Raw genomic sequence first — 70,926 nt, 5'->3', positions numbered from 1 at the left:
GCTGCGCTGTCGCCGCTGCCCAGAGGTGCGGCAGCAGGTGCGGAGACAAGCGCAGCCTGCGGGAGCTCTGCGGCGGCCGCAGCCGCGGCCCCTGTGGCTCTGCAGCCGCTGCAGCCCAGCTCCGTGCCGGGCCGGGCGCCGAGAGCGCCTGCGAGCTGCCGGCTGCTGCTGGCCCGGGGCAGCTGCGGCTCGGAGTCCGCCTGCCGAGGGGCGAGAAGCAGCAGCCCCGGGCTGCTCACCGTTGTGCCCCGCATGATTCCCTGCCCCGGCGCCTCGGAGCCCGGGCACAGCGAGCGCCGCCACGGCCGCTGCGGCTCCCTGCCTGTGGGAAAAATGACCAGGTAATTTTGGCTTTTGCATTTTTGTATGAGCCTATGCACGTTGTTAGTGAGTATAATGATTTAGATATAGTATCGATTCTAACTCTTTTTAGCTTCATGTTAGTATAATATAATCTATCATCTTAAGTAGACACCATATTGCCCATAGAAATGATAATGTTATGAATATAGTGTCTATGTATCACCTATGGAAATGATAGTGTGATGAATGTACTGTGTTATAGACCTGAGGAAAACAATGGGAAAAAGACTTTTTTGTGACTAAAAACAGTGTAAGGCCATCCACTGACCAACCTGTCCAAGAGATAAAATAACGGTGACAGAAACCAGAGCACCAGAGAACAATTAGAGACTACTATGTTAAAATTAAAGAGAACATACTAAAATCTTATCCAGAGGATGTGAAACAGCTGGATGGAGACACAAGAAGAAATAAAATATATGGATGGGACACTCAGGATGTCATGCAGATAAGAGTGTGAAGAAGGCAGAGAAAGAAGATATGAAAATATCAGAAAGTTCAAAAAAAGTTCTCAATAATACATTAAATACCATTAAATATTTGTACTTCAGCGAGGTAACAGAATAAATAGAACATTGTCTGTTTACCCCGGTGTGTTCTTTCACTGTTGACCAGGAGCACCCAGTGCTCTAAGTATTATTCCCTTTTATATCCCATTACTATTATGACCATTACTATTAATGACCTTTCAAAAACACTAAGCAGTGAATTCCATTTTCCTCACCTGTCGAGGGGAGGACCCGGCACAAGGAATTCACCAGTACCCCCGACCGCCCCCCGCCGCAGCCCCCTCCGCCCGCGGCGAGGCACAACCGAGCGCGGGTCTCACCTGGGCTGGAGCCGCCTCCGAGCCCCGGGCGGGTCCCAGCTCGGCTCTCCCCGCTCGGCTTTGCCCTCGCTGCCGCCGCCGCTTTCCCCGCTCCCGGGGCTCGGCTTTGCCCGGCGGCTCCGCTTGGCCCCGGGCCAACTCACTGCCCCCCGTGGCTCCCCAGCCCTGCGGCGGGGCGAACCCCCGGCATTTGCCCAAGGGCTCTGACTGCCCCTGGGCACTGAAGCCTCACGGAACGTGTCCTAGAATGCCGTAATCATGTGCTGAAATGCTGCTTTAAAGTTAATCTTGTGTTTTTCGTGAACTCTGATTTCTCTGAGAATTGTTACTGGAGAGATTCAAAGTGGTAAATCCAGTGCCTCATTATTTTTATCATGTGCAGCACAACAGAATCGAATTTCTTTAACAGAATGGTGATATGCTATTACACTAAATACTATCTGGAGAAGCTCCCGGTTTTTTGCACACTTTGCCAAATTCTACATTGCTGTTTCTTTCAGTGCAATTGCACTTTATAAGGTCTTAGTAAATTTATGATTCCATAAAATTTGTGGCTACCATGAGTTTTTCTCAATGTTAAATTACATAGGGTCAAAGTATTTGTCACACTTTTCTAATCCCTCCAGTAAATCCATCAGGCCGTTATTGCAACCATTCTTATTTCATTTTCAGTGCGTTTTGGTAGTAATAGCATCAGAATAAGTCACATTTTGTAGTACTCAGAACTTCTAAGAATATTGATTGTTAGTTCGGTTCTGTTTTATTTGAATACGATTTTAGTGTTGGTAAGATTAGGCACAGTTAGATCTGAGTAATGTTAACTGTTCCCAGGATCTCTCCCAGTGCTGCCAGCGGCAAAGCCCTGGGGGCACAGCGTGCTCTGCTCTTGCAGAGGCGAGACTGGAGCTGTCAGGAGAGCAAACCCGGCTGGGAAAGCGTTCCCTGCACAGGAAGGTGTCTCCCCGCTCTGACCGCAGAGGGAGCTCAGCCTCCGCTCTTGACTCCAAACCCTTCAAGCTCCGAGCCCGACTGCCCGAAATTGGCTCGGCCCCACTGCCCAGCGCCCTGCTCAGAGCTCACACGGCTGAGGGGGCAGTGCAGATTGAATAATGAACGCTGCTGGGCACGGCTTTAGCTCTGAACTACACACTGTCACACGGGAACAAAACCCTGAACGAGGATGGGTTCCTCTTGCTGGCACAAGGAGAGAAGCAGAAATCTGACAGGAATATTCTTCATCATTCTGCCCAGGCTTTGTCAAACCTTCCAGCTCTTGCACCTCGGGAAATAACAAGTGGCTTCTAAGCAGTGCCTTTGATGTCACTGAGCAAGTTATTATGGATTAATCTCACACTGGAAAGCAGCCTTCACACCCTACTGCTCTTGGCATCACCCAAAGAGTTTGGAGGCTGCTGCCCAGGGAGCTCCTGAGTTGTATCTTCCTTCTCAATCTTATCTGCGCCTATTTTAATTGTAAAAACATAAATAAAATGCAGGGAGCATTGGCCCAGGGTCTCAGGACTTGCATATCTCTGCCAAAGAAAGGGAAAAAAGAGTGTTTGTCCCAAACAACAGTGTTTCAAAGTTAATGTTATGTACATATATTTCAATAAGGAAAAGAGGAAAAGTGAAATATCAATTACTGTGCCAGTGGTGCTCCAGCCTATTTCTGTTCTCTTCTTTCAATTCTAGCATCTCTATGAATACTTAATAAAACCCCATAACTAAAAGAATATTTAATTCTAGCCAAAGGAGAAGCAATGTGGCTGCAGGCTTGTGGCACTGCCCTGCCTGGGTTCCAGTAAGGGAGCTCATCCCCTCTGCAGTTCCAAGCCAGATCCCCAAGTCCTGAGCATCAGCTTTCAGCTTTTTGAACACTGAACTGGAAGCAAAGCTGCTGGGGAGGGCCGTGCTCCAGGCACATCTGTGCCATTTCATCTCTCCAGCTCTCTCAGCTCAGCTTGGCTCTTTTCCTCTCCTTGCTGGCTTTGGCTCATGCATTTCTTGAGGGGCTGCCCTGCACTGACCAGAGCATGAACTGACCATCAGACAAACAGCTCCTGGCACTGTGGCTCTATCCTAAATGGACCATTGCCCAAAGGAATTCCAGGGCCTTAATTTCACTGACTCAAGATGGCTTTTAAAGGAACCTGGTTTGATGCCCTCCATTTCTAAACAAGGAATGCACAACACTCCTGCACTCCCTGCCAGGGTCATTCTTTGAGCCTTGCAGAAAGGCTTTAAAGCAGCACAGAGCTTGTTAAGCACCAGCAACTTCATCCAAAAGTCAAATTAATGACATGGACAGAGCCTGACTTAAAATCTATTTTAAAAATGAATTAAAGAGCAGTTGCATTGCCAATTGACAAGATGAGAAAGGTTTCCTTAGCAGTTGTTGAGATGACAAAATAAGGGAGACGACAGAGCATGGAGTGGGGGGAAGAAGGGGAAAACCTTCATTTGCACAGTGGGGTTTTAACCATCATGGTTTAACACCCACTGTGCAAACCCACACCTCAAGGACTTGCAGAAACCATTCTAATCTCAAGAAAGGGAAAACTTCCTGGGTATTTATCATCTCAGCAAGTGCCTAGGGAAGCGTTCAACAGCAGGAGATTGGAGTAATTTCCAGGAATCAGACATTTTATTGTGTATGACAAACACTGGAGAAGTCTAAGGGCCATTTCTGGGTTCGATATGATTCTTTGGTAATTGTTCATTTATTAATTTTTGAGGGTATTTAGTTTTTTTCCCTGCTGGCGGCTCCTGACTCCCTTAGACAGGGTTGTTAGTTTTTGATGATAACTTTGGAGTGGTCGGTGCTGCTGTGGCTCTCATTAAAAACTCCCTTCTGTTTCTGTTCTGTCCTGGGCCAGCGAGTCTCCCTTCTCTGCTGGGATGGGTTTGTGCCCCACGAGGGGCCGGGTGATCCTTGGCTCACCCTCAGCACTGGTGGCCGTCCCCATGAGCTCCCTGTGCACACTCAGTGTGACTGTTTTGGCTCTTGGGAGAGCCCCCATGGGCGCTGCCAGGTTGCAATGGCCGGGCTGAAGCACAGCAGGAATTGCAGTGCCCTCTGTGCCAGTGCCCAGCACAGCTGTGACATTCACTGTTCCCCTGCCCTGGCTCAGGCTGCCAGGGGGCTGTGGCTGCTCACTGGGGACACCTCCCACCCAAAGGCCATCAGCTGTGGGCTACAGCTCTCGGGGCTGTTCCTTGGTGCACAGTTGGCTTAGTTAAAAGCACAGGCTCTCCATGGGTGTCTTGCTCAGTTACAGTCCCTGGCAATGCAGCCGTGATAGCTCTGAGTGGTTTGGGTTGAATTACTGCTGGAGTGCTGTAAGCAAGAGCTAAAGCTATCAGCTCTCGGTTACAGTGTACTGAAATAATAGTTGGGAACACTGAAAATCTAAGCATTATGTTTTTGTCTCTGCTTAGAATTATAATATCTTCTCTCTGTTGTGAAGTACTAGTAACTCCTGTGGGCATAAATTGATGACAAAAGTTTGTTTAGAGGTATGTTAATGCAGAAGTTGTTAGTTTGCATCGTGCCCCTGTGGGTAATAAGTCGGGGTTGCTGGGGAGATTTCTGATGATTTTACAAATTGCGTCTGCTCCAAGTTTGTTTGCGATGGAGCCGCCGTTCTTTGTTTTGTGACACGGTGGCGCTGTGAGCTCTTGTTGAAGCTCCCGACAGAGGCTTTGCTGTTATGTTAAATTTGGAGCGACAGGGATCGGTATAATGTCTCTCTTTTTTTCTTTTTTTTTTTTTTTTTTTTTAAATTGAGGGTAAGTATCAGGTGATTTTGTATTTTTCTCTGCTTCAGAACTGTCTTTTTTAAAAATGACTGAGTATTTTTTTACAGTTAAAACATGGCTATTTAATGGGATCTACCTGGAAAGCAGTGAGGGTCTCTTCAAAATAGTTTTGCTCTGAGCCTCAATAACTCTTTGGAATTTATTTCCCAGCGATTCTTTGGACTTTGTAAGTTGTTCCCCCAGTGTGGGAGCTTGTATGGTCACGATGTGCTGTGGAGGGCTGAGCTCACCACAAGCTGAGAGCATTCGTGGCACTGTTGGTGGCTGGTGTGGTAAAAGAACCCTTTTACATTTATTGTTTGTATCAGTAAAGGCAAGGCTTTAATTCCATGAGGATGTGCTGTTTCCTTAGGACACTGCTGTTGAACTGCTCATGCCAAGAGATCTAAAAAGGCAAGAGAAGGTTTAGTTGTGGCTTGTTGAATCAGAGAATCGGCATTTTTTGGGGTTCTTGCAGTTGTACAATAAAAAGATTCTTTCTGGCTACATTTCTAATGTCTCTTATTCCTGCTCTAGAAAGGGATTCGGTTTGGTCTTCAGCTTTATGGTTTGGAGGATCTCTGGCTAATTGACTGATTGTTAGTTGGGCTTTAGGACTTCTAGCAGAGCTCTCCATTGATCTGTGAAGATGCTTTCACTGTTCCAAGTCCCACAGAATATATTGTGAGTTTGTTAAAATTAGAGATTAAATATTACAGCAGTCTGAAGGTGTGAGGTGATAAGAATCATATCTACTTCTCACTACATTATTAAAATACTGGGAGTCTAAGCTGTTGTTATTAAAAGGTTTTCTTAACTTCTCGATATCCTAATGGGCTATAGGCTTCCACCGAGGATTAGCATTATTTTCCTTATATCAAACTGGCACAGCAAGGAGTTTTCTGTATGGTGAATTAAAATCTTTATCTTGCACGAGTTTAGGTCTAATCTCAGCCCAATCAGTCAGTTCCCGTTGTGTGTTCACGGGGCTGGGATGGAACGGGTTAACCTCTTCCTCTGACCCAGAGTCCGTGCCCTGCTCCATTTCCCCATGGAGGAGTTTGCCAATCGCGGGTTTTTCTCTCGTTGCTCTCTTTCCCGCAGCCAGAGCTCGGGTTTGTGCAGCGCTGGCGGAGCAGCCTCGCTCCTTGAGCCGGGCAGAGCTGCCCTCGCTGCCGGCCGGGCAGGGCTGGGAGATCCCGGGCGGGCCGGGGATGGCAGCGGGGGCTGAGCCGGGAGAGCGGCGGGGGCTGCGGGGCAGCGCCGGGGGCAGCGCGGCTCCGCTCGGGCTTGCGGGGCCTCCGGGCAGGGCTGGAGGGAGGGAGGGCTCGGAGACACGGCTGGGGACGCGCAGGGGCTGCGCACAAGAGCGGGGAAGGGGAAAACTTTGAAGGTTCTTCAGAGAAGTTCATTAAAGTGTAATACGGAGGTAATAATTTTGTGGTTGTATGGTTTTGGTTTATGGTAAAAGTATTGTACAGTTTGAGTTCAACTGGGTCTCAGAGGGAAGGTGAACACAGAAGTGTTATTTATAGTTGGAAACTGCCTTTCAACTTAAGACAGCAATTTTTTAGGTTTTGTTTTGAAATATTGTAAGAATTAGATCTTTAAGGATCTTTCAGGCTTTTATGAATGTCTTTGTGTTGCTTGCATATTTTGTGTTTGATTATGTTTTTTAAAGCTTGCTTGATGTTGTGTAATAGGAGATAACATTGGTTTCTCTTTGACTTGAGCTCATGATGTAGGTAAAAGTCTTGACAGCTTTTTGGGTTTTTGTAGAAGAACTAATTCTTTAGGGTCTTGTTTCTTTGTAGTAGCACTGAACAAAAAGTACTTTGAGATTTTTTAACTGCTGAAAAGATCGTTGAGTTTTTGTTTTTATTCTAGTGGAAGTATTGTTTTGTTGCTTCTTTTAGTTTCTATAAAGACGGGGTAATTGAGAAGTGTTTTAAAATATTTTATTATTAGTCTTAATAACGAATGAAACATAAGAAATATAAACCTCAACGTTGTTTTCTTAAAAGCTAACTTCTTTCTTAATTACAATACCTTAAATATGCTGTTCAAGCTATAAGCTTTTACAACACAATACTACTATATTACTTCTAACACCAATCACCTCTATTTTTACCTCACATATTCCTATTACAAAGCATCCTTCATGGTTCTAATTCTCTAAACTATCTACTCTTTTTCTCAACCCTTGTTTACATATATACTCTTTTATATAAACTTATTGTATTTTACAACCTTTTTGAATTCAACCAGACGATAATACCATCTCTGTTCCATAGCTTTCCTAAGTCAACACACCTGATCTCAATATTTACATACAGATATATAAGACCGTATGAACGTTCTATCAATGTTTAAAGATTCTGCACAAATCCGTTCCTCGCGGCTCCGGAGCAGCCAAAGCTCGGAGCAGCGCCCGAGGGGCAGCGGGGGCGCGGCAGCGGCAGCCGGGTGTGAGCAGGGCAGGGAGAGGCGAGCTCAGGGTCCCGGGCACCCGAGCAGGGGGGACAGGGCCCTGCGGCACTGAGGGGTGACACTGAGGGGCCCGTGCAGGGGCTGCTCTCACCAGCACAGGCTCAGCCCACAGCCCCACAGCAGGAGAAGCAGCTCTGGGCTGGGTTGTGGCGGTGGCAGCGAATTCCCTTCCCCAAGCAGCAGCTCCGACCGTCCTCCTCCGAAGGCGACACAGATAAAGAGCCAGCAGCTGGCAGACAGACAGACAGACAGACAGACCGACCCTTCTTCACACTCAGGTGCCTGATGCCTCAAGAGGGATTCCTCCTCAGCACGTGTCAGCGGTTCTTCCTCCTCTTCCAAGGGCAGTCCAATAGTGCCACGTTCCGGCCACTTTGTGATGATTTCCCGGAGCCGAGGGAGATCTGGATTTCTCATTGGAGCTCCTTGTGTCAATGCACTCACTGCAGGCAGCATCCGCGGCAGGATGGATTGCAGAGACTTTTCCTTTGCAGCCCCAGCCCAGCGCTGGCACTGGGGATGCAGAGGCACTGAGGTGACCCTGAGAGGAAGTGCAAGGCACAGGGCGCAGCTGAGGAAGGACAGCGCTGTGCTGGGCTCAGAGGTGAAGCTGGCACTGCCCAGTGTGGAGAAGGTCCTTTCTCGCCAGAACCCCCCGGCCCTCACCGCGGCCCCTCCGCCCGCAGCGAGCCCCGAGCTGGGGCAGCACCGACCGCGGTCCCACCCGGGCTGGAGCCGCCTCCGAGCTCCGCCGCCGCCTCGCCGGGCTCCGGTGCCGCCGCCGCTCCGCTCCCGGGCAGACACAGCGGGCACGGCTGCTGCTGTCACCGCATTTCTGCACAGCAGGGAAACGGGAGACGCCGCTTTGGCCCATTCAGCGTGCGGGGAAAGCGGCGAGGAGCTCCCTGGCCGCCGCCAGGAGAGGAGATCGCATGGATGTGCCACTAGTGTCAGAAAAGATGTTCTCAGATGTTCATGAGAACGTAGGATACAGGATGGAGTATTGAGATAAGCAATATCTTAAAACAGAATCAATCTCGGGATGAGCAAATTTGGCACGATTCCAAATGTGGAATCTGCAATAGTAGTCTTATCTATAAAATAATACGGCTTTGTTCGAACAGAATGCTTACTTACATAACACAAAGGTTAATGCACATGCCCAACCTGCCAGGTTTTTCAGAGGACAGCAAGGAAGACAGTGAGCCTTCCTCTGAAGACACCCCCGAAAAGCCAAAAGACCCCTCAGCAACAGGCGGAGCATGCGCTGGGCAGTGCAGTGACACAGATTTAAAGAACCAAAAACAGGAGGAGATTTACAGGAAAATATGGATGAATATGTGTTAGCATACAGTATATAAGTTGTGTTTGGATCCTTTTGTCCTTTGTACATCAGGCAGGGTGAGAAAAACCCTCCCCATACCCCAATCAATTTTTCTTATGCTTTGTCCAAACCACTGCCAATTTTTTTTCTTTCCATCTGCTTGATTATTTTTAATTGTATTATTTTATATAGAATTGCTGTTCAATGAAATTGGTGCTAAATTTTATTTTGTGGCTTATTAATATAGACATATAGGGACTTCATTCATAACAATTTGGTGCCAAAACCCAGGAACTCCAGCCCTGGGAAGGACAGTTGGCCTTGGGAAGGAGCTCCACACCAGGTTTTAGGTGGTCCCGAGGTCAGACCAGACTCCCTTGGAGAAGGAGTTCCAATTTTGATAAAGCATAAGCAAAAGAAGCTAGTGGTAGGAAGCCCCAAAGGGGTTGTCTTAAGGGTGCCAGCTAAAGGTGAGAGAACCCATAAAACTTCTGTGTGCACAAAAATCCTTGTGAGAAAAGGCAACTGTGAGTATCCTGAGGTGGGGCGAAGGCAGGTGTGTGCTTGCATTTGTGTTTGTGTGTATGTGTGGGGTGCTTGTGATGTGATCTCACACTCCGAGGGCTGCGGTAATCGCAGTCCTGCAAGGGGCTCAGCCGGCTAAGGAGAGGTGTTTGTGTGTTTGTGTGAGTGTTTGAAATGTGACCTAGTCACAGAGAGAGTGGGGACCTGTGTTTGTGTGTTTGAGTGTTTGAGATGTGACCTAGTCACGGAGCAGGTGGGCACATGCATTTGTATGTTTGTGTGGTTGAGACATGACCTCATCCCAGAGCAAGTGGGGACCTGTATTTGTGTGTTTGTGTGGGTGTTTGAGATGTGACCTCATCACAGAGCGAGTGGGCACCGCCGAGGGTCGCAGTTCTGCCCTCCTGGCCAAGGAAGGAAGCGACAGTTTTGTTGTGTTAAGGGTTTTGACCAGGCTTTGTAATTCCTGTGAGAAGGGGGTGAGCAGATGAGCTGACCCAGCCGTGCCATGCATGTATAAAGGGTGGGTGAGTGTGGTTTAATTTTAGCAAAAGTAATAAAAAAAGGGCTTAGTAAGTGAGAAAGGAGGATTGTGGAGGCTGAAGCCAGAAAGAGTGAGAGGCAGGAGCTTATCAGGGTGAGTGGAATAAGGCAGGAGCAAGTGGGTGACAAGAGATGAGCAAGTATTAGAGGGGATTAAACCACGAGTGAGAAGAGTGAGTGAGGATTTCCCAGGTGCCTGGAACTCCTGGTTATTTACCTGCCAGAAACGAGGGCAAGAGAGGTGGCATCTTGTACCTGGGAGCGAGTGCTCAGGAGGGAGGCTCGCAGGGTTACCCAGAAACAAGGGGATTTCTGAACAGCGTGGGGAGCAATGCTCTGGGACAGTCCCCTGGGCATGGTAGTGAAGTTGTAACTGTTGCAACATTTTTAAGAGGTTTGCATTAGCTTTTAGAAATGAACCCCAGTACTAGATCTTGGGGAGACGTGATGAGCATATTAGATGGCTAGGAAAATTTAGAGGAAGAGCTTCAGAAAGTTGTAGAAAAAGTGCAGGAACTGTTTGTGTGCAAAGATTCAATGTGTATGAGTGCAGGGTGTGGAGGTTCAGGGACATCACACCATAACCAATATGATCCAGTGAAGCCAAATTCATTATCCCTAAAAAGACTCTATTTATAATAAATCTCTACTGTCCACGCATCTCTAGCTAATACACGATTGATTAATCCTAGCTGTTCACACATCTAAAATAGAATGCTGATTGGAGCATCTAATTTTTCACGTGTCTTGCTGTGGTCGTCTGGCCCACCCATGATCCACTTTTTCCTTAACTTCCCAAGCTTGCTGACAAACTTGCTGAGTCCTGATGACTCTTCTTCTTGCATCTTTTTCAAGGATACACCGACCCCATTTCTGAATATGTCCATTATTCATTGTTTGTGAACGTGTCCATTGTCCATTAGTACAAGCAGGCTGGATTGTGCATTGGCTGAATATGGCCACTGTCTAGCAAGAACTCCTCAATCTGCAAAAAAGTCTCAACAGTTTCCCAGTTTTGTTCTTGCACAAGCCAGACTGATTTAAAAGCACGGTCAATTATTTTCTCTACACAGTGTAGTGAGCAAGGCACTATAAGCAGAATTGAAAAAAGAATACAAAGTATCATAATACCAAACTTTACTAAGTCCTTCAGCCAGCCTGTTATTCCCCAGGATTTTAGCCACTCATCAAAAGAATTCTCTACTGTGAGCCTTTTCATATTTTCCTTAAGCAATGACAGCTGCTTGTGAATAGATTCAGAGTGGTCAGAGAGATTCGTGCAACACGAATCCCTTCAAAATCTTCACACCCATCTCCTTGTGCTAGCAACAAAAAGTCTACAGCAGCCCTATCCTGTAACACAGCGTGGCATATGCTACCTACATCAGTGGTAAGCTCATTCAGTATTGCAGATGTACTGTTAATTTGTTTTCCTCTCCAACAAGCCAATTGTTTGAATTGTGTAAGGGCCCGTGAGGAAGCTACTCCTGATGTAAGAAGTGATGCCAGTATAACCAAAGGCCTGTTTCCCAATTCTACATTATCCTTACAGTCTGAGCCTAATAGATGCACAATGTTTTGGATGTTGGAATTTGTGCCTGATGTCAAGCATCTGTTGAATGCTAGGGGCAAACAGTGTCAATTTCCTGAAAATATAAAATAAAAAATAGCATGGTCCTCCTCATCCTTTCAGAGGAATTGCAGGCTAAGCTCTATCTCCACAGATGAGAAAAACTCCAGGAGGTAACATCCTTGCTGATTTTTGTTTTAGGGACACAGACCATGTCCAATTGGCACAGTATGCTGTGGTATTGTAATACCATGAAGAAATAGGAGATATCCAAGTGCTATCATCTCCAGGTTTTTCTGACTTCTCCCTAATCAGCTCTTTACCCTTGTAGTACTCAAAGAACAAACAATAATTTCCTGGCACTGATCCCAAAATATCCAGTTCCTGTGGTTCCTGACTTGTAGAATTTAAACCTTGAGTGATTGCAAATGCCTGAGGTCCTAAAGGATTTCTAGGGATTTTTTGTTTTTCACACCAATTTTCTGTGATCATCCCATTTTGATTAGAACACCAATTTGACCAGGCCTTACTTAAGTTGCCATAAATTTCAGATCTGGTCCAATTTTCAAATCCTTCCATTGAGTCTAAGGGAATTCCAATTAAACAGGTGTGAAATGGATCAGAAGGTGTAGCTGGAGATAAGCAGAAAGATTCTTGCCTTGTTCTGTTAGCTCATGTAACCCACGTGTTGGCTCGCTGCTCTGTGTTGTATACTCCCTGTGTTTCCTTTATCACTGCACTGAGTAACATTGTCAATATTTGCCAGACTGCTGCCATTGTTGATGTTGTCATCAATCACAGCTGCACTTTGCCCAAACTGCTTTTGCCTGTTCCCACTCTTTGAAGTGGCGTCTTTCCTACTCCACATTCAGTAGCTATTATCTTGCTCTCTAGTACAATTTGGTTTACTATAGCAATTAAAGCAAGATTAAACTGCACCCACAGGAACAATCTTCGCAATCTTTGAATCTATCAAAGATACATCCTGCAGAAAACTCTGACATGCTCCTGAGTTATGCCCTAAAAATTTAGCTAGTGCTGCTCTTGGGGTAATGGTGTTAAGTGTGTAAGAGCAGTTACTGCACATTAAGTTAATAGGCCTAAATTTTTGGTTTTTCCCTCAAACCACTGCTAAATTATGTTCTTGACGAACTTGTTGCTAAGTTTTTAGGTTACACTTTATACAATGAACCTGAAGCCATGGCTTACATGCACAACCATGCAGATAACAAATATATTCTATCTCAGTTAGAACTTGTGATGAAAGTGAAGGTAAAAGAAGTCTGTGTATATCTAACCCACGTGTATTAAGCCTATGTGGAGTTACTTGTGCTTCCTTACCATACTCCAGCAAACTTGGTAGATATTCCAACCGTTGTTCAGCTGTCAGGTGTTGAAGAATCGGATTCAGGGCTGTCTGGAATCGGTGCTTTTGCCGATTCTCCGCCTCTGGGCACAGCATGGGTTGATGATGATGGTTTCAGATAGGGCTTCACCCACTTCGCTGGAATCCAACAAATGCCTTTATCTGTAAGTAAGCACATAGAACCTCTTCCTATTAATTTTACTGTAGCTGGTCCTTCCCACACCCCTGTTTCTGGAGTTTTGAACATGACTGGAATTCCATTAGGCAATTTCTCACTTGGATTATGTGTGAGGACATGATGCACAAGAATAGGTGGATCATCTCTATCTCCTGTTGTTCTAATGTAATTAAGCACAAAAATGGCTTTAGCTGTTTTTTCCTCAGGGATAACACTGGAATTCCCCCTTTTATTTTTTGCAGCATGCCCTTGAATGTCTGATGGGCAAGGGCAATAATTGCCTGACTTGTAGGATTGTGAGGAATACCAGTGTTATGTTGAATACTTCATAAATTACAGAAATGTTTGAATCTTAAGGAACAGTAAGCAGGACCGTTGTCAGTCTTAATTGCTAAGTGGATACCTAATATGGCAAAGCAATTGTACAAATGTTTCTCAACATGACGTGCTGTCTCACCTGTGAAGGGAGTAGCCCATACAACACAAGAATAGGTATCAATGCAAACATGTACAAACTTTTTCTGACCAAATTCTGCTACATGAGTTACATGCATTTACCATAATTGCAGGGGTTGAGTACCCCTAGGGTTAACACCAGTGCCTAAACCAATGCCATCTCGTTGACAATCAGGACAGAATCGCACAATACCAGAAGCATCAGTAAGGGGAATACCAACTTGTTTAACCAACATTTTTGCAGATTAATGAAGAAATGCATGGGAAGTTTCAGCTTGCTGAAATTTATCAGAGTTTGGCATTGGCCAGACAGTGGCTACCAACCGATCAGCTCGAGCGATACCTTCAGACAGACCAGGGAGAGCTGGATGATTACAAACATGAGTAATAAAGTGTTCCTGCCCTCATTGATTTAGGTTTCTAAGCAATCGGCTTAAAAGGGAATACAAATGCTCATTACTCACCTCCTTAAGTACTGCTCTTTCAAGGCATTTGACACAGCCAACTCCATAAAGGGAATCAGAAACAATGTTAATGGCCTCATTATCCCAATTTTCAAAAGCCCAAATCACAGCTTTCAATTCTAATATCTGCAATGTATCTTTTACCTCTCCAAAAATGACATGCTTTTTCCACACTTTGTCTTGCTGCCGAATGCAGGCAGCCTTTTTTGATGTTTTACCTGCATCTGTAAATACTGTCTGCCCAGACATTGGACAGTCAGATCTCCAGGGTCTGTCCTCCAGACGCTGTGCTCCAATAAAGATAACACCCGATACCGTGGATAAGTATTGTGAACTTTACCATCATATCCAGCCAAAGCTGTCTGTAAAGGAATAGAATGCCTAATTCCCCATTCAAGATACCAGTTAGCCCATGGTGCTACAATTGCATATGGGTCATGTCCCCAGATTTCCAATATTCCCCCTCTGCCCTTCATAATCAAATGAGCAAAAAGTTCCAGTTTAGTGATAATATATTTAGATTGTTCTACAGGTAAAAATAGCCATTCTAAAATATTTAAAGGATTAGCCCGAGTTTTAACCCATTGATAAATCAAGGCAAAAGGATGCTTGGCATAATTGCCACCCTCCTTGCTCTGATTAATGATCATCAATTGAACTGGAACATCCTCAATCAGATGATGTGCATGTGATGTAGCAACCTTTGTGGCAATGTGATCCTAAAAAGGCTGTGTTACAATGGTAGCTTTCAACTGGCCTAACAGATCCCTACCAAGCAAACCTAGTAAAGTACCGGCATTTGCATGACATAAGGCCTTGTAGATACATTCACTCCATCTGGGAAAGTAAAAGTAATTGCTTCCCTGCTCATCTGAGTTGCCTGAGTCCCTCCAATACCGGCAATGCCTAAAGCAGGATCTACCAATGCCCAATTTTTTGGCCATATTGTGTTTGAAATGATGGCTACATCTGCTCCAGTGTCAATTATGAGTTTCTTTGTAATAGAATCACCATTAGGATGTGTCAAAGTTACCTGTTTGTCTGGTTTACCTCTTGTGATGTCCGTGGCCCAATATACTTCTGGTCTACCTGTGGAACCAAAGCTTCCTGCTCTCCCTTCCTTGTAGCCTGTACAGGGGACACAAGACTTAAAAGGAACAAGCTGAGCAATTCGTGAACCTTTGGGAATAGATACAGGAGGGAAAAATGTTCTAACCATAATTTTAACAACCCCTTGATAGTCTGCATCAATAACCCCAGGAATTACATCCAATCCCTTTTTACAGGCAGATGATCTCCCTCACAGAAAAGCACTAAGCCCATCCCCCAGGGTCCTGTTACATTGGTATCTATCAGGTGCACAGCAGAGCCCGGGATGGTCACATCTACTGCGGTTTCCACGTCCACTCCAGCGCTTCCAGCAGTTGACGATCTGTGTGAATAAAGTCCATCTCCCCCTCCGTGGGAGGCTGAGCTCTCCAGGCAGCTCTCTGTACTCGTTTCGTGACACCTGGAGAGAAGGCGTTCCGAGACCCGTTTCCCTGGAATTGACATTCTTTAATATTGTGGTTTCTTTCTTGCAGATAGAAGAATTATTTTTTATTTCATAGTTGCAGAGTGACACTGACTCCCAACATGTCTGATTTTACCACATCCAAAGCACTTAATGTTCTTTCCTTCAGCTCTTTTACAGTTTAGAAAGCAGTGGTTTTACCACATCCTGGACTGCAGCAGCTACATAGGCTGCTTTTTCTCTCTCTGTAGTTCTAGCCATAAGTTCCAGCATTTCTGTAACATCAGCTCCCTTCTTTAATGTTCCCAAAATCTGCCGAGTTTTATCATTAGCATTGTCAAAAACAAACATATTAAACAATTGTAGCTTTGTGCCTGAATCAAAATCAGGATGATCATAGATAGCTTCATGCAATCTGTCTACAAATTTATCAAAGTCATCATTCATTCCTTGGCAAATCTGTGTAAAAGACTTAGTGAGTAACCCATCTGCAAGTGCAAGGACAGCATTATATGCCAGTTGTTGGCTCATCTGTAACACTTGATCGATGCTCCCAGCCTGGGCAGTGGCAGTAGCCCAGGGCCCTTGGCCAAGTAACTGTTGTGCTGTTTAACCATACAGAGGATCCCCCTGCACTCTAGGTCTTGCTGCTTCCTGAGCACACTTTTCCTCCCAGCTTTTATGAAACATCGCCTGCTGATGGGGTGGCATTATAAGTCGTATTAGGGTATACACATCAGTGGGAATTAATGTGTTAGATGTGAAAATATACTGCAGAAGTGACTGTGCAAGTTGGGATTTTAAACCAAATCGTGAAATTGCAGCTGTTAACCTTTCTAAAATCTTCCAATCGAAAGGTTCCCAAACTCTACCTGCAATGTTAGTCACTACAGGAAATGCCTCCACGTCGTTTGAGAGAAAAGTCCCTTCGACAACAGCTTCTGTAATAACACCCTCCCACTTTCGATTCTGAGCTGCTTCTATTTCAGGGTCACATTCCAACTCTAATTTCACATTTTTTACAGCATGAGAGAGAGGATTTCATTTAACTGACTCGAGTGCTAGCTCAGGGACAAAGTGAGAGGGGGGTAACCACTTTCCTGGTTGTCTGTCTGAACATACTATCATTGGCAAGTCCATTTTCTCAAAAGAAGAGTCTCTTTTGGGGACAACTGAATCCTTTTGTTGAATTACCAATTTTTGCAAATTGTCAGCTGAAGATTTTAAATCCTCTGGAATAGAAATATTATTCATAATAACATCTCCTTCCGTATCCTTTTTACTTACAGCATATTTAGTTTCTAAGTTATGTTATCAACTTTTTGTTCACTCTGAGTACAACTGTCCTTTGGTCCTGCAGGACCAAAGGGCAGTTGTACTCAGAGTGTAATCTCCGAGCTAATCTCCCTGAAGAAGTTTTTTCACTCCCCTTACGACTGTCCTTTGGTCTGCACGCTGACCCCCACAAGGAGGCAGCAGCTTCCTCATTCTCGCTCTGAGCTGGAGGAGCAGTCGGTGTCATGCTCGATTCTGAGCTGAGGGGCTGTGGGCTGCGTGAGGGAATATCTAAGGTGGTAGGAAACAGTTGCTGAACTGAAGTTGCCAGAAATGCCTGAGGCTCTTCTGACTCAGAGGCAAGGGCTGCACAAGCTGCAGGAGCAGCTTTCCTCTCTGCCTTTGAGCCTTGTGACACCTCAATGATTGTTTTCCACACAGTAGCATATTTAGACACTTGTTTTGCCTCATTCCCGCCGGATGCAATACAGTCCCACAACATCCACCCCACAGCTTCCCATGTCAAAATCTCAAAAGCAACCTGTGCCCTGCTATGAGATTATGGTCCCAAGCCCAGTGCAATAGTCCCTTCAAATTGGAAGCATCATACTTTAGTTCTCTCTTCGAGAGGATAAGTTGGAGGAGTTTCTGAACACCTTCCCTTTCCTGTTCAGACCCCATCTCCTCCCCAGCTGCTCACTTTGATCAGGGTGAGATTCAAGTCATCTACGACTGGAGCTCCAGTAACCTTTTCCTCTCCCCGGGGCAGTGAGGATTCTTTCGACGGCTTCTCCGCTCCTCGAGGGTTGGCTCTGATCCTCTGCACAGCAGCCAAACTGCCGACCTCGAGTCCCTTTAGTGCTACAGCATTGGGCCTGCCCGCGTTCTCCACCAGAAATGCAGGGTGCAGAGGTTCAGGGACATCACACCATAACCAATATGATCCAGTGAAGCTGAATTCATTATCCCTAAAAAGACTCTATTTATAATAAATCTCTACTGTTGATGTGTCTCTAGCTAATACATGATTGGTTAATCCTGGTTGTTCATGCACCTAAATTAGAATGCTGATTGGAGCACCTAATTTTTCACACATCTTGCTGTGTCATCTGGCCCACCCATGGCTCACTTTTTTCTTACTTTCCCAAACTTGCTGACAAACTTGCTGAGCCCTGATGACTCTTCTTCTTGTACCTTTTTCAAGAATATACCGACCCCATTTCTGAATATGTCCATTATTCATTGTTTGTGAACGTGTCCATTGTCCATTAGTACAAGCAGGCTGGATTGTGCATTGGCTGAATATGGCCACTGTCTAGCAAGAACTCCTCAATCTGCAAAAAACTCTCAACATATGAGGGTCAAGCATAGGGGAAGGGAAAGGAGTAGAGGGAGAGAAGGTTTTAAAACAATGAGGAAAATGCAGAAGGGTTCACAAAAGCATTGGGACATCAGGGTAATCTAAATTCTACCCCTAATGACTCGAGACCCACCTGTTTCTATTGCCATGGGAAGGGACACCTGTGGAAATTATGCAGGAAAAGGAAGCAGGATAAAAAGAGGTTTCAGGAGGAGTAGGGGTGTCAGGGGCTCTATTTAATGAGGACTGAAACACCACAAAACCCCTGGATAAAATGAAGAATTGGTCCTCACAAGGACAAGCACTTTGTGATCATTTTTTTTTTAATTTTATGAGTATATGGGAATGTTTGAAATCAGAAAACAAATACTCAGGGGCATCTCACATGTTAAAAAGTGAACAAAAAGGTGTGGAGGACTCATCCTTCTGGAGGCTGCTATATAGTATACAGGCCGTTCAAAAGGATACAGATTGATTTTACCAATTACCCAGAGTGGGCAGGTGGAAATATCTATTAGTTATTAATTGATTTAGTGGGTAAAAGCATTCCCTGCAGCTCGGGCTCCAACTCAAACAGTAGCCAAAATTTTGTTGAAACCTATTATTCCAAGATTTGGATTAGAATTGGAAATGATAAAACCAAATAATTTGGGGTAAAAGTTTTTATAGTAATGAATGTATGTTTTATGTATTTTGGCCAAACTAAGTGTGTGAGTGTTTGATATGTGTGATTTGTTTGTTTGTCAAGGTAATTATGTGTTATAGCAAAGAGAAAATGTGCAATGTGTACCAAAAATGTATGGTTTATGTCAACCAGATTTTTTTTTTTATACAAGCTACTGATTGTAAGCTTGCAACTACTTGTTTACACTTGTTACTTGAATGTGACTATTGTAAGGAGAGGTTATATAAACATTGCCACAGGGGTTATCCACCATCAGAACTGTGTCTGGAGTATAAACACACTGATAAATCATACAGTAGTGAGCTCAGCTGGAACATACAAACAACTTGACTACAGATGAAAAACTTGGTAATTTTTTAGATGAAATTTTAACCTTTGTTCAAACACCAGCTTGCCATCAATTCTGGAATCATTGGGTTGAGTAACCCCGCTGTGTTTGGAGACCAAACAACGTCACAAAGAACAAATTCAGCTTCTCCTGAGACACTGGGATCAGGGACTAATGCCAGCAGCAGAGGTCCAGAAAGAAACAGACCCCTGGATGTGTGCTGGGCATGGCCTAGGCTGTGCCCCGTGGGCTTGTATTGTCTGTACAGTTTAACTCGTGCTGGAAGGTAACCAAAATAGAAGAAGGGCAAAATCAACTGCTTTGTTTAACCTGCTTAAATCACTTATGTGACCAGCTTACAATAGCATGCCTTTACAGTGATTTTATAGGAACACCTTTAAGTAATAGAGATAGAACATTTCATGCAGCTGTTCAATGAATAGAAGACAGAGACCAACGAGTTTTAGCTGTAACAGCCTATGAACAGGCAAGAGAGAGAGTGTACCATTCTGTAACAGGGAATTGTGTTATCACCTACAGCTGTTGGGTGAGGAAATTTATGAGTCACACCATAGACTTGTTTCTGCTACAGATTGGCATTGCAAGTGTGTTTACCGGTGGCAAAGATTATTTAGTAATTATCCCCAACATCAGAGTGCAAAGCAAACAGCCAGTTAGATCTTGTAAGAATTTTTTAAATTGCTTAATTAAATTGTTTTAGTATTTGTTTTATAGAAAAGAGTGTTGAAACATTTCCTGTGGTTGGCACATCTCCGAACCCCCTTTTATTTAATAAAAAAAGAACTGTCAATTAACCTAGGGAAAGCGAGAGGACTGCGCCTCCAGACTGTAAGGATCCTGTGCCGTCATCCTTGCACCCAGGTGGGCGACACAGAAATAGTATCCTGTGCTGTAATCATTGTATCTGAGGGGTGCACACAGAAATAGTATCCTGTGCTATAATCACTGTATTGAGGGATGCACACAGCAATAGTATCCTGTGCTATTCAGTGTATCCAAGGGGTAAGAGTGGAGATTGGCTCAGCAGAAATGGTACCAGCAATGAGGTTCCAGGACACAAACTCTGCTCCCGAGAAGACAATCTCAGCCCTTGGCTGCAGCCCAAGGGGCCGTGAGAGAGGTGGAGAGTCCAGACTCCTGAGGTACCTGCTCCTGACATGGATCCTGGTACCCTGTGCATCTGCAACCCCTGCAATAAATGCTGCCAACTCCTGTGGGACAGCCACAATTCAGTGACTGTTTTTGCAGTACATCACTCTGTTGATGCTGAATGTTACAACCAGATACGTTTACAAACTTTCCACAGAATGGCCGAGCCTATTGGGGGGGGAGTTAATCTAGGATTGGGCCGATGGACGCCTTGCCGCCCAGACTGCCCCACAGAGGGAGAATTCCTTTGTTTCCCAAATAGAGAAGAGTGGGAAAATTCAGAACAAAACCAGCAAGGTAAAAATAAAGGTAAAAATCCAAAGGTGTTGTATAACCAATGAAGGCAGCAAAATAGCGACTGGGATTTGCCAACTTCAGGTAGAAATCTTTTTGTAGACTTAATGCAAAAAATCACAACCGAGTTGGATTTATCAAGGTTGGATTTCTGAGGAAACTCAAATGGCTGAAAGATGATCATGGAGGGGTGAAGGTGTAGCTCCAGAACACTTTTAAAAAGGGAAATGCACCCAAATTTCTGAGAAAGTAAAATTGCCTGAAGGGTGGACTTTAAGTCACCAGGTAATTGGAGCAGTTTGTGTAACTTGAGAAGGAAAGAACTATACCAAAGGGGTGGGACATGCCCCCTGTGAATCTACCTTAATTGTAAATTCAGATAATAGAATGATGACCTCGTGGCCAAACAAAACCCATGGGTATTGGAGAACAACAAAGAGAAACGATTGCAAGTGGGACAGTCAAATTAATCTGTGCTGGTATAATAGTTCTGTAGCTGGCCCTTACCATTCCATAGAAAATACAGATCCCAATTGGAATCAACCAGACAATATAAGTAGAACATGGAAGGCCCCTGATGGGCTATATTGGATTTGTGGACAGTGAGTGTACAGTCAGTTACCCCGGAGATGGAAAGGGACCTGTAGGTTAGGAGTTATCCAACCCTTCTCCTGCACCCTGCCCTGGTCCAAGGGAAATCCACTGGAGAAAGCCCCACTTGATAAAGCCAGGGGCAATAGCAAGGCAAACCTAAACCTTTTCATTAGGGGCAGCTTAAAATGGAGTGAAAATGAATGGCACACAGAAAGGATCATAAACTTTTATGATCTGGCTATTTGGGCTCAAAACAGATCTGGGGATATAGAACTCCAAACAATTCCTTATATTGTTTCATAAGACTGCAAAAGGTAATTGAGGTTGGTTGTAACAAAACAGCTACCCAACAGAGCATGCACCTGCCAGTAACAGTCTATCAGAGCAGATTGGCCTTGGACTATCTAATGGCTGAAAAAGGAGGAGTTTGTGAAAAATATAACACATTAAAATGCTGTCTAAAACCAAAAAATAAATATGGAAAAGTGTTGATCAAAGAAGCTAATTGTACCTGTTAAAAGTTAGAAGGCCTTTGGGGAAATCTGGTGGCTTATACTAGCTGGACTCATTATTGGAATTGTTGCCTAGACAATTTTTTATCTCCTGTGTTATGTAAGTGAAAATACCACATATTAAATTTAATCAAAAAGAGAAATGAGGGAATGTGAAAACCTGGATTTTTGGGGATGTAGAAGATGCTGAGATTCAGTCTTTTAATAGAAAGCCTGAATCAATATGATCAAAAGAGAAACTGGGAGAAATTGTGCTAAATGAATATGATTCATGCTAACAATTATAGCTATATTGACATTTTAGAAAATGTTTGTTAAAAAGTAATAGAGGAAGAAGAATGTTATTAGTGTCATGAAACAGATGTTCTCAGATGTTCATGGAAAAATACAATAGAGGATGGAGTATTGAGATAAGCAATATTCTAAAACAGAATCGGCCTTGTGAGGAACAAAACTGGGACAACTCCCAAAGGAAAATTGGTTTTGGGATGGACAAAATTGGGATGATTCCAGATATCTATGAAATTATCAGGCTCATTTTTGGAATATAAGGCTGGCTTCTATAACACAACACTTGGGGCACATGTGCAACCTGTGGGGTTGTTCAAAGGACAGTGAGGATGAGGAGAAGCCTTTGTCAGAAATGACCCGTGAAAAGCCAAAAGACCCCTCAGCAACAGGCAGAACATGCACTGTGCAGTGCAGTGACACAGATTTCAATAATTGAAAACAGGAGAGGATTTACAGGAAATTATTTATGAATATATGTTAGCATACAGTATATAAGTTGTGTTTGGATCCTTTTGCCTTTTGTACGTGAGGCAGGGTGAGAAAAACCCTCCCCGTACGCTGATAGATCGGTTTTGCTTATGCTTTATCCAAACCTCTGCCAAATTATTTTATCTGCTTGATTATATTTGATTGTATTATTTTATATAAAATTGCTGCTCAATTAAAATTGGTGCTAAATTCTAATTTTGTGGTTTATAAAATTCGACATATAGGGACCTCATTCATAACAGTGTAGTCACTTTTGTTTTATTCTCTGTGAGAGGACACAAAGTTGGCAAAGCTTTGGTTAGATTCTGCTCCTCCCTCCTCTCCCTGAAAAAGCCAAGTCTTACAGTGCACTGTGTTGTGGTTTTGGTGCGGGTCAATCACGAGTGCACTCATTTCCTGCTGTGAGATAGGGTTAGGAGAAAGTTAAAGCAGGCTTAAAACTTTACAAGGGTATAAAGAAAATTTTATTAATAGTAACTAAAAGAAAAAAAGTTGCAAGAATTAAAGCAAACCTTTTAAAACATTTCTAAAACTTCTCCTCCTCCCACAACATCTTCTTTTACACTGACAATGTAAAGAAACAAAACCAAAAATTTCCACTTAGTTTACTACCTCTAAAATAGTCTTTCTTCAGTTCATTTAGGGAGAGAAGTCCCTCTTGGTAATGTTATGGAGACATCTCAATGAGAGGAAAGAGTTTTCTCCTGGTTCCTAATTTGGTCAGAAATCGCAGTTGCCGGGGAGAAATTCACCATGAAGTTTCTGTCATTTTCTACATCCTTCCTACAGATCACTGGGCTCTCTCAGGGTCCAGAAGCCACTTTTCCTTTTGGATGGATGGCCTGAAGGCACCCAGGGGCTGCAGGCTGGGACTGCTTCAGAAATCCTTTTGGCTTGGAAGGATCCTTCTACCTGAGAGCTGAATGGGCTGTGCCAACCCCAGAGCGAGAGGGACTCACAGCAACAGAATTAAAGGCTGGTGAGAGAACCCAAAGAATAGACTGTAACATGCAGAGCAGGTGAGAGAGAACCAAAGACTGAAGATGTCTGAAAAGTGGAGTCAAGCTTCCACCAGCTTGAAGATTGTTTAACACTTTGGGCAGGGAGTTTGAACTTTATCATTTATTGATGTAGTTGTCCTGTTTAATAGATGAAAATCACAAGCATCTGTTGAGGGGAAGTACACAGGGAACCATAAGTGGTGTTGGGGCAGTTTCCTTAAGGACCAACAAGCAGAGTGAAACAAGAAATAGAGGGCAAGACCAGGTTGGCCCCTGTGTTCACCGCCGAGAAGATTCCATAGCCCTGCTGTGGGCAGCAATCCCATAGGCATGGCAAGGTGGGGGCAAGAAAGGCACCCCAGACCTCTGTCACTGCTCAGCTGTCTTTTAAAAAAACAGGAACCAGAAGGCAAGACTGAGTTGGCCTCTGTACTCACCAAGATACACCTGCTATGAGTAGCAACCCCATGGGCATGGTAGATGGGGGTAAAAAAGGAACATCAGACCTCAGTGATCCCATTTTGTCCATTCCAAATAGGTGTGGCAAATAAAAGTTGAGATTTTTTTCCTTCTGTTCCCACTCTCCTTGCCCACGTCAACAAATGCTAGTCTAAGTCATTAATTTTTTTCTTGTGAAGAGTTGATTATCTGGATTGAAAATGAGAGTTAATTGTTTGAGCCAAAAGCTCATAGAAATGGAGAAAGGTGGTTTGTCATAGATGAATGATGTAGGTGATGGCTCTCGCAATTGAGAGACAGATATTAGGTGTATGGTAGGAGAAGTTTTGTAGACGAATAGTGCTGTTACTGTAACATGTCCCCCCCTATTCCCCTTTCCCTCCCCCTTGCAGCAGCCTCAGTTCCCAGGGCATTTGGGGAGGGCCGGCTCATTACCAGGAGGGGCCACAGGACAACAGCTGAGCTCCAATCAAGGTGTGAGGAAGTGATCTCCACCTGTGGAGGGCAGAGAAGGAGCTGACTGACAAAACTTTGGGAGGGGTTGAAGGTATAAAAGGCAGAGCATCCATTTTGTAAATGGGCACAGGGCTGCTTGTGTTCCAAAGCACCCCCAGAGCCTTAATTTTTCCATATTTAGTCTGTTGTATTTTTTTTAAGGTTAAAAAAACCTTTAAGATCTTAAAAGTGAGGGTTGTTTCTTACATCTTCCAAGGACAGTCCAGAAGTGTCACCTTCAGGACAGTTTGTGATGATTTCTGGGAGCCCAGGGTGATTTGGATTTCCCATTTGAGCTTGTTGTTGAATGTTAGAAATAACAAATATAGGTATTAGCTTTTGCATTTATGTACTAACTTTTGTTTTGCAAGTCAGTATATGTGAAAAATCACTTGTTTTTAAAACTTTTAAAAGTTTAATCACGATAACATGGTTATAAAAACAGTAATACAATTACAGTAATAACAATTTGGACAATTTGAATTAGAACAATATGACATAACAAACACAAAGACTCAGGCATGACTGGGTACCTTTTTCTGGGCACCACAAGCCTGAAAAAGGAAACCTGTTAACAAAGGATTAACCCTTAAAAACAATCGTGTAACATAGTCATATAACTCATGCATGATGCACAAATTCAATTCAAACACAGGATTCCCTCTGGTCATCTTCAGCTTCTTCCTCCGAATACTGACAGTGCCTTCGAGACGGCAAGAAGTTCATAATGAACAATAAATTCATTTTCTCTGAAAGTTTGAGGTGTCCTGTGGCTGCTATCTCAGTGAAAGTCCTTTCTTTAAAAAAAGAACCTTACATAGCATAGTTTGTATTTAACAATTTTGTCATAACCTAAAATTACATTCAACACAAAACTTAAGAGAACATATGTACATTAAGGCTTTAAAACAAGATATATAATATTACTTTACACCAAGAGAAAGGTAAAACAGACATGTACCAGTGCACATGTATTTAGACCAGTGTAGATACATCTGTCACCTAAAACACACTTGAAAATTACATGGGGCCAGCCACATGCAAGAATTTATCCAATAATAACTTTGTAATTGATAAAGAACAATTTCTTAAAAACAGTATCCTACATATAATGAGGGCAATGCACTCACTGCAGGCAGCATCGGTGCCAGGATGGATTGCAGAGACTTTTCCTTTGCAGCCCCAGCCCAGCGCTGGCACTGGGGATGCAGAGGCACCGAGGTGACCCTGAGAGGAAGTGCAAGGCACAGGGCGCAGCTGAGGAAGGACAGCGCTGTGCTGGGCTCACAGGTGAAGCTGGCACTGCCCAGCGTGGAGAAGGTCCTTTGTGCAGCCCCTGTTACAGGGCAGCTTGGGCCTTGCTGCAGACATACGGCCGCGGATGTGAGCAGTTGTCACTCTTGAATCTCTCATCAGCCAGGTACACGCACTGGGAATTGCCAAGGACAGGAACCCTGCAGGGAGGAGCAGAGGCAGCGCTGGCTGCCAGGGGAAGCCCTTGTGCCCCTGTGCCCCCAGGCCCTGCCCGGCTCCCCGGCACTCACCGGGAGCTGTAGCTGCTGCCGTCCCCCCAGTGCAGGCGCTCGCCCCGTCTGCGCAGCCCGAGCCAGAAATCGCCGTTCCCACGGAGGCGGGAGAGCAAATCCTGCCCAGGAGAGAGGAGTGGGAGCTGCCCCGGACCCTCGGGGGGACACGTGCCCGGGGCTGCCCCCGCACGCCGGGGCTCCTTCCCTGCAAGGCCCCGGCCCAGGGCTGCAGCCCCGGCCCTGCGAGCACCGAGCCCGGCCCAGGAGCGCCCCCAGGCTGCCCTCAGCCACCCCACCCCGCCCGCAGCCCCTCACTCACCATGGCCTCCTCATCCTGGGCAATGGCCAGGGAGGCATTGAGCTCGGAGCACCGTTCCTGACCCTGCTCCCACGTGCTGTAATCACGTGAGAAGTAGTAGCAGACACCCTTGTACCCAACCCAGCCATGGGGACAGACCAGAACCAACTGTGGAGTCGCAGGTGTGACTGGAACCTCTGGTGCTGCAGGGGGAAGAGGAGAAGCTCTGAGGATTCCCCTGTGCAGGGAGCAGGGAGCCCGCTCTGCCCCGAGGGGCTGGGCCCACGCTGCTGCCCCTCCCTTACCTGCCAGCACAGCCAAGGCCGCCCCCAAAGCCAGCACCAGCACCAGGAGCAGCAGAATCAGCACCGCCGTGCACACGGGATGGCACCTGAACCATTCACCTGGAGCAGGAAAGAGCTGCTGGCTGCCAGAAGCAGAGCCGGCCCTGCAATCTGCTCAGCCCACGGCCAGGGAGCAGAGCAGGGAGCCCTGAGGCAGTGTGGGCCTCCCTCAGCTGGCAGCCAGAGAGCCAAGAGCCTGGCCACAGGCAGGGACACAGCTGTGGGCACAGGCAGGGACACAGCTGTGGGCACAGGCTGCAGCAGGAGAACTGCACAGCCTTGGGGGCAGCTGGGGCTCTTGCTTCCAGCCACGCATGGGGCCCAGCAGAGCACGAGGCCTCTTCCAGACATCGGGAAACAGCCACACACCTGCCAGCCCTGGCCTTGGGAGGGGACACGGGCCCCTGCCTAGAGGGCACAGGGGTGGCCCTGTACTCACCCAGGAATCTTCTGAGGTTCCTTCTGTGTTCATTGTTGGTTGCTGCTGCTGTGCCCTGGGGAGCCAGGGGCTCCCTCACACTCCTATCCCTGGTGCAGAATCTGTTTTCCACATCTCCACTCACTGCACGCTCACAAGTGACATCCCCCTGCTTATGCCAAGAGGCTTCTTGGGCCTCAGGCAAGTGTGGTAGCGCGGCTGCTGGTCCCTCCTGGAGATGCTGGGGCTCCTTCTCAGCTCCAGGAATGGAGCAGACTTCGCTCTTCTCCTGCTCACAGGCGCCATCTCTCTGCCTGGAACAAACAGCACCTTGCTCTCGTGACATCAGGAGTGCTGCTGGCAGATCCTTTGGGAGCTGGGCCTCGGGAACAGCTTTGCAGCCGCGCTGATGGCACCCTGAAAGGGACACGGTGAGAGGTCGCTGCTGGTGCCGGCCGTGCGGGGGCTCAGGAGGGCGGTGGCAGCTGTGGCTGCGCTGTCGCCGCTGCCCAGAGGTGCGGCAGCAGGTGCGGAGACAAGCGCAGCCCCCGGCAGCTCTGCGGTGGCCGCAGCCGCGGCCCCTGTGGCTCTGCAGCCGCTGCAGCCCAGCTCCGTGCCGGGCCGGGCGCTGAGAGCGCCTGCGAGCTGCCGGCTGCTGCTGGCCCGGGGCAGCTGCGGCTCGGAGTCCGCCTGCCGAGGGGCGAGAAGCAGCAGCCCCGGGCTGCTCACCGTTGTGCCCCGCATGATTCCCTGCCCCGGCGCCTCGGAGCCCGGGCACAGCGAGCGCCGGCACGGCCGCTGCAGCTTCCTGCCTGTTGGAAAAATTGCCAGGTAATTTTGGCTTTCACATTTATGTCTTAGTCTCTGCATGTTTTAGTGATTGTAACTATTTAGATATAGTATCAATTATACCTCTTTTTAGGTGGATATATCAGCTTAATGCTTATTATGCATTGTATGGCTCATAGAAATAGTCCTGCAATGAATATACCTATGTATCACTTATGGAAATAAACGTGTGCAGACTGTACTGTCTTTTTGACCTTGCCATACATGCGATGTGAAAAAGGCTTTTGTGTAACTAAAATCAGTGTAAGGCCACGTAAGGCCATCCACTGTCCAACCCATCCGATTGTTATAAATTGTAAGAGGATTGGCTCTCGCAATTAAAAGATAACTATTGTATGAAAATAAGAAGAGCTTTAATGGTGTATAGTTATGTTATTGTAGTTTAGATGTCCTCTGCTCTCCCCATAGTTCCCTTTTCCCCTCCTGTATTGCTGCCATCAAACAGCCTGGGGTGTCTAGGACAGATAGAGAGGAGGCTGCACATGTGCCCCTGGCATGGGGCAGGTGGGAATGGAAAAGATTACTGCTAAGGGGGTGGGCGTGGCAACACCTGACCCCCAGTCCAGTTACAGGAAAGCAGTCTGCAGTGATAAATGGCAAAGAAGAGCTGACTGACAGACTTTGGGAGGGGCCAGGGCTGGCTGATGCAACCCCCCCAGGGGTATAAAGCACTGTGCTTCCACCTTGAAGATGAACCGGCCACGTGGTATCCAAGAGGGGGAGTTCCCAGCGCTGCAGCTTTCTCCTTATGTAGTCCTTGGTTTCATTTTTGTTAAGGTTTAATAAACCTTTTTAAATTTTCAAAGTTGTTATGAACAAAAATTTGGTTAATATTTTTTTTTGTGAGAAAAAGTTACAAAAAGGCAGCCAGATCACTGTAGCTGCCGAAGTTCTGCGTGTTTTGTCATTGTAATCACGGGTCGTTGTGGCTAATCGCTCCTTTTGTATTAGCAGAGCCTTGCCCGAGGCTAAATTGTACCTTTCCCAGAATAGTGAAGACACCTGAGAGGGTGAGGGGTGTTATGCAAAGTGACTCCATGACCAGAATGCTGTGTGGGTCCCCCGCTCCGAATGTACTGAGAAAAGCCCCAAAACAACGAGCCAAATAAGAGTTGAGAGACTGGAATGACGTCTGGATGTGAGGAGCGGAGTGCTGGGCCTGCAAAGATGCTGCAAGCCTTCATTGTTCCTCCCCCTGTCTTCGAGAGCCCCCGGGCCAGGTCTGGGAGGAAGCGACACTCAGCCCGAACCAACAACGGAAGGGGATCACCACGCCCTAAGGCTCCGTCCTGAGGTGCGCATTTCCACCTCCTCTGAGTTGCCTTGGGAGACACGACGGGAGACTGCAGCCCTGCCGAGCCGCCCAATCCTGAGCTGATCACTTTTAATAAAGGCATTAAAAAGGAGAAGAAGTCTCCTGGCCCTGTTTATTTCAAAAGTGAGCAGTAGTTTCTCACGCAAGTGATAAGATAACAGGGACACAAAGCAGAGCACCGGAGGACAATCATAGAATACCGTGTTAAAATTAAGGACTACAGCTAAAATTTTATCAGGGGATCTGAAACAGCAGGATGGAGGCACCAGAAGAAATAAAATATATTGACCCGACACCCGGAATGTCATACAGACAAGCCGTAGTGCGAAGAAGTCAGAAAAAGGAGTTCCAGAAACATCAGAAACTTCAAAAGAACGGCTGCATAATGCATGAAAGACATGAACATGCATGTGTCTTAGCGAGGTAACAGCATAATTATAACATTGTATATCCCGGTGTGTTCTTTAGCTGTTTGCTAGAAGCACCCAGCGCTGGAAATATTGTCCTTTTTTATCCGATTACTATAATTAGTATTACTAAACTTTCAAAAACACTTAGCAGTGATTTCTGTTTTCCAACACCAGTGAACGGGGTAAGCCGGCACCAGGAACTCGGCAGAATCCCCCCGGCCCTCACCGCAGCCCCCTCCGCCCGCAGCGAGCCCCGAGCTGGGGCAGCACCGACCGCGGGTCCCACCTGGGCTGGAGCCGCCTCCGAGCTCCGCCGCCGCCGCCTCGCCGGGCTCCGGACGCCGCCGCCGCTCCGGGATGTCACGAACGGGACGCCGCTGTCGCGGCTGCGGTGCGGGCCGGGGTAACGGAGCGGCCGCCTGTGCTCCAGACAGAACTAACAGCTGTTCGCGCGCTTTCGGCCGGGTTGGCCAATCAGCGTTCGGGAGCGCAGCCAATCGCGGCTCGGGAGGGCTGCTCGCACCCGCTGCTCGGAGCCGTCCGCGCCCTTCTCACACCCCAACCCCGGCCCGGCCCCTCAGCGCTCCCCGCTGCCTTCTCGGGATCGGCTCCCTCACCGTTCCGGCGCCTCCCGTCGCTGCCAGCCCGGATTCGGGGATCAGAACCCGAGTCCCTTTGGCCCGGCCGAGCGCAGTGCGAACCCCCTGCGGTGGCGGCAGGCGCGGGGCTGCCCCGCCTCACCCCGAGCCCCGGGCGGGTCCCAGCTCGGCTCTCCCCGCTCGGCTTTGCCCTCGCTGCCGCCGCCGCTTTCCCCGCTCCCGGGGCTCGGCTCTGCCCGGCGGCTCCGCTTGGCCCCGGGCGAACTCACTGCCCCCCGTGGCTCCCCAGCCCTGCGGCGGGGCGAACCCCCGGCATTTGCCGAAGGGCTCTGAGTGCCCCTGGGCACTGAAGCCTCACGGAACGTGTCCTAGAATGCCGTAAACGTGTGCTGAAATGCTTATTTGAAGTTAATCTTGTGTTTTTCGTGAACTCTGATTTCTCCGAGTATTGTTACTGGAGAGATTCAAAGCTGTAAATGCAGTGCCTCATAATTATTATCATGTGCAGCGTAACACAATCTAATTTCTTTAGCAGAAATGCTGATAACATTTACCACATGGTATCAAACTTAATACAATTGCGAGAAGCTCCGGATCTCTTGGACACTTTGCCAAATTCTACTTTGTTGTTTCTTGCAGCAAAATTGTGCTTTAAAAGCTTTAAGTAAATTTCTGATTTCTTAAAATTTGCGGCTACCATGAGTTTTTCTCCATGTTAAATTACATAGGGTCAAAGTATTTGTCACACTTCTCTAATCCCTCCATCAGGCCATTATTTCAGCCACTCTTGGTTCACATTTTCAGTGCCTTTTGGTATTAATAGCATCAGACTAAGTTACATTTTGTAGAACCCCGAACTTTGAATTATTAGTTTGTTTAATTATTAGATTAATAATTAAACTCGGAGGAGGTTGTGGGCAACGGCACTATTAGTTTGTTTAATTATTAGATTGTTACTTCAATTGTGTTTTATTTGAATATGATTTTAGTGTTGTTAAGATTAAGCAAGGTCAGATCGGAGTAATGTTACCTTTATTGCTCTATTGAGGTAATTTTTTTAAGAGTTATTTATGTCAAGGTGGATTTCTGTCAGGTTTGAGTGTTGCTGAGTTTGGAGGAAATAACGTTTCATTCTCCTTCACTTTAAGCCATTTCATGTTCTATCCAAGTTCTGTTAAGATCAATTTTTATTCAGTATTAAAGATGTTACCTTTAAGTTCTCTTAAGTGTACCTCTAATTCTATTGATGTGACACTGAATTACTCTGCAATTGATTTTAAGTCCCAAGTTAATTTTGCTTAAATATGTTTGCTTGCATTGCAAGATGTGGTTCTTTCCTTCTAGAGATAAGACAGATCCCACTAAAACTGCTGTGATGAAACACTGATAAACACCTGCTTTTGGATAGAAGAAGATACAGTTTGTTGGGCCCTTGATCCTCTCACAGATTGCACAGGTGTCAGTGCTGCACTGCCTGACAGGATCATTGATTGTGATCTCTTCTGCTTTATCTCCCACAGATAACACAGGAGAGTGGGTGGTTGTTCTACATTATGGCTGTTATCCATTGTAAGCTGTTCAGTGTTTCATTGTATGGATACAGGAATGCTGGAAGAATATTGTCTCCAATTCCTGAGACAGCCACTGCTGATAGATTGGTTCCATCATGTGAATTCACTCATTTTTATAACAGGCATTATTCCTAAGACACCATTACGTTATTTATAGCTGCTTTTCATGAACTTTGACATATCTCTGTGTGACTATCTACAAGACACGGTGTCACTTTGGGCTCTCTCTGTTTTGCTCTCCAGCTGCAGGTGCATCTCTTTGAACAGGCTGTCTGCAGCCGTTCCCTGCACTGCCTGCTCAGCCTTTAGTCCCTTCTCTTGTTCCAGCAGGGTTGCTGTGCCCTGACCCAGGGCTGTCTCATGATTTTCCTGTGTTTTCAGAGTTCCAGGATGAGATCTCTGGGCTCTGTCAAAAGCCTCATCTGAGCTGAGGTCCTGTGGTCTTCCCTGACCCTTTTGTGCCACATCCTCATGGCACAGGGCTGTGACCTGCTGAGGGCAAGGCTGCTCCTGCTCTGTGGGAATCAGACACAGCCCCAGGTATTCTCACAGGAGCACTCCAGCAGTTTGCTGTGTTTGGGGCATCTCATAGCTGCTACTATTGAGAGATTTGTTTTTGAGGTGTGTGAGGGAGACCCTCCCAATGAGGGTCTGGGCTCTGGCCAGGCCCTGGCTCTACCTGGTTGGAAAATTGCCAATAAACCCAGATGTTTTCTGCCTCAAAACTCTATTCAAGTCTCTTGGACTTGGCAATTTGACCCTATACCAATAGGAGAGCTGGATCTATTTTTAAAGTGAGCTTGGACACCTTTCCTGGGAATGGATCTCCAGGACCTCACTGAAATGAGGTTTGTCAGCTGCTGCAGGCTCTGGGTGATGGTGTAGTATTTAAGACATTGATAATCATGCAATTTCACAAGTGTTATTAATTACATGAATTATCTGATTTATTCTTGATTACTGTCAGTTTCTTGTTTCACTGCATGTATTGTTTTGTTTTGATGTTCCCTTCATGTTCATAGCAAGAGACATACATGTTATTTTTAAAGGAAAAAGAAAGGGGAATTGGCTCCTAAAGAATGTCTGAATAATGAAATATTTATATTAAAAGTATTTTTAAAGGCTTTTCTGTGTCACAGTGAGGGTGGCTGTGACAAACCTCTCTGCTTCCCTGACTTCAGGCCAGGGTGGTTAAGGAAAGTGAAGGGAGACTTACACATCTCTTCGATGATCATTGGTCTCAAATTTATTGATCCAGCTTACACACTTTTATAGTAGTGTTAATTAAGCTCATACATATTGCAAAAACCAAGCTCATCATTGGTTTATTATATGCCAACCCCTCCTTTGTTGCTAATACCTGTGGTTTCTTGTTGAGGCTAATACTTGTTTTCCACATCCTGCTGTTGACTGTTATTCACCAGCCTCAAGGACTCCATGTTTTCCACCGTGTTTTTCTCATCATTTAACCAAGGATACAGTGTTGTTTTTTTCTCGTAAGGAAAAAGGCTGAGAACTTACTACTTACAGCTGCTTTTTACTGCTTAACCAGCTGTATATGATCATGGCCTTTTTTCCTTCAAGCCATGTCTGAACAAAACTCTCCAACAGGTGGTGAAAATGAAAAGGAGCGGGTTCGATGGAGCTGCCCAGAAAGAACTTTCATAAAGGGTGAGAAACAACAAACATGGGGAAGCCATGCACAATAAGAGGAGCGGGATCCAGAGACCCCAAACAAAGGGGAAGCAACAATAGATACACTCAGGGGTGGAACATTCTAGAGCTGTAACCACATGGGGGAAACAAGTAAGCACCAGGGGAGCAGAACCTGGGCAATTTAACATAAAAACACCAAAGGCTCACGGGGGAACTCTCAGGCTGGCCCTGAATTAAACAAACGATTCCCAGGGCTGGAAACCAATGCCTGGCTCTTTTGGGGTAAAATCCAGCTGAGTCTGAGTCCCAGCTGGGCCAAGTCCCACACATGAGGCACTCCAGGTGCGTGTGCAATGGCAAGGCCTGGCTGATGGATGGACTGAGGCAGAAGGGGTGCACGTGTTTTATCATCAGCAGCTTTAAAGGGGTCACCTGCTCACCTGATCAGGCATCGATGGCCTCTGAGCAAGCGAGGCCCAGGGAGAAGAGAGGTGACCTTGTCCCCACTCAGCCTTGGTGGCCAGGACAGGGACAGAGGCAGGACTGCCAGCCCATGGCTGTGTCTGGAGACTCGGAGAGGAAACTGAACAGAGGCCTTCTGTCCTACAGTATTTACCACCCAGATGTTGTGTTCTACCAGCCCTCTTCAGCTATTCCTGCTCCAGGCTTCCAGAAGGACATTCAGTGATGCCAAGGCCAACATTCCCAGCTGCTGGGCTTCCTCCTGCCTGGGCAGCACAACCCCTGAGTTCCAGCCATAGGGACTTTAGAACTATGGTCATTTATTTCCATTCCCTAAGAGACATTGGACATGATCTTTGTGTTCTCCCATGCTGCAAGACCCTTTGTCAGTGACATGATTGGACTTGAGAATAAAAAAATTGGAGTATTGATTGACTGCAACCTGCCTTTCATGTGTTTATCCTGTACCTAAGAGATAACCAGTAATAACATTAAAAAGATAGTAATCTCAAAGGAGCCAACTGTTTTCACATCAGAATACATAAGCTTTTTGTTTTTTTAAACAAAAAGAAAAGGGAATTGTTGCATATTGGTAGAAATCCTATTAAATAAATGCCTTATAATATCATGGCTTAGGTCTGCTGATTTGGCTGGGTGCAGCTCACAGCTAGTCTGTAAATTCCCATGAGAGAGAATCAGAGGAATGAGAATCAGTCTGCAGAACAATCTATTGTTGTAAAGAAAAACAGGTGCACACTTTCAAAAACAAGAAATCTGTCCAATGCGAATCAGTGAAGAATACATGTAAACTAAGCAAAAATAGAGAGGTTTATTGCAAATGCAAAATGCCATTTACAGACCAATGAACTGTCAGAGTATTGTGACCCAATTAGATCCAACACAGTGCCAGTGATAATCTTCTAAAATATGAGCTGTGCAATAAAGATGAGCCTTTTCTGGATGAAGAAACAGAGTCCCAGCTGATTGTACTGTGACAAATCAAGGGGGATTTTCCCTCAATTTAGTCTTGTAAAATGAAGAGGAAATTCAGTTTCCCTCCTCAATTTCCCTCAACAAAAGACCACTCTGGGGGCTTTTGGACAGCTTTTTCATCTATGAAGGTGCCTTCAAATGGAGGGTCCCCCTCGATGGAACTCTTACAGTGGCACATCCAGAGGTTCCTCTCAAGGGAAGCCCTTTCAGACCAGGGACAGCCGTGTTTGCTCTCAGTTTGAGCCTGGAGATGATGAAAATGGGGCTCTTTCCCTCAATTCAAACAGCATGATAAAGACATTCACCTTCCATTTAAACATGAAAAAAGGAAAAGGTTGATTGCCTGCCTAGTGAGACACCCAAAATGATGAAAAATGTGCATTCTCCTTCAATTCAGACCCTTCAAATCGCAGGTGAATAGGGATCCTCCACAGTTCAAACACAATTACAGAAAAGCTTTCCCCCCTCCATTTCAATCCCATTTTTGGGGCTCTGGGGAGGGACTGGGGGCACTTCCCCCTCCTCACTGCTCACCCCTGGGGCTGCTGCCCCTCGCACAGTGCTGAGCAGTTCCCTCCCAGTTCCCTGCCAGTTTCCCTCTTGCTGGCGAGCCCCGGCAGGGATGGGGAGAGCACTGGGCAGGAGCTGGGAGCGCTGTTCCTTCCCAGGGCTCCTGATATCCCTGCCAGTGCTCCTTCCTGCTCACTCCCGCTGCTCCCACTCTCCCTCCCAGCTCCCTCCTGGCATTCCCTGTGCTCCCAGTTCCCTCCCAGTGTTCCCAGGATCTCTCCCAGTGCTGCCAGCGGCAAAGCCCTGGGGGCACAGCGTGCTCTGCTCTTGCAGAGGCGAGACTGGAGCTGTCGGGAGAGCAAACCCGGCTGGAAGGAGCCCGGGGCGGTGGCGCCCGGCAGGGCTGGCCCGGGAGCGCCCGGGGGCTGCGGAGATTTCCCTGCAGGGCCGGCCTGGAGCCCACGGGCACAGGGGGAGCGCGCAGGGAGCTCGGTGCGGCTCGGGCTGCTGTGACAGGGGTGCAGGTGTTTAATTTGCTTCTGTTTTACGAGAAGAAGGCAAAGCTTCTTCTTTCTTTCTTCCCTCACCCCATTTTTTTCTTCTTTCTTCCCTTTTCCTTTTCCTTTTCCTTTTCCTTTCCTTGCCTTGCCTTGCCCTTGCCCTTGCCCTTGCCCTTGCCCTGCCCTGCCCTGCCTTGCCTTGCCCTTGCCCTTTCCCTTTCCCTCTTTGTCTTTCCTGACCTGTAGTTACTGAGCACACGGCAGCTACAGGATACAGAGTCTGTGATTGTGGCAATAACACACGGAAAGAAGCAAGTCCGTAAGCCTGCAAAGAGAACAGGAAAAGTTACAAAAATATCAAACACGCGGTTTGCGTGTGCTTTGTTTTTCCCCTCCCTTTCACCATTTCCTGCCTTTGTGTCCCTTTCTCTGTGAGTGCAGATGTTATGCTGGAGCAATGTGAGAGCTGCCCCTCAGCATCCAGAGGCAGCTATTCCGTGGCTGTTCAGCTGCACAGCGCTGTTACTCCAGTGTGAGCCCACGCTGCCCTTTCCCTGCCCCTGCAGCAGCCCCAGCAGCCGGGGCACTGCGGGAAGGGCAGGCTGGGCACGGAGAGGCGCGGCTGGCACCGCCCGCCCTCCCGGCAAGGGGCACGAAAGCATCTTCACCGAGGGACAGCGAGCACGGCTGTCAGCGCTGACAGACCTTGGGAGGGCCGGGGCTGCCTGTGCAGCACCGAGGGCACCAAAGGGACAGCAGCCACTTCTGTCACCGAGTTGCCAGGCTGCAAACCGCGGGGGATGCAGGGCTGGGCTCCCAGCGCTGTGGTTTTTCCTTATTCGGTCCTTTGCTGTAATTTTTGTCTAGGTTTAATAAACCTTTTTAAATTTTAAAAGAGAGGGTCGTTTCTCACACTGATTTCCAATCTGATCTTGTAGCAGCAGACTGTCAGTAGTACTGAGGGTCACTACTGTGAGAGGACAGAGAGCTGGCAAAGCTTTGCGAAGCTTCTGCTCCTCCTTCCTCTCCTTGAAAAAGCCGAGTCCCTCGATGCTATGTAACCTCTGTTACTGCCTCAGGCATTTTCATTTGTGTGACTCATCGTGAAAATGTGACTGAGAAAACACCTCAAATGCAGTGTTGATTTCTTTAATGCTTTTCCTGAAATCGTTGCTTTCCAGTTGATTTTGATGCTGAAACCATTCATTGTAGCTGCTCTGCACACAAAGAAACCTTTAGACATGTTTACTCTTACTGTCAGTATAACAGAATTTTCAGTAATTTCTGCACTTTGCAGTAGTACTCCTAGTATTTGTGTGCATCAGTAATTGTTGTGGTTTGCAATAGGAGGAAAATTTCTGTTGAACCGCTGAGAAGCTGGACACGGCTCTGTGAAACACACAAGTTAAAGAGGAAAAAACCCAGGCACCTCCTCTTTCTTTCTTTCTTTCCCAGTGGGCGAGGAGGTGGCGGGCCCCGGGCAGCCCTGCCCCGGGTCGGACCCGTTCCCCCGGGCCGGGCCCTTCCCCCGATCGGCCCCGTTCTGTTCTGGCCGGGCCCAGCAGATCAGGGCAGGAACGGGAGGAAGCTGCAGAGACCAGAAAGGAGCAGGGCTGGCCCGGCTGTGAGATGTTATCAGTAAATCCTCTCCCCCCATGGCAGCTGGAACGGAAACCCGGCAGTGGGGAGGTCCCTTTCAGGCGCTGCACAGCCCTGAATGGGCTGTGCCAACCACAGGGTGAGACTCAGGGCAACAGAAAAAGTCTGGTGAGAGAACCCAAAGAATAGACTGTAACATCCAGAGCAGGTGAGAGAGAACCAAAGTAGCTCAAAGGAGTCCAGAAAATGGAGTCAAGCTTCCACCAGCTTGAGGATTAGCTAATGCTTTGGGTGGGGAGTTTGAACTTTATCGTTTCTTGGTGCAATTGTCCTGTTTTAACAGATGAGAATCACAAGCATCTGTTGAGGGGAAGTACACAGGGAACCATCAGCAGTATTGGGGCAGTTCCCGTAAGGACCAACAAGCAGAGTGAAACAAGAAATAGAGGGCAAGACCAGGTTGGCCCCTGTGTTCACCGCCGAGAAGATTCCATAGCCCTGCTGTGGGCAGCAATCCCATAGGCATGGCAAGGTGGGGGCAAGAAAGGCACCCCAGACCTCTGTCACTGCTCAGCTGTCTTTTAAAAAAACAGGAACCAGAAGGCAAGACTGAGTTGGCCTCTGTACTCACCACTAAGATACACTAAGATTATGAGTAGCAACCCCATGGGCACGGTAGATGGGGGTAAAAAAGCCAAACCAGACCTCAGTGATGCCATTTTGTCCATTCCAAATAAGTGTGGCTAAAGAAAAGCTGAGATTTTTTCCTTCTGTTCCCACTGTCCTCAGCCTCATCAACAGATGCTGGTATGATTCAATAAAATTTTTTTGAGAAGAGCAGATTATCAGAATCAAAAATTAGAGCTAATTGTTTGAGACAAATGACTCATAGGAAAAGAAAATAAATAGGTATAATAGATACTCTTTAATAAATAGGTATAATAGATACTCTCAGACTGTAACATAATAGAGACTGTGAAATGTGGAAATGATTTTTTCATTTGTAATTAACTCAGAAAATGGTGTAAAATAATTAAGTGATTTCCCACATTCAGGGACATCCATATCAAAATGACAAGATAACAGAAACAAGGGCATGGAAAACAAAATTTCAGGGAGTTAAAATACAAAAATATAGAACCACAAGGAAACATGAAATATACTCGTTGAAAGTGCAAAATGTCTTGAAGACAATTAAAAAGTTATAAAAACCCAAAACAATATGTAACTTTAAGTTACATGGCAATTCTTAACAACTCGTATAAATGTACAAGCAGATCTAAAATGAAACACTACATAGAGATAGAAAAAATAGTTTCACTTGACCACGTGGAAAGACACGCATCGCAGATCAGGATTTTAACTCATAATAAACTCTAAAAAAAAGTGCAAATAGTGAGCCATATTTCCCACACAAAATGAGGGCAATGCACTCACTGCAGGCAGCATCGGTGCCAGGATGGATTGCAGAGACTTTTCCTTTGCAGCCCCAGCTCAGCGCTGGCACTGGGGATGCAGAGGCACTGAGGTGACCCTGAGAGGAAGTGCAAGGCACAGGGCGCAGCTGAGGAAGGACAGCGCTGTGCTGGGCTCAGAGGTGGAGCTGGCACTGCCCAGCGTGGAGAAGGTCCTTTGTGCAGCCCCTGTCACAGGGGAGCTTGGGCCTTGCTGCAGACATACGGCCGACGATGTGAGCAGTTCTCACTCCTCAGTCTATTCTCAGCCAGGTAGACGCACTCGGAATTCCCATCGACAGGAACCCTGCAGGGAGGAGCAGAGGCAGCGCTGGCTGCCAGGGGAAGCCCTTGTGCCCCTGTGCCCGCAGGCCCTGCCCGGCTCCCCGGCACTCACCGGGAGCTGTAGCTGCTGCCGTCCCCCCAGTGCAGGCGCTCGCCCCGTCTGCGCAGCCCGAGCCAGAAATCGCCGTTCCCGCGGAGGCGGAAGAGCAAATCCTGCCCAGGAGAGAGGAGTGGGAGCTGCCCCGGCCCCTCGGGGGGACACATGCCCGGGGCTGCCCCCGCACGCCGGGGCTCCTTCCCTGCAAGGCCCCGGCCCAGGGCTGCAGCCCCGGCCCTGCGAGCACCGAGCCCGGCCCAGGAGCGCCCCCAGGCTGCCCTCAGCCACCCCACACCGCCCGCAGCCCCTCACTCACCATGGCCTCCTCATCCTTGGCAATGGCCAGGGAGGCATTGAGCTCGGAGCACCGTTCCTGACCCTGCTCCCACGTGCTGTAATCCCCTGAGAAGTAGTAGCAGACCCCATTGTACCCAACCCAGTCCAAGGGACAACCCAGAACACACTGTGGAGTCGCAGGTGTGACTGGAACCTGTGGTGCTGCAGGGGGAAGAGGAGAAGCTCTGAGGATTCCCCTGTGCAGGGAGCAGGGAGCCCGCTCTGCCCCGAGGGGCTGGGCCCAGGCTGCTGCCCCTCCCTTACCTGCCAGCACAGCCAAGGCCGCCCCCAAAGCCAGCACCAGCACCAGGAGCAGCAGAATCAGCACCGCCGTGCCCACGGGATGGCACCTGAACCATTCACCTGGAGCAGGAAAGAGCTGCTGGCTGCCAGAAGCAGAGCCGGCCCTGCAATCTGCTCAGCCCATGGCCAGGGAGCAGAGCAGGGAGCCCTGAGGCAGTGTGGGCCTCCCTCAGCTGGCAGCCAGAGAGCCAAGAGCCTGGCCACAGGCAGGGACACAGCTGTGGGCACAGGCAGGGACACAGCTGTGGGCACAGGCTGCAGCAGGAGAACTGCACAGCCTTGGGGGCAGCTGGGGCTCTTGCTTCCAGCCACGGATGGGGCCCAGCAGAGCACGAGGCCTCTTCCAGACATCGGGAAACAGCCACACCCCTGCCAGCCCTGGCCTTGGGAGGGGACACGGGCCCCTGCCTAGAGGCCACAGGGGTGGCCCTGTACTCACCTAGGAATCCTGAGGTTCCTTCTGCGTTCATTGCCCGTTGCTGCTGCTGTGCCCTGGGGAGCCAGGGGCTCCCTCACACTCCCATCGCTGGTGCAGAATCCATTCTCCACATCTGCACTCGCTGCACGCTCACAAGTGGCATCCCCCTGCTTATGCCAAGAGGCTTCTTGGGCCCCAGGCAAGTGTGGAACCGCGGCTGCTGGTCCCTCCTGGAGATGCTGGGGCTCATTCGCAACTCTACTCATGGAGCAGAACTCACTCTTCTCCTGTTCACATCCGGCATCTCTCTGCCCAGAACAAACAGCACCTTGCTCCTGACACATCAGGAGTGCTGCTGGAAAATTCTTTGGGAGCTTGGCCTCGGGAACAGCTTTGCAGCCGCGCTGATGGCACCCTGAAAGGGACACGATGAGAGGTCGCTGCTGGTGCCGGCCGTGCGGGGGCTCAGGAGGGCGGTGGCAGCTGTGGCTGCGCTGTCGCCGCTGCCCAGAGGTGCGGCAGCAGGTGCGGAGACAAGCGCAGCCCCCGGCAGCTCTGCGGTGGCCGCAGCCGCGGCCCCTGTGGCTCTGCAGCCGCTGCAGCCCAGCTCCGTGCCGGGCCGGGCGCTGAGAGCGCCTGCGAGCTGCCGGCTGCTGCTGGCCCGGGGCAGCTGCGGCTCGGAGTCCGCCTGCCGAGGGGCGAGAAGCAGCAGCCCCGGGCTGCTCACCATTGTGCCCCGCATGATTCCCTGCCCCGGCGCCTCGGAGCCCGGGCACACCGAGCGCCGCCACGGCCGCTGCGGCTCCTGCCTGGGCACACGGAGCGGCTCCCGGCACAGAGGTGTTATAATGTATATTATATTCATCTTTTTTTGCAAGTATTATTATGAATGCTATATGTATAATGTTAAAAAAACTTTGCTTTTTTTGTTCTCTTAACAAAAAAACCAATTTTAGTAGTTTTAGCTGATATAGTTATGAGTGAACTGTTTGGTCAATATAACATCCACTGAACATGTAATGAGGACGCTGCTATTTTATATGCCAACTATTAGCATGTGCAGTCTGAATTATACCAAGGCACACACTGAAAGTGAAACAGCCGAAAACTACAGCCAAGAAATATGAACGCCCTACAAAAGCAGACCCAAAGAAGAGACCATGTAAAATAGTTCCTGGATTATGCAGAGAATTTCATCAGAAAAAATGAATATCACATATTTTGAATATGCAACCGGTGGATGTAACGGTAAAAGGTATTTAAGGAGGTGTCTCCAAAGACAAAGGTGTGCTCTTAGCCGAATACCAAGCACTCGGCCTTTATTTCTGTCTCCTACAGTCTTTTTATTAAAGTCTGCAAATTTTTTGCAGGAAAGGAATCTCGTTTTTCAGAGAGCGCAGCGCCGAGAAGCCTCGGCCCCGGAGCAGGCTGCATGCGCCGCTTTGTGCCCGCACTCGGCGCCGGCAGCTCTTTGGGCTCTGAGGCACTGGGTTCAAGTTCATGCCGTGCCAGCCCCGAGCCGGGCACGGACACCTCCCGCCCCAGCAGCGGCCCCGAGCCCGGTGCCGCACGGCCGGGAACGGTGCCGGGCACGGAGCAGCCGCCTCCGTCCTAGCGAGAGCAGCCGGGATGAGCCATCGCTGCCGCGGCACCGGCTCCATGCCGGCCATCCGGGCACGGAGGAGAGCGCGGGCAGCCGCTCCCTCGGCTGCGATCCCAGCGCAGGGGGCACACGGCGGAAGCCGGCACCAGGAACTCGCCAGAACCCCCCGGCCCTCACCGCGGCCCCTCCGCCCGCAGCGAGCCCCGAGCTGGGGCAGCACCGACCGCGGTCCCACCTGGGCTGGAGCCGCCTCCGAGCTCCGGCACCGGAGCACCAAGTCCCCCCACCGCCAACGCTCCAGTCCCGGCCGAAAAGGAGGCTCGACGTTCCCGCTTCTGCATTTAAAGGATGGTCGGGGTGGGAGGGATTTTGGCCGTTTAATTAATCAACTGTCGGAAAATCAGCCAATCTCGGCTCGGAGCGCCGCCTGGGCGCGCAATTCGGAGGCGTGGTCCCCGTACAGCGCGCCCGCGGGCCGCTCTCCCCGGGGTTCCCGCTGCCTTCTCCGGGATCGGTTCCTTCACCGTTCCGGCTCCTCCCGTCGCTGCCGGCCCGGATTGCGGGATGTGAACCCGAGTCCCTTTGGCCCGGCCGAGCGCAGTGCGAACCCCCTGCGGTGGCGGCAGGCGCGGGGCTGCCCCGCCTCACCCCGAGCCCCGGGCGGGTCCCAGCTCGGCTCTCCCCGCTCGGCTTTTCCCTCGCTGCCGCCGCCGCTTTCCCCGCTCCCGGGGCTCGGCTTTGCCTGGCGGCTCCGCTTGGCCCCGGGCGAACTCACTCCCCCCCGTGGCTCCCCAGCCCTGCGGCGGGGCGAACCCCCCGCATTTGCCGAAGGGCTCTGACTGCCCCTGGGCACTGAAGCCTCACGGAACGTGTGCTAGAATGCCGGAAACGTGTGCTGAAATGCTTATTTGAAGTTAGTCTTGTGTTTTTCGTGAGCTCTGATTTCTCTGAGAATTGTTACTGGAAATATTCAAAGCGGTAAATGTAGTGCCTCATTATCATGTGCAGCATAACACAACCGAATTTCTTTAGCAGAAATGCTGATAACATTTACCACATGGTATTACACTAAATAGAGTCTCGAGAAGCTCTCGATCTCTTGGACACTGCCAAATTCTACGTTGTTGTTTCTTTCGGTAGAATTGCACTTTAAAAGGTTTTAGTAAATTTCTGTTTTCTTAAAATTTGTGGCTACCATGGGTTTTTCTCAATGTTTAATTACATAGGGTCAACTTATTTGTCACACTTTTCTAATCCCTCCAGTAAATCCATCAGGCCGTTATTTCAACCATGCTTGTCTCACATATTCAGTGCCTTTTGGTATTAATAGCAGCAGAATAAGTCACATTTCGTAGTACCCAGAACTTTTAAGGATATTGATTCTTAGTTCAGTTACATTTTATTTGAATATGATTTTACTGTTTGTAACATTAAACAAAGTTGGATGTGAGTAATGTCACCTTCATTACTCCATTGACTTAATTTTTTTACTAAGCTTTTATGTCAATGTGAATTTCTGTCAGGTTTGTGTTGCTGAATTTAGACGAGATAAAGTTTAAGTCTACTTCCCTTTAAGCCGTTTCATGTTCTATCCAAGTTTTGTTAAGATCAATTTTTATTCAGTATTAAAGATGTAACTATAATGCATCAGCAGTGTAACTATAAACCTCGAATTCTACTGAGGTGACACTGAACTACACTCCAATTAATTTTAGGCCCTAAGTTAATTTTGTTTAAATATGTTTGTCTACAGTGCAAGATGTGGTTATTTCCTTCTAGAGATAAGACAGATCCCACTGAAGCAGCTGTGATGAAACACTGATAAACACCTGCTTCTGGACAGAAGAAGATACAGTTTGTTGGGCCCTTGATCCTCTCACAGATTGCACAGGTGTCAGTGCTGCACTGCCTGACAGGATCATTGATTGTGATCTCTTCTGCTTTATCTCCCACAGATAACACAGGAGAGTGGGTGGTTGTTCTACATTATGGCTGTTATCCATTGTAAGCTGTTCAGTGTTTCATTGTATGGATACAGGAATGCTGGAAGAATATTGTCTCCAATTCCTGAGACAGTCACTGCTGATGTATTGGTTCCATCATGTGAATTCACTCATTTTTATAACAGGAATTATTCATAAGACACCATTACGTTATTTATAGCTGGCTTTTCATGAACTTTGACATATCTCTGTGTGAGTATCCACAAGACACGGTGTCACTTCGGGATCTCTCTGTTTTGCTCTCCAGCTGCAGATGCATCTCTTTGAACAGGCTGTCTGCAGCCGTTCCCTGCACTGCCTGCTCAGCCTTTAGTCCCTTCTCTTGTTCCAGCAGGGTTGCTGTGCCCTGACCCAGGGCTGTCTCTTGATTTTCCTGTGTTTTCAGAGTTCCAGGATGAGATCTCTGGGCTCTGTCAAAAGCCTCATCTGAGCTGAGGTCCTGTGGTCTTTCCCGACCCTTTTGTGCCACATCCTCATGGGACAGGGCTGTGACCTGCTGAGGGCAAGGCTGCTCCTGCTCTGTGGGAATCAGACTCAGCCCAGGTATTCTCACAGAAGGGGATTTGCCTCAATTTGGCCTCCTAAAACAAGGGAAAATAGTTTCCCTTTTCATTTTCCCTGTACAAAGGCTAGGGGCTTTTGCACATCTTTTTCATCTGTGAAGGTCCCTTCAATGGAGGCTCCCCCTCGATGGAACTCTTACAGTGGCACATCCAGAGGTTCCTCTCATGGGAAGCCCTTTCAGACCAGGCACAGCCGTGTTTGCTCTCAGTTTGAGCTTGAAGATGATGAAAATGGGGCTCTTTCCCTCAATTCCAACTGCACCATAAAGGGTTTCTCCTTCCATTTCAACAAGAAAATCACGGAAAACGGAGGTGCCACCAAGGGAGGCACCCAAAATGATGAAAGAGGCGAGTTCTCCTTCAATTCAGACCCTTCAAATCGCAGGTGAATGGGGATCCTCCCCAGTTCAGACACAATTACAGAAAAGCTTTCCCCCCTCCATTTCAATCCCATTTTTGGGGCACTGGGGAGGGACTGGGGGCACTTCCCCCTCCTCACTGCTCACCCCTGGGGCTGCTGCCCCTCGCACAGTGCTGAGCAGTTCCCTCCCAGTTCCCTGCCAGTTTCCCTCTGCCTGGCGAGCCCCGGCAGGGATGGGGAGAGCACTGGGCAGGAGCTGGGAGCGCTGTTCCTTCCCAGGGCTCCTGATATCCCTGCCAGTGCTCCTTCCTGCTCACTCCCGCTGCTCCCACTCTCCCTCCCAGCTCCCTCCGGGCATTCCCTGTGCTCCCAGTTCCCTCCCAGTGTTCCCAGGATCTCTCCCAGTGCTGCCAGCGGCAAAGCCCTGGGGGCACAGCGTGCTCTGCTCTTGCAGAGGCGAGACTGGAGCTGTCAGGAGAGCAAACCCGGCTGGAAGGAGCCCGGGGCGGTGGCGCCCGGCAGGGCTGGCCCGGGAGCGCCCGGGGGCTGCGGAGATTTCCCTGCAGGGCCGGCCTGGAGCCCACGGGCACAGGGGGAGCGCGCAGGGAGCTCGGTGCTGCTCGGGCTGCTGTGACAGGTGTGCAAGTGTTTCATTTGCTTCTGTTTTACGAGAAGAAGGCAAAGCTTCTTCTTTCTTTCTTTCTTCCTCCCATCCCCTTTGTGTTTCTTCTTCCTTTCCTTTCCTTTCCTTTCCTTTCCTTTCCTTTCCTTTCCTTTCCTTTCCTTTCCTTTCCTTTCCTTTCCTTTCCTTTCCTTTCCTTTCCTTTCCTTTCCTTTCCTTTCCTTTCCTTTCCTTTCCTTTCCTTTCCTTTCCTTTCCTTTCCTTTCCTTTCCTTTCCTTTCCTTTCCTTTCCTTTCCTTTCCTTTCCTTTCCTTCCCTTCCCTTCCCTTCCCTTCCCTTCCCTTCCCTTCCCTTCCCTTTCTCTTTCTCTTTCTCTTTCTCTTTCTCTTTCTCTTTCTCTTTCTGTCTTTCCTGACCTGTAGTTACTCAGCACAGCAGCTGCAGGATACAGAGTCTGTGGCTGGGGCAATAACACACTGAAAGAAGCAAGTCTCCAAGTCTGCAAAGAGAACAGGACAAGTTACAGAAATATCAAACACTCGCTTAGCGTGTGCTTTGTTTTTCCCCTCCCTTTCACCATTTCCTGCCTTTGTCTCTCTTTCTCTGTGGGTGCTGATGTTGTGTTGGAGCAATGTGAGAGCTGCCCCTCAGCATTCAGAGGCAGCTATTCCGTGGCTGTTCAGCTGCACAGCGCTGTTACTCCAGTGTGAGCCCACGCTGCCCTTTCCCTGCCCCTGCAGCAGCCCCAGCAGCCGGGGCACTGCGGGAAGGGCAGGCTGGGCACGGAGAGGCGCGGCTGGCACCGCCTGCCCTCCCGGCAAGGGGCACGAAAGCATCTTCACCGAGGGACAGCGAGCACGGCTGTCAGCACTGACAGACCTTGGGAGGGCCGGGGCTGCCCGTGCAGCGCCGAGGGCACCAAAGGGAGAGCAGCCACTTCTGTCACCGAGCTGCCAGGCTGCAAACCGCGGGGGATGCAGGGCTGGGCTCCCAGCGCTGCGGTTTTTCCTTATTCGGTCCTTTCTTGTAATTTTGGTCTAGATTTAATAAACCTTTTTAAATTTTTAAAGAGAGGGTCGTTTCTCACACTGATTTCCAATCTGATCTTGTAGCAGCAGACTGTCAGTAGTACTGAGGGTCATTACTGTGAGAGGACAGAGAGCTGGCAAAGCTTTGCGAAGCTTCTGCTCCTCCTTCCTCTCCTTGAAAAAACCAGTCCCTCGATGCAATGTAATCTCTGTTACTGCCTCAGACATTTTCATTTCTGTGACTCATCTTGAAGGTGACTGAGAAAATACCTGAAATACAGTGTTAATTTCTTTAACACTTTTCCTGAAATCGTTGCTTTCCAGTTGATTTTGATGCTGAAACCATTCATTGGAGCTGCTCTGCACACAAAGACACCTTTAGTCATGTTTACTCTTACTGCCAGTAGAAGTGAATTTTCCGTAATTTCTGCAGTTTGCAATAGTAGTCCTAGAATTCGTGTGCATCAGTAATTGCAATAGAAGGAAAATTTCTGTTGAACCGCTGAGAAGCTGGACACGGCTCTGTGAAACACACAAGTTAAAGAAGAAACAACCCAGGAACCTCCTCTTTCTTTCTTTCCCAGTCGGCGAGGAGGTGGCGGGCCCCGGGCAGCCCTGCCCCGGGTCGGACCCGTTCCCCCGGGCCGGGCCCTTCCCCCGATCGGCCCCGTTCTGTTCTGGCCGGGCCCAGCAGATCGGGGCAGGAACGGGAGGAAGCTGCAGAGATCACAGAGAAGCAGGGCTGGCCGCGGCTGTGAGAATCTCATCAGCAAATCCCCTCCCCAGAGCGGCTGGAACGGAAACCCCAACAGCCCACAGCCTCACAATGTAAACCTGCGGTGAGAATTCAACACAGAAAAAACAACGACCAATCATGAAACCAACCTCAACACTCCCACATGCAGCGTCCTGTCACATTGAGCACAAAGAAAATGTTAATCTTTTCAATACTTCAATCCTCCCTCAGTCCCAGCTGCAGCGTCCCGTCACATAGACCCCAAACAAAATGCTAACCCTTTGAATACTTCAATCCTCCCTCGAGTAAAAGAAAAAGAAAATAAGCCAAGATACAAGCATATAAAAAGCCGACATACAACCATCAAAATCAGCAAAGAAGTTAAATCCCATATTTTAAAAAACGGGAACAATACCTTAATTTTAAAACTGAAATCCTCTTATAAACTTTGAAGAAAAAAACCTCTTATAAACTTTGAAGAAAAAGTAGAAATTTTTTTCCTATTGCACATGAAACTACAGAAAAATGAAAGTATTCAAATAATATCAAACCTCCTTCAAATAATAAAACCTCCATACTAAAATAAACAAATATTAAAATAACTATAATCCCATAAAAACTTTCAGCAAAAAAGATGGAAAAATAATCCTATACTTCTGAAAAAAGAAAAAAATATCTCTGTTCCCAGAGATGAAAATAATTTTAAAACTAAATTATACAGACTTCTACCTTTTAACAACTTATCTTCAAAACAATACCCTGTAAATCAACATAGTCCACCGACAAAGTATTAAAAAGATAAGAAAAATAAGAAAAACTTCACAATAACAAAGTTCCCCAAAAAACTACTATCCATAAGAAAATTAAAAACCACAAAAAAACCTGTTTTCTTTCATCTTATAAAGGAGTCTCCATAACCTTAACAAAAAAGAATTCTCTCCCTAAATAAACTAAAAAAAAATATTTTAAAAGTAATAAACTAACTAGAAATTTTAAATTTAGTTTCTTGACATTATCAGTTAAAAAAAAAAAAAAGTAAAGGAAAGAAAAGTGTTCTGAAAAGTTTATTTTAGTTCTTACTACTTTTTTCCTTTAAGTTACTTGCAATATAATTTTATACCCTTTAAAGTTTTAAAACTACTTTAGCTCTCTCCTAATCCTATCTCACAACAAAAAATAAATACCTTAGTCATTAAGCAACACTAAAACCCACCACACTCAACAACACATTAATTTAAAAATCTCAAAATTAAAGAAATCTGAAATTGACAAACCAAAACCACTACAGTAGTGTTCGTCCAGCCACACTTCATGTAAAAAAGAGAATTCCCAAAAAACTAATTATTCAAGTTGGAACAAAAGTGTTTCTGTATTTTATGTTCTTTTGTGTGTCAGAGAAGATTTGGGATTAAAAGATGAAAATATACCTCTGTTAAAAACAAAGAGAAATTTTACTTTTATGGAACCCTCATTTTACCTCAGATGTCTGTGACTCCTTATTGGTTTTGCCCCCTGAATGTGAATGCAATTTTCAGCACCAGCTGGGCTTTGTTGGAAATGGTATTGGGGACCCACAAGAAAAGTTCCTCATTTGAGTGGCTGAGACCATGGTGAGGTTTTTAGCATTTCCTTCTCTCAGGTGGGATCTGATGCCCTGAGGTGGCCTTGTCTCCTCAGGGATTTCATGTCCTGAGGAAGCAAAGGCTGATGGAATGTGCTTGATCCTCTCCTGTCTAATGGGGAGGAACAGCACCCAGCAGAGCTGGAATCACCTTCTCCATTCCTGATTTCTGCTGCCAACAGATCACTGGGCTCCCTCAGGGTCCAGAAGCCACTTTTCCTTTTGGATGGATGGCCTGAAGGCACCCAGGTGCTGCAGGCTGGGACTGCTTCAGAAATCCCTTTGGCTTGGAAGGATCCTTCTACCTGAGAGCTGAATTGAGAAACAGACAGATGTAGTGAGGCCAGGGAGCTCACTCAGAACTGATAGGAGGATCCCAGAGAAAAGATCCCTAGGAAAGACTGCAGTTGTTTTTATAACAAATTTTCTAGCAGAAGTTTCTGGACTCCAGATGAGCCATGGAATAATTTGGCAGTATCAGAAACAGGAAATCCACTCTTGGCCAGGAGTTCCCATCTCTTCCTGTGTTACTGGCGATAGTTCCCATCAGGATTTTTACCCAGCAGAAAACAAAGTGACCACAAGACGTGACATCATCTGCCTATAAAGTGAACTTGCCTTTACCTTTCCACTTTAATCTCCTGCTACCCAGCTCCTAGGGCAGCTCACAGTCCCCTGGGGACAGGGAAAGAAAAGCTCCAGGCCTCTCTGCAGGGGGGACAGGGACTTTGAAACAAAGGTGTTCATCAAGATTTCATCTTGGACTGAAAGGGGGAAAGGTGTCTGTGTTATGCACGGAAATTTGAGTGGAAAACAACTGCAATTTCTGATAAAGAATTCTCATCAATGTAAGGTCCCTTGCTTTCTAAAGAAGTTTTGGTTCAGTCAGACAGAAAATCACTTTCTGATGTACAGCTGTCAGTGCTGACTTAAGGTACACTTTGACAAGGCATAGATTCAATTTTCTACAGCAGTGCTAGAGATTCTATGAGCATCTGAATCCCTGCAGTGTAACCAAGCCTTTGAGACCCAGCTGTCAGAGGGCAGCCATGGGCACTGTGTGTGTGTGCTGTGCCCAGGTGTGAGGGCACATGTCCTGCTCTGCCATGGGCACTGTGTGTGTGTGCTGTGCCCAGGGATGTGCTGCCGTGGGCACGGGCTGTGTGCCCTGCTGTGGGCACGGGGGCTGCGTTGCACTCTCAGCTGTGAGTGGGGCTGTGCACAGCTCTGTGCTTGTGAGTGTGCACAGGTTCTGCAGGTGTGAGCAGGGCTCTCTGTGGGACAGGCGTGTGTTGCTGTGTGTGACACTGCACACGCTGCTGTGCTCAGGCTCCACGTGCCAGCAGGTCCCTGCTTGGGGCCCGTGTGCATTGGTAGGGGCTGTGCACAGGTGAGTGTCTGTGCAGCACAGGTGTGCTGCTGTGGCAGGCTGGGTGCACACAGGTGGGTGCTGCTGGCAGTGCCGTGGGGCACAGGAGCTCTGTGCAGGTGAGCAGGGCCCTGTGTGTGTGAGCACTGGCTCTGCACATGTCCCTGTGTGCTGCAGTGCCAGATTTCTTCAGCCCAGTTAACTCTCGACTCCGTGGGTGAGATTGGGAGCCCCAGAAAGCTGCTGGATCTGGGGTGCAGCTTTTGGGCACAGCTGCTCTACAGCTCGAGTAAACTGTGTCAGGGATAGGGAGAACGAACAGGGAGAGGTTGTCTCTATGTTTTCCAAAGGTGTTTATTCCCAGGAGTGTCAGCGTCTGAAAGAACCTGAACAAAGGCACACATCAACTTATATATGGGGGAGGTCTCAGGGGAGGGCACAAAACTTTAACCAATGAGGAAAAGCTGGGTGAGGAACACAAGACAGGGGATACAATGTTTAAACCAATAGGGGATTACAGGGGAGGAGAGCAGTTTAAACAAACCAATGGGGCCTCAAAGAATACAAAAATGACAGGGAGGTTTCTAGATATAGGGGCAGGCATGGGAAGGGATTTGCAGTCAGTGGGAGGAGGAACAGGGAACATTCCAGAACAAAGGCCAGGTCTTTGGGAAGATGGACAAGTAGGGTGAAACCAACAACACCGGGGGAAAGGAACAATCCATTAAGGACAAAAAATGTCATAACAATATAAAATAGGGGGGGTTATAAAACTGACTGCTATGGCTGAATTACAATTAAAACACGCACTGGAACACCTGTGTGCAAACACGGGCTGGGCATGCCCAGGGACACGGCTCTGGGTACATGGCTCCGTGCATCCAGCTGCTGTCCCACCAAGAAAAACAGACATTTATACATGTATATATAAATATATAAGCACATGTGTTTGTTTATATGTCACTACCTAGCTCTGCTGGCTGGAGTTTCCCCTGGCCCTCTGTGTACACCCTCTTCTTGTAAGGAGATGAATTTACCTCTACGTATAAGTTTGTCAAAAGGCTGATGTAAAGTCGTGTACAGTGATTTCCATCAAATTTAACACTGTTTATATTTCCATGGAATCCCCATAAACAGGGTATCTGCAATGGCTGTGACCCACTGCAGTTCCAACCCATGTTCCCTGGAAGCTGCTGCCATCAGAACGGGGTGCTGGGCCCAGTGCTGAGCCTCTCTGGGGCTGTGGGGCTTCCTGGGCCCCGCAGTTCCCTTGTGCCAGCAGTGCTGGGTAACTACTTTAACACTCAACTACCCTTTCAAATAATGAAACATTTGAGGCTGTGCTATGGGCATTGCCTTCAGTGTTAACCCCTCAGTGGGGAGGTCCCTTTCAGGTGCTGCTCACCCCTGAATGGGCTGTGCCAACCCCAGAGCGAGAAGGACTCATGGCAACAGAATTAAAGGCTGGTGAGAGAACCCAAAGAATAGACTGTAACATGCAGAGCAGGTGAGAGAGAACCAAAGAAGCTTAAAGACGTCCAAAGAGTGGAGTCCAACTTCCACCATCTTGAAGATTAACTAACACTTTGGGTAGGGAGTTTGAACTTTATCATTTATTGATGTAATTGTCCAGTTTAAATAGATGAGAATTACAAGCATCTGTTAAGGGAACCATCAGAGGTATTGGGGCAATTCCCTTAAGGACCAACAAGCAGAGTGAAACAAGAGATAGAGGGCAAGACCAGGTTGGCCCCTGTGTTCACCACCAAGAAGATTGCATAGCCCTGCTGTGGGCAGCAATCCCATAGGCATGGCAAGGTAGAGGCAAGAAAGGCACCCCAGACCTCTGTCACTGCTCAGCTGTCTTTTAAAACAAGAGGAGCCAGAAGACAAAATTACTCATATAGAAATTGTGGTTTGTTATAGATGAGTGATGTGGTGGTTGGCTCTCACAATTAAGAGATAGATATTATGTGTATGTGAGGAGAAGTTTTGTAGATGATTAGTGCTGTCACTGCAATATGTCCCCCCACAGTCCCCTTTCCCTCCCCCTTGCAGCAGCCTCAGTTCCCAGGGCATTTGGGGAGGGCCGGCTCATTACCAGGAGGGGCCACAGGACAACACCTGAGCTCCAATCAAGGTGTGAGGAAGTGATCCCCACCTGTGGAGGGCAGAGAAGGAGCTGACTGACAAAACTCTGGGAGGGGCTGAGGGTATAAATGGCAGAGTCTCCATTTCATGAACCACCAGTACTGATAGTTTCAGAGACTCCTAGCACTGTATTTTTTCCTTATTCAGTCCGTTGTTGTATTTTTTTGTTAAGGTTTATTGAAACTTTAAAATTTTAAAAGTGACGGTCATTTCTCACATCTTCCAAGGACAGTCCAGAAGTTTCACCTTCAGGCCAGTTCATGATGATTTCCAAGAGCCCAGGGTGATTTGGATTCCCCACTCAAACTTGTTGTATAATGTAATAAATAATGAATATAGGTATTGGCTTTTGCATTTCTGTACTAATTTTGCATTTATGTACTAACTTTTGTTTTGCAAGCTATTACTGATCACAAAAACCCTGATATAGTACAATTGTACTATAGTACAGTTTGTAATTACTGTTTTTGTTGTAGTCTAATCTGTCACTTTATCTATGCACCCTATAGTTTTTATAAATAAAGGTGTAATAGATACTATCTTAGACCATAGTATAATAGAGACTGGGATATCTGGAAATGACTGTTTCATGTAACTAACTCAGAAAATGGTGTAAACTAATGAAGTGATTTCCCGCATTCAAGGACTTTCTTATCAGAAAGACAAGATAACAGAAACAGAGCATGGGAAATAAAAAGCTTTTATGGACCCTTGTTATCAGGGAGTGAAAATACAAAAAGATGGAACCACAAGAAAAAAAAATATATATTAGTTTAAGGTACAAGATGGCCTGAAGACAAGTCAAAAGTTAAAAACAAACACAAACAACACGTAAATTGAAAGTTAAGTTTGAATTCTTAAAAACTCTTAAAAATGTGCACACAGCTCTCATATGTAACAGTACATAAAAGACATAGTTTAAGTTAACCATGTGCAAGCAGACAAGAATCCCAGGGCAGGACTTTAACCCTTAATTAACTTTTATAAAAATTGTAAATAGTGAACCATGTTTCTCGCGTGTAATGAGGGCAATGCACTCCCTGCAGGCAGCATCGGTGCCAGGATGGATTGCAGAGACTTTTCCTTTGCAGCCCCAGCCCAGCGCTGGCACTGGGGATGCAGAGGCACTGAGGTGACCCTGAGAGGAAGTGCAAGGCACAGGGCGCAGCTGAGGAAGGACAGCGCTGTGCTGGGCTCAGAGGTGGAGCTGGCACTGCCCAGGGTGGAGAAGGTCCTTTCTCGCCAGAACCCCCCGGCCCTCACCGCGGCCCCTCCGCCCGCAGCGAGCCCCGAGCTGGGGCAGCACCGACCGCGGTCCCACCCGGGCTGGAGCCGCCTCCGAGCTCCGCCATCCCCTCACTGGGCTCCGGTGCCGCCGCCGCTCCGCTCCCGGGCAGACACAGCGGGCACGGCCGGTGCTGGCACCGTAGTTTAGAGCGGATGTGGGTGTGGGAAGGATTTTTGCCGTTTTCAATTGTATGCGTGTAGGAAAGCATCTCGAGGCAAGGAGGTGGATTAGAGAGCGGGGAGGTGACTCGAGGACGGCGATGCTCCTGTTCCGTAAAATCTGTGCTAAAAAGAAAGAAAAAAGAAAAAAAAAAAAAAAAGAAAAGCAAAAGTCCCCACGCCGGAGAAGCTGCTGAACCCCAGCCCCGGGGATGCTGCTTCTGGGAGTCTCAGTAGAGAATAATGGCTGGGATTTTTGGGTTGGACTGGGCGGGGCCAGGTGCCAGGTGCCAGAAAAAGCGCTCTGTCCCTCTTCTCCTGCCCCTGGGCAGGCAACAGAACACATTATATAATTTACGCTTAATTATTTTAAATAAATAATTTAATTAAATAATTGAAAGCTAATAAAGGGGGTGTTTCCCTCAATTTAGCCTCCTAAAAGGAGCGGAAATGCAGTTTCCTTCCTCAATTTCCCTCAACAAAGACCATTCTGGGGGCTTTTGCACATCTTTTTCATCTGTGAAGGTCCCTTCAAATACAGGCTCCCCCTCGATGGAACTCTTACAGTGACACATCAAGAGGTTCCTCTCAAGGGAAGCCCTTTCAGACCAGGGACAGCCGTGTTTGCTCTCAGTTTGAACCTGGAGATGATGAAAATGGGGATCTTTGCCTCAATTCAAACAGCAAAATAAAAGTTTTCTCCTTCTATTTAAGAACGAAAATTATGGAAAACTGTGATTGCCCGCCAAGAGAGGCACCCAAAATGATGAAAGAGGCGAGTTCTCCTTCAATTGGGACCCTTCAGATCGCAGGTGAATGGGGAGCCCCCAATTCAAACACAATTACAGAAAAGCTTTCCCCCCTCCATTTCAATCCCATTTTTGGGGCACTGGGGAGGGACTGGGGGCACTTCCCCCTCCTCACTGCTCACCCCTGGGGCTGCTGCCCCTCGCACAGTGCTGAGCAGTTCCCTCCCAGTTCCCTGCCAGTTTCCCTCTGCCTGGCGAGCCCCGGCAGGGATGGGGAGAGCACTGGGCAGGAGCTGGGAGCGCTGTTCCTTCCCAGGGCTCCAGATATCCCTGCCAGTGCTCCTTCCTGCTCACTCCCGCTGCTCCCACTCTCCCTCCCAGCTCCCTCCTGGCATTCCCTGTGCTCCCAGTTCCCTCCCAGTGTTCCCAGGATCTCTCCCAGTGCTGCCAGCGGCAAAGCCCTGGGGGCACAGCGTGCTCTGCTCTTGCAGAGGCGAGACTGGAGCTGTCAGGAGAGCAAACCCGGCTGGGAAAGCGTTCCCTGCACAGGAAGGTGTCTCCCCGCTCTGACCACAGACGGAGCTCAGCCTCCGCTCTTGACTCCAAACCCTTGGAGCTCCGAGCCCGACTGCCCGAAATTGGCTCGGCCCCACTGCCCAGCGCCCTGCTCAGAGCTCACACGGCTGAGGGGGCAGCGCAGATTGAATAATGAACGCTGCTGGGCACGGCTTTAGCTCTGAACTGCACACTGTCACACAGGAACAAAACCCTGAACGAGGATGGGTTCCTCTTGCTGGCACAAGGAGAGAAGCAGAAATCTGACAGGAATATTCTTCATCATTCTGCCCAGGCTCTGTCAAACCCTCCAGCTCCTGCACCTCGGGAAATAACAAGTGGCTTCTAAGCAGTGACTTTGATGTCAGTGAGCAGGTTATTATGGATTAATCTCGCACTGGAAAGCAGCCTTCACACCCTACTGCTCTTGGCATCACCCAAAGAGTTTGGAGGCTGCTGCCCAGGGAGCTCCTGAGTTGTATCTTCGTTGCCAATCTTATCTGCGCCTATTTTAATTGTAAAAACATAAATAAAATGCAGGGAGCATTGGCCCAGGGTCTCAGGAATTGCAGACCTCTTTCCAAAGAAAGGGAAAAAAGAGTGTTTGTCCCAGACAAGAATGTTTAAAAGTTCATGTTATGTACATATATTTTAATAGGGAAAAGAGGAAAAGTGAAATATCAATTACTGTGCCAGTGGTGCTCCAGCCTATTTCTGTTCTCTTCTTTCAATTCTAGCATCTCTATGAATACTTAATAAAACCCCATAACTAAAAGAATATTTAATTCTAGCCGAAGGAGAAGCAATGTGGCTGCAGGCTTGTGGCACTCCAGTGCCTGGGTTCCAGTAAGGGAGCTCATCCCCTCTACACTTCCAAGCCAGATCCCAAAGTCCTGAGCATCAGCTTTCAGCTTTTTGAACACTGAACTGTGAGAAAAGCTGCTGGGGAGGGCCGTGCTCCAGGCACATCTGTGCCATTTCATCTCTCCAGTTCTCTCAGCTCAGCTCGGCTCTTTCCCTCTCCTTGCTGGCTTTGGCTCATTCATTTCTTGAGGGGCTGCCCTGCACTGACCAGAGCATGAACTGACCATCAGACAAACAGCTCCTGGCACTGTGGCTCTATCCTAAATGGACCATTGCCCAAAGGAATTCCAGGGCCTTAATTTCACTGACTCAAGATGGCTTTTAAAGGAACCTGGTTTGATGCCCTCCATTTCTAAACAAGGAGTGCACAACACTCCTGCACTCCCTGCCAGGGTCATTCTTTGAGCCTTGCAGAAAGGCTTTAAAGCAGCACAGAGCTTGTTAAGCACCAGCAACTTCATCCAAAAGTCAAATTAATGACATGGACAGAGCCTGACTTTAAAATCTATTTTAAAAATGAATTAAAGAGCAGTTGCATTGCCAATTGACAAGATGAGAAAGGTTTCCTTAGCAGTTGTTGAGATGACAAAATAAGGGAGAGGACAGAGCATGGAGTGGGGGGAAGAAGGGGAAAACCTTCATTTGCACAGTGGGGTTTCAACCATCATGGTTTAATGCCCACTGTGCAAACCCACACCTCAAGGACTTGCAGAAACCATTCTAATCTCAAGAAAGGGAAAACTTCCTGGATATTTTTCATTTCAGCAAGTGCCTAGGGAAGCGTTCAACAGCAGGAGATTGGAGTAATTTCCAGGAATCAGACATTTTATTGTCTATGACAAACACTGGAGAAGTCTAAGGGCCATTTCTGGGTTCGATGTGATTCTTTGGTAATTGTTCATTTGTCAATTTTTTGATGGTATTTATTTTTTTCCCTGCTGGCAGCTCCTGACTCCCTTAGACAGCGTTGCTAGTTTTTGATGATAACTTTGGAGTGGTCGGTGCTGCTGTGGCTCTCATTAAAAACTCCCTTCTGTTTCTGTTCTGTCCTGGGCCAGCGAGTCTCCCTTCTCTGCTGGGATGGGTTTGTGCCCCACGAGGGGCCGGGTGATCCTTGGCTCACCCTCAGCACTGGTGGCCGTCCCCATGAGCTCACTGTGCACACTCAGTGTGACTGTTTTGGCTCTTGGGAGAGCCCCCATGGGCGCTGCCAGATTTCAATGGCCGGGCTGAAGCACAGCAGGAATTGCAGTGCCCTCTGTGCCAGTGCCCAGCACAGCTGTGACATTCACTGTTCCCCTGCCCTGGCTCAGGCTGCCAGGGGGCTGTGGCTGCTCACTGGGGACACCTCCCACCCAAAGGCCATCAGCTGTGGGCTACAGCTCTCGGGGCTGTTCCTTGGTGCACAGTTGGCTTAGTTAAAAGCACAGGCTCTCCATGGATGTCTTGCTCAGTTACAGTCCCTGGCAATGCAGCCGTGATAGCTCTGAGTGGTTTGGGTTGAATTACTGCTGGAGTGCTGTAAGCAAGAGCTAAAGCTATCAGCTCTTGGTTACAGTGTACTGAAATAATAGTTGGAAACACTGAAAATCTAAGAATTATGTTTTTGTCTCTGCTTAGAATTATAATATCTTCTCTCTGTTGTGAAGTACTAGTAACTCCTGTGGGCAGAAATTGATGACAAAAGTTTGTTTAGAGGTATGTTAATGTAGAAGTTGTTAGTTTGCATCGTGGCCCTGGGGGTAATAAGTCGGGGTTGCTTGGGAGATTTCTGGTGATTTTCCAAATTGCATCTGCTCTAAGTTTGTTTGCGATGCAGCCGCCGTTCTTTGTTTTGTGACACGGTGGCGCTGTGAGCTCTTGTTGAAGCTCCCGACAGAGGCTTTGCTGTTATGTTAAATTTGGAGCGACAGTGATCGGTATAATGCCTCCTTTTTTTGTACTGAGGGTAAGTATCAGGTGATTTTGTGTTTTTCTCTGCTTCAGAACTGTGGTTTTGAAAATGACTGAGTTTTTTACAGGTAAAACATGGCTATTTATTGGGCTCTACCTGGAAAGCAGTGAGGGTTTCTTCAATAGTTTTGGTTTGAGTCTCAATAACTCTGGAATTTATTTCCCAGCGGATCTCGGGACTTTGTAAGTTGTTCCCCCAGTGTGGGAGCTTGTATGCTCACGATGTGCTGTGCAGGGCTGAGCTCACCACAAGCTTAGAGCGTTCGTGGCACTGTTGGTGGCTGGTGTGGTAAAAGAACCCTTTTACATTTATTGTTTGTATCAGTAAAGGCAAGGCTTTAATTCCATGAGGATGTGCTGTTTCCTTAGGACGCTGCTGTTGAACTGCTCATGCCAAGAGATCTAAAAAGGCAAGAGAAGGTTTAGTTGTGGCTTGTTGAATCAGAGAATCGGCATTTTCATGGGTTCTTGCAGTTGTACAGTTAAAAGAGTCTTTCTGGCTACATTTCTAATATCTCTTATCCCTGCTCCAGAAAGGGATTCGACTTGGTCTTCAGCTTTATGGTTTGGAGGATCTCTGGCTAATTGACTGATTGTTAGTTGGGCTTTAGGACTTCTAGCAGAGCTCTCCATTGATCTGTGAAGATGCTTTCACTGTTCCAAGTCCCACAGAATATATTGTGAGTTTGTTAAAATTAGAGATTAAACATTACCGCAGTCTGAAGGTGTGAGGTGATAAGAATCATATCTACTTCACACCACATTATAAAAACACGGGGAGTTTAAGCTGTTGTCTTTCAAAGGTTTTCATAACTTCTCAATATCCCAATGTGCTATAGGCTCCCACCGAGGATTAGCATTATTTTCCTTATATCGAACTGGCACAGCAAGGAGTTTTCTGTATGGTGAATGAAAATCTTTATCTTGCACGAGTTTAGGTCTAATCTCAAATCTCAGCCCAATCAGTCAGTTCCCGTTGTGCGTTCACGGGGCTGGGATGGAACGGGTTAAACTCTTCCTCTGACCCAGAGTCCGTGCCCTGCTCCATTTCCCCATGGAGGAGTTTGCCAATCGCGGGTTTTTCTCTCGTTGCTCTCTTTCCCGCAGCCAGAGCTCGGGTTTGTGCAGCGCTGGCGGAGCAGCCTCGCTCCTTGAGCCGGGCAGAGCTGCCCTCGCTGCCGGCCGGGCAGGGCTGGGAGATCCCGGGCGGGCCGGGGATGGCAGCGGGGGCTGAGCCGGGAGAGCGGCGGGGGCTGCGGGGCAGCGCCGGGGGCAGCGCGGCTCCGCTCGGGCTTGCGGGGCCTCCGGGCAGGGCTGGAGGGAGGGAGGGCTCGGAGACACGGCTGGGGACGCGCAGGGGCTGCGCACAAGAGCGGGGAAGTGGAAAGCTTTGCAGGTTGTTCAAATAAGTTCATTAAAGTGTAACCTGGAGTTTATAATTTTGTGTTTGTGTGCTTTTGGTTTATGGTAAAAGTTTTGTACAGTTTGGGTTTACCTGGGCCTCTCAGAGGGAAGGTGAATGTATAAGTATTTTTTCTGATTGGAAACTGCTTTTGGACTTAAGGTAGTAAATTTTTTAGGTTTTTTTTTAATATTATAAGAATTCGGTATGATTCGAGCTTTAAGGTTTTTATAAACCTCCTTGGGTTCCTTTGATATTTTGTGCATGATTATGTTTTTTAAAACCTGCTTGATGTTTTGTAATAGGAGATAATATTGGTTTCTGTTCCAGTTGAGCTAGTGATGAAGGGAGAAGTCCTGACTGTGTTGTTTTTTTGGTTTTTTTTTTTTTGGTTTTTTTTTTTTTTTGTAGAAGAACTAATTCTTTAGGTTTTTGTTTCTTTGTAGTAGTACTGAACAAAAAATATTTTGTGGATTTTTAACTTCCTGAAAGATAGTTGAGTTATTGCGGTTTTTTATAAGGGAAGTACAGTTTTGTTGGGGATTTTTGTTTCTATTAGGATGGGGTAACTGAGCAGTGTTTTAAAATATTTGATTTTATTATCAGTCTCAATAAAAATGAAACATGAGAAATATAAAACTCAACGTTATTCTATTAATAGCTAACCAATTTCCTAATTGCAATACCTTATAAATGTTTTTCAAGCTATTGGCTTTTAGCACACAATACTACTATTACTTCTAACACCAATAGCCTCTATTCGTACCTCACATAGTCCTTTTACTATGCATCTATCAGAGTTCTAATTCTCCAAAATATCTACTCTTTTTATAAAACATCTTTTACATATATATATATATGTATATATATATACACTCTTATATACACTTTTTATATTTAAAAACTTATTTCTAATTCAATCTCTCAACAATAAAATAGCTATTCCATAGCTTTCCTAAGTCAACACGCCTGATGTCAATATTTGCATACAGATATACAAGAACGCGTGATCAGTTTTTAAAGATTCTGCACAAATCCGTTCCTCGCAGCTCCGGAGCAGCCAAAGCTCGGAGCAGCGCCCGAGGGGCAGCGGGGGCGCGGCAGCGGCAGCCGGGTGTGAGCAGGGCAGGGAGAGGCGAGCTCAGGGTCCCGGGCACCCGAGCAGGGGGGACAGGGCCCTGCGGCACTGAGGGGTGACACTGAGGGGCCGTGCAGGGGCTGCTCTCACCAGCACAGGCTCAGCCCACAGCCCCACAGCAGGAGAAGCAGCTCTGGGCTGGGTTGTGGCGGTGGCAGCGAATTCCCTTCCCCAAGCAGCAGCTCCGACCGTCCTCCTCCGAAGGCGATAGAGAGAGAGAGAGAGAGAGAGAGAGAGAGAGCAGCTGAGAGACCCTTGTTCACAGTCAGTTCACACTCAGGTGCCTGATGCCGAAAGAGGGATTCCTCCTCAGCACGTGTCAGCGGTTCTTCCTCCTCTTCCACAGACAGTCCAATCGTGCCACCACATTCCAACCAGTTTGTGGATTCCAAGACCCCAGGAAGATTTGGATTTCCCATTGGAGCTCGTTGTGTCATGAGGGCATTGCACTCCCTGCAGGCAGCATCGGTGCCAGGATGGATTGCAGAGACTTTTCCTTTGCAGCCCCAGCCCAGCGCTGGCACTGGGGATGCAGAGGCACTGAGGTGACCCTGAGAGGAAGTGCAAGGCACAGGGCGCAGCTGAGGAAGGACAGCGCTGTGCTGGGCTCAGAGGCGGAGCTGGCACTGCCCAGTGTGGAGAAGGTCCTTTCTCGCCAGAACCCCCCGGCCCTCACCGCGGCCCCTCCGCCCGCAGCGAGCCCCGAGCTGGGGCAGCACCGACCGCGGTCCCACCCGGGCTGGAGCCGCCTCCGAGCTCCGCCGCCCCTCGCCGGGCTCCGGTGCCGCCGCCGCTCTGCTCCCGGGCAGACACAGCGGGCACGGCTGCTGCTGTCACCGCATTTCTGCACAGCGGGGCAAAGGGAGACGCCGCTTTGGCCCATTCAGCGTGCGGGGAAAGCGGCGAGGAGCTCCCTGGCCGCCGCCAGGAGAGGAGATCGCATGGATGTGCAATTAGTGTCAGGAAAGATGTTCTCAGATGTTCATGAGAACGTAGGATACAGGATGGAGTATTGAGATAAGCAATATCCTAAAACAGAATCAGTCTCGGGATGAGCAAAGTTGGGACGATTCCACACGTGGAATCTGCCATAGTAGTCTTATCTATAAAATAATATGGCTTAGTTTGAACAGAATGCTTACTTACATAACACAAAGGTTAACGCACATGCCCAACCTGCCAGGTTATTCAGAGGACAGCGAGGAAGACAGTGAGCCTTCCTCTGAAGAGACCCCCGAAAAGCCAAAAGACCCCTCAGCAACAGGCGGAGCATGCACTGTGCAGTGCAGTGACAAAGATTTAAAGAATCAAAAATAGGAGGGGATTTACAGGAAAATACTGATGAATATGTGTTAGCATACAGTATATAAGTTGTGTTTGGATCCGTTTGTCCTTTGTACGTGAGGCAGGGTGAGAAAAACCCTCCCTGTACCCCGATCAATTTTGCTTATGCTTTATCCAAACCACTGCCAATTGTTGTTTTGTTTTTTTTTTTTCATCTGCTTGATTATTTTTAATTGTATTATCTTATATAAAATTGCTGCTCAATTAAAATTGGTGCTAAATTTTATTTTATGGTTTAGTAAATTAGATATATAGGGACTTCATTCATAACAATTTTGTGCCACAACCCGAGAACTCCAGCCCTGGTAAGGACAGCTGGCCTTGGGAAGGGGTTGCACACCAGTTTTTAGGTGGTTCTGAGGTCAGACCAGACTCCCTTGGAGAAGGAGTTCCAATTTTGATAAAGCATAAGCAAAGGAAGCTAGTGGTAGGAAGCCTCAAAGGGGCTGCCTTAAGAGTGCCAGCTAAAGGTGAGAGCACCCATAAAACTTCTGTGTGCACAAAAATCCCCATGAGAAATGGAAGCTGTGAGTGTCCCGAGGTGGGGTGAAGGCAGCTGTGTGCTTGCATTTGTGTTTGTGTGTATGTGTGGGGTGCTTGTGACGTGACCTCACACTCCAAGGGCCGCGGCAGTCGCAGTCCTGCAATGGGCTTGGCTAGGGAGAGGTGTTTGTGTGTTTGTGTGAGTGTTTGAGATGTGACCTTGTCACAGAATGAGTGGGGACTTCTGTTTGTGTGTTTGTGTGTTTGAGATGTGACCTAGTCACAGAGCAGGTGAGCACTTCCCTTTGTGTGTTTGTGTGAGTGTTTGAGATGTGACCTAGTCACGGAGCAGTTGGGCACCTGCATTTGTATGTTTGTGTGGTTGAGACGTGACCTCATCCCAGAGCAAGTGGGGACATCTGTTTGTGTGTCTGTGTGTGTTTGAGATGTGACTTCATCACAGAGCGAGTGGGCACCACCGAGGGTCGCGGTTCCACAATTCTGGCTAAGGAAGGAAGTGATAGTTTTGTTGTGTGAAGGGTTTTGACCAGGCTTTGTAATTCCTGTGAGAAGGGGGTGAGCAGATGAGCTGACCCAGCTGTGCCGTGCGTGTATAAAGGGTGAGTGAGTGTGGTTTAATTTTAGCAAAAGTAATACAAAAAGGGCTTAGTAAGTGAGAAAGGAGGATTGTGGAGACTGAAGCCAGAAAGAGTGAGAGGCAGGAGCTTGTCAGGGTGAGTGGAATCAGGCAGGAGCAAGTGGGTGACAAGAGATGAGCAAGTATTAGAGGGGATTAAGCCACGAGTGAAAAGAGTGAGTGAGGATTTCCCAGGTGCCTGGAACTCCTGGTTATTTACCTGCCAGACACGAGGGCAAGAGAGGTGGCATCTTGTACCTGGGAGCGAGTGCTCAGGAGGGAGGCTCGCAGGGTTACTCAGAAACAAGGGGATTTCTGAACAGCGTGGGGAGCAATGCTCTGGGACAGTCCCCTGGGGATGGTAGTGAATTTTAACTGTTGCAACATTTTTAAGAGGTTTGCATTAGCTTTTAGAAATGATCCCCACTACTAGATCTTGGGGAGACGTGATGAGCATATTAGATGACTTGAGAAATTGAGAGGAAGAGCTTCAGAAAGTTGTAGAAAAAGTGCAGGAACTGTTTGTGTGCAAAGATTGTATGTGTATGAGTGCGGGGTGTGGAGATTCAGGGACATCACACCATAACCAATATGATCCAGTGAAGCCAAATTCATTATCCCTAAAAAGACTCTATTTATAAAAATCTCTACTGTCCACGCATCTCTAGCTATTACACAATTGATTAATCCTAGCTGTTCACACATCTAAAATAGAATGCTGATTGGAGCATCTAATTTTTCACGTGTCTTGCTGTGGTCATCTGGCCCACCCATGATCCACTTTTTCCTTAATTTCCCAAGCTTGCTGACAAACTTGCTGAGTCCTGATGACTCTTCTTCTTGCATCTTTTTCAAGGATATACCAACCCCATTTCTGAATATGTCCATTATTCATTGTTTGTGAACGTGTCCATTGTCCATTAGTACAAGCAGGCTGGATTGTGCCTCTGCTGAATATGGCCACTGTCTAGCAAGAACTCCTCAATCTGCAAAAAACTCTCAACAGTTTCCCAGTTTTGTTTTTGCACAAGCCAGACTGATTTAAAAGCACGGTCAATTATTTTCTCTACACAGTGTAGTGAGCAAGGCACTATAAGCAGAATTGAAACAAGAATACAAAGTATCATAATACCAAACCTTCCTAAGTCCTTGAGCCAGCCTGTTATTCCCCTGGATTTTAGGCACTCATCAAAAGAATTCTCTACTGTGAGCCTTTTCATATTCTCCTTAAGCAATGACAGCTGCTTGTGAATAGATTCAGAGTGGTCAGAGAGATTCGTGCAACACGAATCCCTTCAAAATCTTCACACCCATCTCCTTGTGCTAGCAACAAAAAGTCTAGAGCAGCCCTGTCCTGTAACACTGTGTGGCATATGCTACCTACATCAGTGGTGAGCTCATTCAGTATTGCAGATGTCATGTTAATTTGTTTTCCTGTCCAACAAGCCAGTTGTTTGAATTGTGTAAGGGCCTGTGAGGAAGCTACTCCTGGTGTAAAAAGTGATGCCAGTATAACCAAAGGCCTATTCTACAATTCTACATTACCCTTACAGTCTGAGCCTAATAGATGCACACTATGTTTTGGACATTGGAATTTGTGCCTGATGTCAAGCATCTGTTGAATGCTAGGGGCAAACAGTGTCAATTTCCCAAAAATATAAACTAAAATATATCACGGTCCTCCTCATGCTTTCTGAGGAATCGCAGGCTAAGCTCTATGTCCACAAATGAGAAAAACTCCAGGAGGTAACATCCTTGCTGATTTTTGTTTCAGGGATACAGACCATGTCCAATTGGCACAGTATGCTGTGATATTGTAGTACCAAGAAGAAATAGGAGATATCCAAGTGCTACCATCTCCAGGTTTTCCTGACTTCTCCCTAATCAGCTCTTTACCTTTGTAGTACTCAAAGAACAAACAATAATTTCCTGGCACTGATCCCAAAATATCCAGTTCCTGCGGTTCCTGACTTGTAGAATTTATACCTTGAGTGATTGCAAATGCCTGAGCTCCTAAAGGATTTCTAGGGATTGTTTTGTTTTTCACGCCAATTTTTTGTGATCATCCCATTTTGATTAGAACACCAATTTGACCAGGCCTTACTTAAGTTGTCATAAATTTGAGCTCTGGTCCAATTTCCGAATCTTTCCATTGAGTCTAAGGGAATTCCAATTAAACAGGTGTGAAATGGATCAGAAGGTGTAGCTGGAGATAAGCAGAAAGATTCTTGCCTTGTTCTGTTAGCTCATGTAACCCACGTGTTAGCTCGCTGCTCTGTGTTGTATACTCCCTGTGTTTCCTTTATCACTCCACTGAGTAACATTGTCAATATTTGCCAGACTGCTGCCATTGTTGATGTTGTCATCAATCACGCCTGCGCTTTGCCCAAACTGCTTTAGCCCGTTCTCACTCAAAATCTCTAAAGTGGTACCTTTGTGGTATTGCTATTCCTACTCCACATTCAGTAGCTATTATCTTGCTCTCTAGTACAATTTGGTTTACTATAACAATTAAAGCAAGATTAAACTGCACCCACAGTAACAATCTTTGCTCATATACTTCTATCAAAGATCCATCCTGGAGAAAACTCTGACATCCTCCTGAGTTATGCCCTAAAAATTTAGCTAATGCCACTCTTGGGGTAATAGTGTTAAGTGTGTAAGAGCAGTTACTGCATATTAAGTTAATAGGCCTAAATTTTTGGTTTTTCCCTCAAACCACTGCTAAATTATGTTCTTGACGAACTTGTCGCCAAGTTTTTAGGTTACACTTTATACAATGAACCTGAGGCCATGGCTTACATGCACAGCAATGCAGATAACAAATATATTCTATCTGATTTACAACTTGTGATAAAAGTGAAGGTAAAAGAAGTCTGTGTATATCTAACCCACGTGTATTAAGCTTATGTGGAGTTGCTCGTGCTTCCTTACCATACTCCAGGAAACTTGGTAGATATTCTGACCGTTGTTCAGCTGTCAGGTGTTGAAGAATTGGATTCAGGGCTGTCTGGAATCGGTGCTTTAACCGATTCTCCGCCTCTGGACACAGCATGGGTTGATGACGATGGTTTCAGATAGGGCTTCATCCACTTGGCTGGAATCCAACAAATGCCTTTATCTGTAAGTAAGCACATAGAACCTCTTCCTGTTAATTTTACTGTAGCTGGTCCTTCCCACACCCCTGTTTCTGGAGTTTTGAACATGACTGTAATACCATTAGCCAGTTCCTCACTTGGATTACGTGTGACAGCATGATGCACAAGAATAGGTGGATCATCCCTATCTCCTGTTGTTCTAAGGTAATTAAGCACAAAAATGGCTTTAGCTGTTTTTTCCTCAGGGAATAACCCTGTAGTTCCCCTTTTTTGTTTTTGCAGCATGCCCTTGAATGTCTGATGGGCACGCTCAATAATTGCCTGACCAGTAGGATTGTGAGGAATACCAGTGTTATGTCGAATACTTCATAAATTATAGAAATGTTTGAATCTTAAGGAACAGTAAGCAGGACCATTGTCAGTCTTAATTTCTAAGTGGATACCTAATATGGCAAAGCAATTGTACAAATGTTTCTCAACATGACATGCTGTCTCACCTGTGAAGGGAGTAGCCCATATTACACAGGAATTGGTATCAATGCAAACATGTACAAACTTTTTCTGACCAAGTTCTGCTACATGAGTTACATCCATTTGCCATAATTGCAAGGGTTGAGTACCCCTAGCGTTAACACCATACCTGAACCAATGCCATCTCGTTGACAATCAGGACAGGATCGCACAATACCAGAAGCATCAGTAAGGGGAATACCAAATTGTTTAACCAACAGTTTTGCAGATTGATGAAGAAATGCATGGGAAGTTTCAGCTTGCTGAAATTTATCAGAGTTTGGCATTGGCCAGACAGTGTCTAGCAACTGATCAGCTCGAGTGTTACCTTCAGACAGACCAGGGAGAGCTGGATGACTACAAACATGAGTAATAAAGTGTTCCTGCCCTCGATGATTTAGGTTTCTAAGCAATCGGCTTAAAAGGGAATACAAATGCTCATTACACACCTCCTTAATTACTGCTCTTTCAAGGCATTTGACACAGCCAACTCCATAAAGGGAATCAGAAACAATGTTAATGGCCTCATTATCCCAATTTTCAAAATTCCTAATCACAGCTATCAATTCTAATGTCTGCAACCTATCTTTTACCTCTCCAAAAATGACATGCTTTTTCCACACTTTGCTTTGCTGCCAAGTGCAGGCAGCCTTTTTTGCTGTTTTACCTGCATCTGTAAATACTGTCTGCCCAGACATTGGACAGTCAGATCTCCAGGGTGTGTCCTCCAGACGCTGTTGCTGCAATAAGGATAACACCCGGTGCCGTGGATAAGTATTGTGAACTTTACCATCATATCCAGCCAAAGCTGTCTGTAAAGGAATAGAATGCCTAATTCCCCGTTCAAGATAACAGTTAGCCCATGGTGCTACAATTGCATATGGGTCATGTCCCCAGATTTCCAATGTTCCCCCTCTGCCCTTCATAATCAGATGAGCAAAAAGTTCCAGTTTAGTGATAATAGTTTTAGATTGTTTTACAGGTAAAAATACCCATTCTAAAACATTTAAAGGATTAGCCCGAGTTTTAACCCATTGATAAATCAAGGCAAAAGGATGCTTGGCATAATTGTCACCCTCCTTGCTCTGACTGATGATCATCAATCGAACTGGAACATCCTCGATCAGAGGATGTGCATGCCATGCAGCAACCTTTGTGGCAATGTGATCCTAAAAAGGCTGTGTTACAATGGTAGCTTTCAACTGGCCTAACAGATCCCTACCAAGCAAACCTAGTAAAGTACCAGGCATTTGCATGACATAAGGCCTTGTAGACACATTCACTCCATTTGGTAAAGTAAAAGTAATTGCTTCCCTGCTCATCTGAGTTGCCTGAGTCCCTGCAATACTGGCAATGCCTAAAGCAGGATCTACCAATGCCCAATTTTCGGGCCATATTGTGTTTGAAATGATGGCTACATCTACTCCAGTGTCAATTATGAGTTTCTTTGTAATAGAATCACCATTAGGATGTGTCAAAGTTACCTGTTTGTCTGGTTTACCTCTTGTGATGTCCGTGGCCCAATATACTTCTGGTCTACCTATGGAAACAAAGCTTCCTGCTCCCTGTTCCTTGTAGCCTGTACAGGGGAGACAAGTGTTAAAAGGAACAAGCTAAGCAATTCGTGAACCTTTGGGAATAGATACAGGAGGGAAAAATGTTCTAACCATAATTTTAACAACCCCTTGATAGTCTGCATCAATAACCTCAGGAATTACATCCAATCCCTTTTTACTGGCAGATGATCTCCCTCACAGAAAAGCACTAAGCCCATCCCCCCAGGGTCCTTTTACATTGGCATCTATCAGGTGCACAGCAGAGCCCATGACGGTCACGTCTGCTGCGGTTTCCACGTCCACTCCAGCGCTTCCAGTAGCTGACAATCTGAGTGAGTAAAGTCCTCCTCCACCTCCGTGGGAGGCTGAGCTCTCCAGGCAGCTCTCTGTACTCGTTTCGTGACACCTGGAGAGAAGGCGTTCCGAGACCCGTTTCCCTGGAACCGACATTCTTTAGTATTGTGGTTTCTTTCTTGCAGATAGAAGAATTATTTTTTATTTCATAGTTGCAGAGTGACACTGACTCCCAACATGTCTGATTTTACCACATCCAAAGCACTTAATGTTCTTTCCTTCAGCTCTTTTACCATTTAGAAAGCAATGGTTTTACTGCATCCTGGACTGCAGCAGCTACATCGGCTGCTTTTTCTCTCTCTGTAGTTCTAGCCATAAGTTCCAGCATTTCTGTAACATCATCTCCCTTCTTTAATGTTCCCAAAATCTGCCGAATTTTATCATTAGCATTGTCAAAAGCAAACATATTGAACAATTGTACCTTTGTGTCTGAATCAAAATCAGGATGATCATAGATAGCTTCATGCAATCTGTCTACAAACTTATCAGAGTCCTCATTCATTCCTTGGCAAATCTGTGTGAAAGACTCAGTGTGTAACCCATCTGCAAGTGCAAGGACAGCATTATATGCCAGTTGTTGGCTCATCTGTAAGACTTGATCAATGCTCCTAGCTCTTTTTAGGGTATACACATCAGTGGGAATTAATGTGTTAGATGTAAAAATATACTGCAGAATATACTGCAGAAGTGACTGTGCAAGTTGGGATTATAAACCAAATTGTGAAATTGCAGTTCTTAACCTTTCTAAAGTCTTCCAGTCGAAAGGTTCCCAAACTCTACCAGCAGCATTAGTCACTACAGGAAATGCCTCTACATCATTTGAGAGAAAAGTCCCTTCTACAACAGCTTCTGTAATAACTCCCTTCCACTTCCGTTTCTGAGCTGCTTCTATTTCAGGGTCACATTCCAACTCTAATTTCACATTTTTTACAGCATGAGAGGGAGGATTTTATTTAACCGGCTCAAATGCTGGCTCAGAGACAAACTGAGAGGGTGGTAACTTCCTTCCTGGTTGTCTATCTGAACCTGCTATCCCTGGCAAATCTGCTTTCTCAAAAGAAGAGTCTCTTTTGGGGAGAACTGAATCCTTTTGTTGAATCACCAATTTTTGCAAATTGTCCATTAAAAATTCTATATCTTCTTTGATAGAAATATTATTCATAATAACATCTCCTTCCGTATCCTTTTCACTTACAGCATGTTTAGTTTCTAAGTTATGTTTCAACAGTTTCTTCACTCTGAGTACAACTGTCCTTTGTTCCTGCAGGACCAATGGAGAGTTGTCCTCAAAGTGTAATCTCCGAGCTAATCTCCCTGAAGAAGTTTTTTCACTGTGCTTACGACTGTCCTTTGGTCTGCAGGCTGACCCCCACAAGGAGGCAGCAGCTTCCTCATTCTCGCTCTGAGCTGGAGGAGCATTCGGTGCAATGCTCGATTCTGAGCTGAGGGGCTGTGGGCTGTGTGAGGGAATATCTAAGGTGGTAGGAAACAGTTGCTGAACTGAAGTTCCTGGAAATGCCTGAGGCTGTTCTGACGCAGAGGCAAGGGCTGCACAAGCTGCAGCAGTAGCTTTCCTCTCTGCCTTTAAGGCTTGTAACACCTCAATGATAATTTTCCCCAAAGTAGCAGATTTAGACGCCTGTTTTGCCTCACTCCCGCCAGATGCAATGCAGTCCCACAACATCTGTCCCACAGCTTCCCATGTCGAAATCTCAAAAGCAACCTGCGCTCCTGCTATGAGATTATGGTCCCAAGCCCAGTGCAATAGTCCCTTCAAATTGGAAGCATCATACTTTAGTTCTCTCTTAGAGAGGATAAGTTGGAGGAGTTTCTGAACACCTTCCCTTTCCTGTTCAGACCCCATCTCCTCCCCAGCCGCTCACTTTGATCAGGGTGAGATTCAAGTCATCTACGACTGGAGCTCCAGTAACCTTTTCCTCTCCCCAGGGCAGTGAGGATTCTTTCGACGGCTTCTCCGCTCCTCGAGGGTTGGCTCTGATCCTCTGCACAGCAGCCAAACTGCCGACCTCGAGTCCCTTTAGTGCTACAGCATTGGGCCTGCCCGCGTTCTCCACGAGAAATGCAGGGTGCGGAGGTTCAGGGACATCACACCATAACCAATATGATCCAGTGAAGCCAAATTTATTATCCCTAAAAAGACTCTATTTATAATAAATCTCTACTGTCCACGTGTCTCTAGCTAATACACAATTGTTTAATCCTAGCTGTTCATACACCTAAATTAGAATGCTGATTGGAGCACCTAATTTTTCACTTGTCTTGCTGTGGTCATCTGGCCCACCCATGGCTCACTTTTTTCTTACTTTCCCAAAATTGCTGACAAACTTGCTGAGCCCTGATGACTCTTCTTCTTGTACCTTTTTCAAGAATATACCGACCCCATTTCTGAATATGTCCATTATTCATTGTTTGTGAACGTGTCCATTGTCCATTAGTACAAGCAG

General features: G+C 47.1%; 2 protein-coding genes across 2 annotated transcripts in view; both read right to left on the bottom strand.

Moving 5' to 3' along the window:
* LOC128944883 (C-type lectin domain family 2 member B-like) overlaps positions 1 to 4,212 on the bottom strand; it is a 6,056-nt gene extending 1,844 nt beyond the window's left edge. The window contains exon 1 of the mRNA XM_054288345.1: positions 4,134 to 4,212. Within this exon, the coding sequence (XP_054144320.1) occupies positions 4,134 to 4,212 (79 nt within the window). The remainder of the gene's footprint in view (positions 1 to 4,133) is intronic.
* Positions 4,213 to 25,702: 21,490 nt separating this feature from the next.
* Positions 25,703 to 27,012, bottom strand: LOC128944882 (C-type lectin domain family 2 member B-like). The gene is made up of 3 exons (XM_054288344.1): positions 26,980 to 27,012; positions 26,218 to 26,364; positions 25,703 to 26,017 (listed from the first exon to the last, which is right to left on the bottom strand). The coding sequence occupies exons 1-3, from the start codon at positions 27,010 to 27,012 to the stop codon at positions 25,913 to 25,915; spliced, it is 285 nt and encodes a 94-aa protein (XP_054144319.1). The 3' UTR covers positions 25,703 to 25,912.
* Positions 27,013 to 70,926: the final 43,914 nt, after the last annotated feature.

The sequence above is a fragment of the Melozone crissalis genome, unplaced genomic scaffold (assembly GCF_028551555.1).
Source record: "Melozone crissalis strain CALT ecotype California unplaced genomic scaffold, PUWL_Pcris_2 ptg000062l_1, whole genome shotgun sequence".
NCBI classification, from domain to species: domain Eukaryota; kingdom Metazoa; phylum Chordata; class Aves; order Passeriformes; family Passerellidae; genus Melozone; species Melozone crissalis.
The sequence above is the reverse complement of the archived record's forward strand: the minus strand, read 5'-3'. Positions and strand labels throughout refer to the sequence as shown.

Excerpts from the sequence above, each read along its gene's own strand:
- LOC128944882 (XM_054288344.1), bottom strand. The coding sequence starts at position 27,012 with ATGAACACAGAAGGAACCTCAGAAGATTCCTGG. Across the intron at positions 26,365-26,979 it reads GAACCTCAGAAGATTCCTGG|TTGGTTCTGGTCTGTCCCCA; the intron begins GTGAGTACAGGG and ends GCGACTCCACAG. Across the intron at positions 26,018-26,217 it reads CCCAGGATGAGGAGGCCATG|GATTTGCTCTCCCGCCTCCG; the intron begins GTGAGTGAGGGG and ends TCTCCTGGGCAG.